Here is a 72,089-nt window from a genome sequence, read left to right as displayed (position 1 = left end):
CGAAGTAGATAGAGAAAGCAAAAGAAAAAGCCAAAGAAAAGAAAAGGCAAGTAAGGGTCTGCAAGTCCAAGTGCACCCTCCAAGAAGAAGTAAAAATGCTAGGTAAGTAGCTGGGTAGGTAGTTGGGGTTGCAGAAAGGTTATCCCTATCATTGCAAGAATGGTGATGGTGGGCAGCAAGGCAAAAGATCACAGCAGGAAGCATGACTAATTTCCCTCACTCCCCTCCAATTTCATTTCTAACATTCCCCATCAGCTTAGACTCTTGGAAAAGACTAAGGTTTCATGGTGGTTCTTAATCTTTAAAAAGCCACATTTCTTGTCTAAAGATCTTTTCATTTTGATCTACTCTTAAAACCAAGTTTGTTTCACATAAACTCAATGGTTTCCCTCCACCTACCCTCTCATCCATGCTAACACTAACCCTACTATATAAATCCCTTATATCCCCTTTTTCCCTAATATTACTAACACCAAGGTGTATAAATCCCAAAATCTTATAAATACCCACCCCTTTGGCATTATAGCCAATAAAGTCTCGAGTCAGGGATCAAATGACACCAGGTCATGTTGATGAACCTATGCCAACTACCCCTTCCCCTTCATGAGCTAATTTCCCTATTTTTACCCCTTTTGCACATAAAAAACCCATAAAAAGCCCTAAATCCCCACCCTTACCCGCTTCAAAGGGCAAAAAGCATCAAAAACCCACTTTCCGCCATATAACCAAGGTTTAGCGCATATAATTGTTTTCAAAATACATTGGAAAATCGTTCAAAACACCAATTTTTATGCCCCCGCCCGCTTCCGTATGTGCCGCCCATGTCACCTCCCCGACGACCGTTAGATCAGGCCCTCCAGATCTGACGGCCCTGATCGCGTCGGAGCCTGTCCGACGCCTGACAGTTAAGCGTACTATCCCCCTGTCATCTCAGTCGTCCAACCACCGTCCGATTATCCGCTGCAGATCCAACGGTCACCCTGACGTCGGACCTCATCCGCTGTACGAGGCTTATCTCCCGACGTCCGTATTTTGAGGACGTCACTCCGCTGCCACGCGCCCTCACCACGATGCGTCGGAGGTACAACTGACCGATACCGCCCCCGTACAGGAAGTGGTGCGATACGAAACCACTGTTGGTTCCGGTTTCCCCATCCCGCCTGCTCACGTCATCGCCGCGTCAGCAACATGTCAGCGCCCCGTCACCCAGGTACGCTGCCCCGTCAGCCCTTGCCCTGCCATTGGTCCACCTGTCCTGCCATCTCACTGCCCCTGTGGACCAACCAGACCCCGCCACGTCACCCGATGACGTCAGCATGACGTCATCCGACCTTGACCCCACCAATGACGTCCTGCTGACGTCATCGTAAAAAGGCGCCAAAGTATTAAAAAGTCTATATTATGGCCAAAATCGCGTTTTTACGTTCTTTTTTCACTCATTCGTCGTTATTTCTGCCTCATGCGCTCGCGTCCAAGTTCGCTGTCAACCTGCTAAATCAACCAGGAGACCTCCAGCGCACGAGTTCAACCTGCATTCACGACCTTTGCTCACTACTTCACCAGGTATTCTTCATCGTCTGTCCTCTGTGCGCCTGCAATTCTCTGTTAAACACTCTGAAAGCTTAAAGAGAGTCCAAAATTAGAAATTCACCACTGAATTCCTCGGCAGAGCTTTAAACTTCCAATTATCACCTCGAAAAACACCAGCCGAGCCTTTTCCCAGCTACAATTTATTGAAAAACTAGGCCCTGTCTGCATAATCGCAGCAGGCGCATTTGAAAACAAATTTCACCATTAAAAAACGCCAGAGAAAGCTAAACTTTGGTCTTAACTGCTATCAAACAGTATTTGAACTGCTATAGACCTTGCATTCACCTTTTTCCAGGCATTTTCATTTCTGTGCAAAGAAATCTTGTTGGTGTTACTCTGCATAGTAACACAGTTCTTGAGCAAGTAGAAACAAGTAGAAATCCTAAAGAAGAGTCATGGATCCCCCTGTAGCTCCTATAGCCCTCAATGTGGCTCCCTTGAATGTCCCTAACAAAACATTGGACACCAGAGCATTAGCAGACTTGGACTACAAGATATCAGAGGAGATGTTGAGCAGAAGCAGGTTTCATTTGCAAATCCTAAATGAAATAAAGATCAAACATGAGAGGGGGACAGACATCCTGGGAATTTGGGATTCATTCCTCCCAATATTCAAGCTTCCTCAGGTTAATCAATTCCCTGAGCTTGTGCACATAGTTGCTGAACACTATGATGCATCCCAGAGGGCAGTGCTAGACTCTGCAGGCTCAATTCTGTTCCTCATTACCCCTGAAGCCATCAGGGAGATGTTGCAGTTCCAGACAGATCAAAAGTTGGTCCCTCTGTCATTAGCTGATTTAATAGTACAGGGAGCCAGGATAACAGAGGCACAAATCACAAAGCTTAATCAGATTTTCATCAAAGCTGATACTGTGCAAATTCCTCCCATCCATTATCTCTACCTCAACCAGTTGGGCTTAGACCTTGTTGACATGATCAGTCCCATCTTGGGATATGATTCAGTGGAGTATGTGGATGAAACTGTTCTACAAATGATGCTTATGTTTTCCCCAGGAAAGAAGCCAATCCACTATGATTATGCCACATACATATCAGATAAGATGCATGATCAATTGATGAATTTATCAAGAGAAAGGGTATTTAGATACACCTCGTACCTATATCATCTGCTCCTATACTTCCAGCATGATAAGTTCTCCTTCCCAAAGAAGAGAGTAGATGCACAGGGCAATCTGAGATCAGTAGTGTATTGGACATCCGTTTTTCACATAGTAAGCTGTTCTCCATACACCTACTGCGAATTTATTGATCTTTTCATCCATCCAGCCTTGACTCTACTGTTGGGTTCACCTCCTCCCAGATTGACAGACGAAATGCAAAGACTCCTGCATTTATCAAAAGCATACAGTATTGGGGATTGGTATTTCTACCAACACCACACCGTTATCAGGCTATATGGGTGTGAGTTGCCCCCATTTAAACTACCTAGATTTGTGCCTATGAGGCTACTTGCCTTGGAATACTTCAGGCAGTTTGGTTATGTGGATATGCTCCACTTTTCAGGAAAAGGTAAGAAGGCACAGTTAAAAATCAGAAATCAACTTGGCCATTTAATTCTCAATGAGAGGGATGAAGGGTGGAGAGAGGCAGATAGAATACTTCTGTGCCTTGGTCTCAAATACAGCTTCGTATGGAAACCCTATGACCCCAATAACTTCATTACAATGAGGAGGCTCAAATACAAATTATCTGCTTATGGACATTATAGCCTTCCTAACTTAGAAAAATATGCCAACCAAAGCAAGTGGAAAAGAGGAACTTTAGAAGAAGATGTGACCCAAGAAGAGCTTAATCAAAGAGCTCTAAGAAACCTCAAGAAGATGGCTGACCTTGAGTTTTATTCACAGGTCCCCTCACTGCCAAGCACACAAACTGGAGCAGCAGCCTCCTCCTCAACTGCCCAACATCAAGCTACAAGAACTGGTGAAAACATCGCAGAAAAAGGCAAAGAGATGGAGCAGCAGGAACAGCAGGAAGAGCAGGAACAGCAGGAACAGCAACAAAACCAACAGCAGCAAGCAGAAGGGCTGCAGCAAGGGCAGCAAGAAGAATCAGAACAGCAAGATCAACAACATCAAGAAGAGCAAGGGCAGGAGCAGTCTGCCCAGCAAAAGAAAACAGTGGAGACTCCTCAGACCACTGAAAGAACATTGCCTACAAGACAAGACACCACATTTGATGCCTCGGTCCTCCAAACCCCTCAAAAGGAGGATACATTTGTCTTTAGAAAAAGAGACAGAGAGACTCCCCTGACATCCTCTATAGACCAGGGAGAGAAAAGGCAGAGACTCAATGATTTTCCAGAGGAGGATATAGCAATAAGAGAGGCATTGGGCATGGGCCCACCCAGCAGAGAAACTTCAGCAAGTTCCTTCCAGCAGGAACAAGACAGGACCATGGGAGGGGAGGTCAGCTCCTCCAGCCAGCAGAAAGAGGGACAAGTAAGCATTAAGCAGCAGTTCATAGACATCAAGAGAAGGAGTGACCCTATCAAGGTACAATTGTACAATCACCTGCTAAACATGGCTCCTTCCAATCAGCAGAGACTTATGTCTGCTTTTGATGTAAGTGAAGGCAAATTGACAATGAGTCACTTTATGCCTACAGCACTCCGGCCACAATCCACTGCTGACTACCTTAGGACCAATCTAGAGGTACTTGCCAAAGACATACACCCTATGGACAAAATTGAGCTGCATAAGCAAACTGGAGAAATGGTGTATGCTTCATTGGCCGACAAAACTTTGGATAATTATAAATTAACAAGCAGTCTGAATGCCACAGCTTCCCAGCTAGAACTGGAGAGGGCCTCTTCTCAGGCCAAAGACAACAGGATAAGAGCCCTGGAGGAAATCATTGTAGAAATTGGGCACAATCCCAATGACATCAAAGGGATACAAGAGATCCTGAAACTTAGAGATGCTGACATGGCTGCACTGAGAAAGAAGATCAAAATTCCAGCCACTATCCACCCACAGACTGATGAGGTAGCTAAGCAAAGGTATGAGCAGGATTCTACTGACCTGCTAATTTCCATTTACAAAGAGCTTATCAAGGCACAAGAAAAATTGGGGCAATATGAAGCTGCACAAGCACCTCACAAACATCATCAAAACAAGCACAAGAAGGGCAAACATCTCAGCCCCCTCCACAGGTCATAAATCTTGAGGAGACTGTTCCTACTACGGTGCCTCCACCTCAGCAGGCTGAACAAACAGCCACATCTACTTCAGCAGCACCCATCAGCACAGATCAGAGCCTAGATATGCAGAAGTTAAAGAATGAAATACAAATTTTGGAAGCCCAGATGACAGAGCTGAACGAAACTAAGGAAAAGCTGGCCAAGGTAAATGAAAGGCATGATAAGACAAAGAGAGAGGTGGGAGAAAAGGCCAAGGAAATCAAAGCTCTTAAAGACAGGATCAAGGAGCTTGAGAATGAGCTCAAGCTAGATAAAATCATAGCAGAAATCAGAGCAATGATATGGTCCAATATTGGTAAATCCATCAACAACCAATGGCCATACATCGAGACAATCCATGAGCAACTAGAGCTCATTCCAAAGGCACAGAGAGAAATCCGAACATCAAGGGCCTTATTGGGAAACATGCCTGAAGTTGCTACAAGAATGATCAATGTGCTCAATCACAAGACAAGTTCTCAGTTGGCCATCATGGGGATTGCAAATAGAACTGAGACTATCCAAATGATCAAGAGGGTTCTTACTCTTAGAAGTCTAGTGCAGACATTGGACAGGAGAACCCAGGATATGCAGACAGAGGTAAATAAGTTCATGGAGAAGTTTCAAGTGTTGCAGAGTAGAGGACTCCCTAGCTTACTGAACAGCGGAGGGAAATTATTCACCCATGAACAGTATGCTAAAAGAGTAAATGTTTTTGCCTCAGCACAGGTCAATGAGAAGGCCAGCACTTCAGAAGACACAGGGCCTATTACAGGACAGATTTTCTATAGTAAGATAGAAAATCTACTTTTTATAATGAATGAAATTAATCACTTGTTTGATGTAGCCCCAACTTTTTTCAAATACACAGAAGCTGAAGAGACAATGGAGGCCATCCTCAAGCATCAGCTCCCTACACAGGAATGGTGGACAGATGCTATCCAGAGAATTTTGTAAACAGTGACTCAGTCATCAAATTCTGTTTCTTCTACCAATTTTGATGAAAAGAACAGTCAATAAAGTCCGCGGGCATCATAAATTCAAAACTGAGCCAACTCAGCGCATGAAGCGGCCAACAAAGCAGAAAAGGAGAACCACAGCTGGCAAAGCCAAGAACTCATTACGCAGGCAAAAGTAAATGCGTACCTACAGGATTAATGCAGAGTAATGCAACCGACTCAGTGACTCCTTAAAGTCAAACAATCCTCTGACAGATATAAATGGCATTTACGCTGCATTTAACATTGTAATAACTTCTTGCCTACTTTCTGAACACTACTGAAGATATTTTCTCTCTCTCAGATGACTCAATACCTGGGATATTTTGTATACATATTTCTATATAAACCCCTTCGCATGATATAGCAAGGGTTGTTGGAAATTTCTCCTGAAAAGTCTCTTATGCTGTAATTGTTTTCTGAAAGTCAATAAAGGAAAGCAATGGAATTTCGTGGATGCTTGATGTGTTGAAGATGTTCTGTGCCTGTTCATGATTGCTGGATCCCTGCGTATCTTATCATACAATAAGTCTCTGTAACTTTCTCCATGTTTATTTTGTTTTGTTATAGGTCCATACACGCTATCTGATTTCCCATATTAAGCAACACAGAAAAAGAATAACTCCCAGGATTTGCTCACTGAGCACCCTGAGTTCAGTCTATGTTGTTTATTAAGTGTTTTCTTCAGGTGTAATCTACATAAAGTGTGATTCTTAAAATGCTGCACTTTCAAATACACCCTTCACATTGACCACTGTCACAGGAATTCATACTTTGCTCCTGTGCTCTGCGTCCTCTTTCATTTCACCAACATAACAGAAAATTCCTAACAGATTTCTGCTAGTTGACATATATCATCACTCAAATTTTAACTTGTCTGTTAAATACACAACAGGCCTTGCAGTTAGGACACTACTCAACATCTGAGATCATCTCACAGCATCTAGACTCCATTGCCCAATGGAAACTCATCATCAAAGTATTACATCATAAGACCTGAAAGAGATCCTTCAACCAAAACACAAACAAAACCTAAGCGTCATAGCTAGCCTAAAACACAATTATAACAGAGATAAATCATAAAGAGAGAGCCCTCTCTGGTTGCAGTTGGGCTAGGAACTGTAACCCAAAGATTGGTTAGTGGTTACCCCGGCCGTATTCCCTTGGGAGTCATAGGGAACAACCTGGGTGTTAACATAATTGGCGACTCCACTGGGGACTTCTTAAATTTTTTTCAATTACTATCTATCTTCCAAAGCTACCAGCAAGCCTGAAACCAGCCAAGAGGCCTTAGAAACTGTTTCTGTAATACAGGGACAGCTTTAGGGAAGAGCTAGTTAGGGAATCTTCATCCTAGCTTTGGAACATATATAGCCATTCCAAAACTTTCATCCAGTCCTTGCATGTATAGAGCTTCCTGTACAAGTTCTAAAGAAAAATTAGAAGCTGGCTCCCAAAAGAAACCCAAGGCACACTAGGGCAAACCCTGACCCTAATCAACCCATCATTGTTGATAATCCGAATATCATTCCAAAGAACATTAGGAGACAGCAAAAGCAGGAGAAGCCTGCTGATTCAGATATAAGTTCAGATCAACCTATCCTCATTCCCACTCCCTGCAAAGTTCTTTTCCGGTCCACCCCTAGTTCCCCTAGTTCATCATCAACACCTCAAAGTCCTCCTCTCACATCTTCACCCACCACACATACCCTTTCAACCACTCCCCCATTTGTTACCCATCCCATTAACCCTGTTACACCAGTAATCCCTGCTGTCCCATTTGTTCCTGTCAACCCTATAAATCCCATAAACATGGCCAACAGGTATGCACCTCTGCAGATACCAGCTAATGCTGTGGCCTTACCTCAAGATTATCAAAGTAAAATCTCATATTTTGACTCAAATGGCTCTCTAACAGCTATCCAGCATGCCAAGAAGATGCAAGACCACTTTGAGACCTATGAAATAGATGATGACACTGTCAGAATGAGAATTTTTGTTCAAAGTTTAACTGGGGATGTTAGAACTTGGTTCAGATCTCTCAATGCAAACTCCATCACAACACCTGATCAGCTTTACGAAGCTTTTACTGAGAGATGGGAAAAGAAGAAAGATCCTCTCCACGTACTTGGTGAATATGACACTATTAAGAGAGGTCCCCAAGAAACAGTTCTGGAATATTGTGCTAGGTTTAACAACGTATATAATGCTATTCCACAGAACTTAAGGCCTCCTCCTGATTTAGCCCTGTATAAATTCCCTGATGGTTTTGACCCTGATATGGCCTATCAGTTGAAGGAAAGAAATCCTCCAACCCTTCAAGAAGCTCAAAGGGTTGCTGTCACAGTGGAAGCTAACCTAATTGCCAAAAGAAATAGGGCAAAATTGGAGAAAAGGACTGCCTTCAAAGAAGAAACTTCGGGCTTTGATCAAAAGCTGGATGCAATACTAAATAGTATGAAGAGATTGGGTGAAAGAGTGGAATCAGTTGAAAGAAAATCATCATGGGAAGCATCACAAAGCAACCCTCCTAGAAATCCGAATTTTAGGAGAACTCAGAACCCAAACATAGGAAAGACAAGTGCTGACCAAGACATTAGACCCCCTTTTCAAGAAAATTACGCAGAAACTTCCACATCTAAAGAACTTAACGAAGATCCGGACATTAACTTAATGGGTCTGAATGGTAAAAGCCATGTCTTCTTAACACAAGAGGACCATGAGGAGAATGAAATCAAAACATTCCAAACCAAGTCAGGAGAATCTTTTGACTTCAAACAAGGATATGATACTGCTGTCTATGAAGTCCATAAACAGTACAAACTAAGGAGTCGGACTGTGAATGTAAATCAGCCAGACAAGATAAAGGATAAACAGAGGTCTAAAGAAACCATGATCACAGAACCTAATGACAAAATAAACTTGCCTGCAGAAGAAATTGTAGTTGAAGAAGTTACTGAACTACTGTCCCCACTACAACAGCCCATGGCAACTTCGTCCTCTCACCCTGATCCAAATTTTACCCCTCAAGACATGAGTAAAAGGGGCAGGTCTCGAAGTCAAGATGAAATCCAACAAGAAGATCTAATGAACAAAGAAAGGTCTGCTATCCGTGACTCCAAAGCCCAAGTTGACAAACCTTTTGACCTAGCCACAGAGATTGGCAAGCTAAAAATAGCAATTCCCCTCTCAGAGCTAGCCAAGCATGACATCTATAAGCAACAGATCAAGAAATCCCTTCAACTCACTAATAGCAAAGATGATGTAAATGTGCTAGATGACACTCCAGAATTACTGTTTGGCCCAGAGGTAGATGGAAAAACAATAGTCACAGGGGTTTTACCTTTTTATGTCAGCTTGCATGTTCATGATAAAATACTGCATAATGCAATGTTCGATTCAGGCGCCTCTCACAACCTGATGCCAAAAGCAGTCATGGAAAGATTAAATTTGGATATAACAAGACCATACAAAGACCTGTTTTCCTTTGATTCTAGCCAAGTCAAATGTTTGGGCCTAATAAAAGATTTATGTGTGTCTCTGGTTCAATATCCCAACAAAACCATTCTAATGGATGTTGTAGTCGCTGATATCCCACCTAAATATGGGATGCTGTTATCAAGATCATGGGGAGCCAAGCTCCAAGGCTCCCTGCAATTAGATATGTCATATGCCACTATCTCTGTCTTTGGGCAACCAAAAAGACTTTACAGGGAAACACTCATGAAGTATATGGTCAGCAGTGAAGAAAAGCCTCAAAATTTTCCAATATATGCTGTCCATTCGGACATAGACTCCTTCATCCTCTTCAATGACAGCACAAGCATCTCAAACAATGACATTAGCACCGAAACACTCATACAAGAACAAAACATTGATCAAACAAGTATCACCTGCCAAACATCAATCAGCCCAACAATACACATTATCCCTCCTCTAGTTGTCAAAGATTGTCAAACAAGTGATGAAATTGTCCTAGAAAACAAATGGGAGAAGAAACCCCAACTCATGCTCACATTGCCATCCCATGAACAGAATTTTAAATCTCCTGTTCAGCAAGATATCCTGTGGGTCCTAGAATTTGATGGCTCAGTTAACAAGTTGGGGGCAGGAGCTGGAATTTGGATACATAACAAAGAGAAAGGCTATGCAGAAGGCAGGGCTTACAGATTAAATTTTAGATGCACTAATAACATGGCAGAATATGAAGCTCTGTTACTAGGTCTCAAACTAGCAAAGTCATTACAAGCTCCTAGGCTTTCCATCATGGGAGATTCTGATCTAGTAATTCAACAAGTGAAAGGAAGTTTTGTCACCAATGACAAAAGGTTGAGATCTTACAGGTCTGCTGTAATTGAAATATTGGAGACTTTCTCTGAGTTCTTTATCACAAAAATTTCAAGGGGCCACAATCTCCACGCACACAGTTTGGCAACATTTGCCAGCACCTTCAAATTCCCATTAGAACCCAATAACTGTTTCACAGCCGAGGTCAGATACAGACCCTCTATTCCAAACAATGTCAAAGAATGGCAAGTATTTGAGGATGACATGCAAATAAACAATTTCTTAACTTTGCAACAAGAGTTCACAGGATTAAATATTGACAATGATGGAGCAAGTCAATCACAAATACTTGAATCAGCAAGTCAATCACAAATGCTTAATGGAACAAGTCCATCACAAATACAGTTCCAACAGTCTGCTCACCCAATGTCACCTAGAACAGCAAAACAATTACTGAGTCCAACCATTTTCAACAATGAAAACATTCAGCAAATTCACCAAATTGACTGTGAAGAGGTGAGCAACGCTGAAGCTGAAATCATACAACTCAAAGACAACTTCCTTCCAGTAGGCCTTACCCCACTAGAGGACATTTTTGATTCAAATGATGTCCCCAGGAAACCAAAGATGCAGCCATTAGATGCAGCAGTTGAAGAATGCAACATTGGTACTATTGACAAGCCTAAAATAATAAAGCTATCTGCTTCTTTGCCCCCTGATCAAAAACCCAAATACATCGACCTCTTTAAAGAGTTTCAAGATGTTTTTGCATGGGGTTATGAGGATCTAAAGTCCTATGACACCTCTGTCATCCAGCATACCATTCCCCTCAAGCCTAATCAAAAACCATTCAAACAGAAATTGAGAAGGATCAATCCTGTGCTCCTTCCTTCCATTGAAAAGGAATTACATAAAATGTTCAAAGCTGGTATCATAGCACCAATCAGGTTCTCTGAGTGGATTTCAAATTTGGTCCCTACAAGAAAGAAAACTGGTGAGATTAGACTTTGTGTAGACTTAAGGAATTTGAATCAAGTATCACTCAAAGATAACTATCCTTTACCCAAAATGGATCACATTCTTCAAAGAGTAGTAGGGGCTTCAAGGATATCATTGCTTGATGGGTTCTCAGGCTTCAATCAAATCCTAGTACACCCTGATGATCAAGACAAAACTGCATTTACAACCCCATGGGGAACTTTCAAGTATGTAAAAATGCCCTTTGGATTGAAAAACGCAGGGGCAACTTTTCAAAGAGCAATGGATATTGCTTTTGCAAAAGAGATTCATGACTTCTTGGTCATTTACTTAGATGATCTTACACCCTTTTCAAAATCTGACCAAGAACACTTGAAACATTTGAGACAGATTTTCATAACATGCAGAAAATATGGCATCTCCTTAAATCCCAAGAAGTCATTATTTGGCTTGGAAGAAGGGAAACTCTTAGGGCACATTATTTCAAAAGATGGCATAAGAATTGATCCAGACAGGATACAAGCTATCCTACAAATGCCTCACCCAAGGAATGTCAAGGAGTTGCAGGGATTCTTAGGAAAAATTAACTTTTTAAGAAGGTTTATCCCGAATTTAGCAGAACTAATCAGATTATTAAACAATATGCTAAAGAAAGATTCAAAGGTCAAATGGACTGTTGAAGCAAAACAAGCCTTTGAGAGTATAAAATTGGCATTAACTCAAACCCCAGTGTTAACCAATCCTCAGTTTGACAGAGACTTTATCATTTTCTCCTTTTCCTCCCAACATACCATTGCTGCTGTTTTATTACAGAAAGATGACCAAGGTAGTGAGAAGCCTATTGCTTTCTTCAGCAGAGCTCTTAGAGATGCCCCTCTAAAGTACCAAATTATGGAGAAACAAGCCTATGCTTTGATCAAAGCTATTAAGGACTTTAGGATTTACATCCTTTACTCCCATGTTGTGGCTTATGTACCAAGTCCTATTGTCAAAGACATTCTCACCCAAGAAAAATTAGAGGGCAGGAGAGGAAAATGGATTGCCAATATACTAGAATTTGACATCGAAATTAAACCTACAAAGCTGATAAAAGGGCAAGGTTTGGCCAAATTAATGACAGAAGCAAATTTCCAAGCCTTAGATATCAATCAACTGGACAGTGAAACAGAGCTGGCGACTCCAAAGATCAATGTAGCCTTTGAACAATCTCCTTGGTACTCTGATATCTGTTATGTGTTACAAAACCTGTGTGCTCCCCCAGGACTGTCCAGAACTAAGTGTAGGTTCCTAAAAATGAAAACATCTAGATTTTGTGTGATGGACGGAAATTTACTTTGGAAAAACCATGAGGGTATATTGCTGCACTGTCTAATGGAGAATGAAACTAACAATATCATGCAAGATTTCCATGCTGGAGACTGTGGTGGACATTTGTACTGGAAGTCCACTGTGGACAAGGTATTGAGAGCTGGTTATTACTGGCCCACCATGTTCTCTGATGTTAAGAAATTCACAGCCTCATGCCACAAATGCCAACTGTTTGAAGGCAAAAGACAGTTGCTGCCACTTCCTTTGAAGCCCATTGCAACAGAGAGACCTTTCCAACAATGGGGCTTGGATTTCATTGGGGAAATTCATCCCTCATCTTCAGGGCAACACAGATGGATTTTAACAGCAACAGACTACTTCACCAAGTGGATTGAAGCTGCCTCATGCAGACAAGCAAATGATTCAGTAATTATTCAGTTTTTGGAAAACAATATACTGGCTAGATTTGGCTGTCCGGACAAGATAATAACAGACAATGCTGCTGCCTTCAGATCCAAGAAAATGGTGAACTTCTGCCATAAATTTCACATTACTTTGGGCCATTCTACTGCTTACTATCCCCAAGGAAATGGCCTTGCTGAATCATCAAACAAAAGTCTAATAAACATCATAAAGAAGGTGCTTGAAGAGAACCAAAAAAATTGGCATAAGAAACTGGTCAATGCTTTATGGGCAGACAGACTAACAACAAAAAGATCAATTGGGACCAGCCCATATGAGTTAGTCTATGGATTAGAAGCCAAATTTCCTTCATCACTAGGAGTGCCGGTTATGAAGCTCCTGCAAGAAAGTCAAGCAGAGCCAAACGACATGCAAAGGAGGATCAATCAGATAATCTGTTTACAGCAAACTAGAGAACAAGTTTTCAGCAGAGTGCAAATATTACAAGAAAAATTAAAAAAAGCCTTTGATAGAAGAACCAAAGCAGAAGATTTCAATGTGGGAGATAAAGTTTTAAGATGGGATGCAAGAAGAGAAGAGAAAGGAAAACATGGAAAATTTGATTCTTTATGGAGAGGACCATTTGCTGTCCAAGCAGTACAAGGTAACAACACTTACTTCCTTAAAGGTCTGACTGAAACTGACTTGGATGAAGGTCCTGTCAATGGCAGGATGCTGAAGCATTATTTTGACTGTTTCCCATGATTGCAACATCAGGTTCCCTTGTATATATACAGATGTACATATTATTTCTATTTAGATTGTAAAAATGTAGTTTCCTAAGTGATTCACCAAACAGCAAAAGGCAAATAGAATCAGAGATCTTCCAAGGAAGAAACACACAATTTTGACACATTAATGCAGCAAATTTCAAAGATTGGCATGGGCAGCTAAAGAGTAAGGCAATCTGACCTGCTGTTCTTGGTCTTTCAAAAGAAAAACCATCCCCGTGTGGAGCCACTGTTGGATACCTATACCAATAGGTTTCATATTTCATGATTGGCAAGAGAAAATCCAAATATGCTCTGCTTTGAGTTCACAAAGATCCCATATTTCCTAGAGAGCAAGAGGGTGTGTAAAGTGTTTTCAATGTTGATGACCTTATTTCAATTTTGATGGATGATCCAACAGTTTAATCTGGATCATGCCATGTGTTCAATTTTATGCTATAGACTAGAGAAAGAAGTCTGTCCAAACAGCTGAATCTTGGCAGACAACTAGTTTAGGTAGAGAAGAAAAGGCTCCCAACAGCCTAATCTGGGACCTTGGAAGAGATAAGGGTCGAAGTAGATAGAGAAAGCAAAAGAAAAAGCCAAAGAAAAGAAAAGGCAAGTAAGGGTCTGCAAGTCCAAGTGCACCCTCCAAGAAGAAGTAAAAATGCTAGGTAAGTAGCTGGGTAGGTAGTTGGGGTTGCAGAAAGGTTATCCCTATCATTGCAAGAATGGTGATGGTGGGCAGCAAGGCAAAAGATCACAGCAGGAAGCATGACTAACTTCCCTCACTCCCCTCCAATTTCATTTCTAACATTCCCCATCAGCTTAGACTCTTGGAAAAGACTAAGGTTTCATGGTGGTTCTTAATCTTTAAAAAGCCACATTTCTTGTCTAAAGATCTTTTCATTTTGATCTACTCTTAAAACCAAGTTTGTTTCACATAAACTCAATGGTTTCCCCTCCACCTACCCTCTCATCCATGCTAACACTAACCCTACTATATAAATCCCTTATATCCCCTTTTTCCCTAATATTACTAACACCAAGGTGTATAAATCCCAAAATCTTATAAATACCCACCCCCTTTGGCATTATAGCCAATAAAGTCTCGAGTCAGGGATCAAATGACACCAGGTCATGTTGATGAACCTATGCCAACTACCCCTTCCCCTTCATGAGCTAATTTCCCTATTTTTACCCCTTTTGCGCATAAAAAACCCATAAAAAGCCCTAAATCCCCACCCTTACCCGCTTCAAAGGGCAAAAGCATCAAAAACCCACTTTCCGCCATATAACCAAGGTTTGGCGCATATAATTGTTTTCAAAATACATTGGAAAATCGTTCAAAACACCAATTTTTATGCCCCCGCCCGCTTCCGTATGTGCCGCCCATGTCACCTCTCCGACGACCGTTAGATCAGGCCCTCCAGATCTGACGGCCCTGATCGCGTCGGAGCCTGTCCGACGCCTGACAGTTAAGCGTACTATCCCCCTGTCATCTCAGTCGTCCAACCACCGTCCGATTATCCGCTACAGATCCAACGGTCACCTTGACGTCGGACCTCATCCGCTGTACGAGGCTTATCTCCCGACGTCCGTATTTTGAGGACGTCACTCCGCTGCCACGCGCCCTCACCAGGATGCGTCGGAGGTACAACTGACCGATACCGCCCCCGTACAGGAAGTGGTGCGATACGAAACCACTGTTGGTTCCGATTTCCCCATCCCGCCTGCTCACGTCATCGCCGCGTCAGCAACATGTCAGCGCCCCGTCACCCAGGTACGCTGCCCCGTCAGCCCCTTGCCCTGCCATTGGTCCACCTGTCCTGCCATCTCACTGCCCCTGTGGACCAACCAGACCCCGCCACGTCACCCGATGACGTCAGCATGACGTCATCCGACCTTGACCCCACCAATGACGTCCTGCTGACGTCATCGTAAAAAGGCGCCAAAGTATTAAAAAGTCTATATTATGGCCAAAATCGCGTTTTTACGTTCTTTTTTCACTCATTCGTCGTTATTTCTGCCTCATGCGCTCGCGTCCAAGTTCGCTGTCAACCTGCTAAATCAACCAGGAGACCTCCAGCACACGATTTCAACCTGCATTCACGACCTTTGCCCACTACTTCACCAGGTATTCTTCATCGTCTGTCCTCTGTGCGCCTGCAATTCTCTGTTAAACACTCTGAAAGCTTAAAGAGAGTCCAAAATTAGAAATTCACCATTGAATTCGTCGGCAGAGCTTTAAACTTCCAATTATCACCTCGAAAAACACCAGCCGAGCCTTTTCCCAGCTACAATTTATTGAAAAACTAGGCCCTGTCTGCATAATCGCAGCAGGCGCATTTGAAAACAAATTTCACCATTAAAAAACGCCAGAGAAAGCTAAACTTTGGTCTTAACTGCTATCAAACAGTATTTGAACTGCTATAGACCTTGCATTCACCTTTTTCCCAGGCATTTTCATTTCTGTGCAAAGAAATCTTGTTGGTGTTACTCTGCATAGTAACACAGTTCTTGAGCAAGTAGAAACAAGTAGAAATCCTAAAGAAGAGTCATGGATCCCCCTGTAGCTCCTATAGCCCTCAATGTGGCTCCCTTGAATGTCCCTAATAAAACATTGGACACCAGAGCATTAGCAGACTTGGACTACAAGATATCAGAGGAGATGTTGAGCAGAAGCAGGTTTCATTTGCAAATCCTAAATGAAATAAAGATCAAACATGAGAGGGGGACAGACATCCTGGGAATTTGGGATTCATTCCTCCCAATATTCAAGCTTCCTCAGGTTAATCAATTCCCTGAGCTTGTGCACATAGTTGCTGAACACTATGATGCATCCCAGAGGGCAGTGCTAGACTCTGCAGGCTCAATTCTGTTCCTCATTACCCCTGAAGCCATCAGGGAGACGTTGCAGTTCCAGACAGATCAAAAGTTGGTCCCTCTGTCATTAGCTGATTTAATAGTACAGGGAGCCAGGATAACAGAGGCACAAATCACAAAGCTTAATCAGATTTTCATCAAAGCTGATACTGTGCAAATTCCTCCCATCCATTATCTCTACCTCAACCAGTTGGGCTTAGACCTTGTTGACATGATCAGTCCCATCTTGGGATTTGATTCAGTGGAGTATGTGGATGAAACTGTTCTACAAATGATGCTTATGTTTTCCCCAGGAAAGAAGCCAATCCACTATGATTATGCCACATACATATCAGATAAGATGCATGATCAATTGATGAATTTATCAAGAGAAAGGGTATTTAGATACACCTCGTACCTATATCATCTGCTCCTATACTTCCAGCATGATAAGTTCTCCTTCCCAAAGAAGAGAGTAGATGCACAGGGCAATCTGAGATCAGTAGTGTATTGGACATCCGTTTTTCACATAGTAAGCTGTTCTCCATACACCTACTGCGAATTTATTGATCTTTTCATCCATCCAGCCTTGACTCTACTGTTGGGTTCACCTCCTCCCAGATTGACAGACGAAATGCAAAGACTCCTGCATTTATCAAAAGCATACAGTATTGGGGATTGGTATTTCTACCAACACCACACCGTTATCAGGCTATATGGGTGTGAGTTGCCCCCATTTAAACTACCTAGATTTGTGCCTATGAGGCTACTTGCCTTGGAATACTTCAGGCAGTTTGGTTATGTGGATATGCTCCACTTTTCAGGAAAAGGTAAGAAGGCACAGTTAAAAATCAGAAATCAACTTGGCCATTTAATTCTCAATGAGAGGGATGAAGGGTGGAGAGAGGCAGATAGAATACTTCTGTGCCTTGGTCTCAAATACAGCTTCGTATGGAAACCCTATGACCCCAATAACTTCATTACAATGAGGAGGCTCAAATACAAATTATCTGCTTATGGACATTATAGCCTTCCTAACTTAGAAAAATATGCCAACCAAAGCAAGTGGAAAAGAGGAACTTTAGAAGAAGATGTGACCCAAGAAGAGCTTAATCAAAGAGCTCTAAGAAACCTCAAGAAGATGGCTGACCTTGAGTTTTATTCACAGGTCCCCTCACTGCCAAGCACACAAACTGGAGCAGCAGCCTCCTCTTCAACTGCCCAACATCAAGCTACAAGAACTGGTGAAAACATCGCAGAAAAAGGCAAAGAGATGGAGCAGCAGGAACAGCAGGAACAGCAACAAAACCAACAGCAGCAAGCAGAAGGGCTGCAGCAAGGGCAGCAAGAAGAATCAGAACAACAAGATCAACAACAGCAAGAAGAGCAAGGGCAGGAGCAGCCTGCCCAGCAAAAGAAAACAGTGGAGACTCCTCAGACCACTGAAAGAACATTGCCTACAAGACAAGACACCACATTTGATGCCTCGGTCCTCCAAACCCCTCAAAAGGAGGATACATTTGTCTTTAGAAAAAGAGACAAAGAGACTCCCCTGACATCCTCTATAGACCAGGGAGAGAAAAGACAGAGACTCAATGATTTTCCAGAGGAGGATATAGCAATAAGAGAGGCATTGGGCATGGGCCCACCCAGCAGAGAAACTTCAGCAAGTTCCTTCCAGCAGGAACAAGACAGGACCATGGGAGGGGAGGTCAGCTCCTCCAGCCAGCAGAAAGAGGGACAAGTAAGCATTAAGCAGCAGTTCATAGACATCAAGAGAAGGAGTGACCCTATCAAGGTACAATTGTACAATCACCTCCTAAACATGGCTCCTTCCAATCAGCAGAGACTTATGTCTGCTTTTGATGTAAGTGAAGGCAAATTGACAATGAGTCACTTTATGCCTACAGCACTCCGGCCACAATCCACTGCTGACTACCTTAGGACCAATCTAGAGGTACTTGCCAAAGACATACACCCTATGGACAAAATTGAGCTGCATAAGCAAACTGGAGAAATGGTGTATGCTTCATTGGCCGACAAAACTTTGGATAATTATAAATTAACAAGCAGTCTGAATGCCACAGCTTCCCAGCTAGAACTGGAGAGGGCCTCTTCTCAGGCCAAAGACAACAGGATAAGAGCCCTGGAGGAAATCATTGTAGAAATTGGGCACAATCCCAATGACATCAAAGGGATACAAGAGATCCTGAAACTTAGAGATGCTGACATGGCTGCACTGAGAAAGAAGATCAAAATTCCAGCCACTATCCACCCACAGACTGATGAGGTAGCTAAGCAAAGGTATGAGCAGGATTCTACTGACCTGCTAATTTCCATTTACAAAGAGCTTATCAAGGCACAAGAAAAATTGGGGCAATATGAAGCTGCACAAGCACCTCCACAAACATCATCAAAACAAGCACAAGAAGGGCAAACATCTCAGCCCCCTCCACAGGTCATAAATCTTGAGGAGACTGTTCCTACTACGGTGCCTCCACCTCAGCAGGCTGAACAAACAGCCACATCTACCTCAGCAACACCCATCAGCACAGATCAGAGCCTAGATATGCAGAAGTTAAAGAATGAAATACAAATTTTGGAAGCCCAGATGACAGAGCTGAACGAAACTAAGGAAAAGCTGGCCAAGGTAAATGAAAGGCATGATAAGACAAAGAGAGAGGTGGGAGAAAAGGCCAAGGAAATCAAAGCTCTTAAAGACAGGATCAAGAAGCTTGAGAATGAGCTCAAGCTAGATAAAATCATAGCAGAAATCAGAGCAATGATATGGTCCAATATTGGTAAATCCATCAACAACCAATGGCCATACATCGAGACAATCCATGAGCAACTAGAGCTCATTCCAAAGGCACAGAGAGAAATCCGAACATCAAGGGCCTTATTGGGAAACATGCCTGAAGTTGCTACAAGAATGATCAATGTGCTCAATCACAAGACAAGTTCTCAGTTGGCCATCATGGGGATTGCAAATAGAACTGAGACTATCCAAATGATCAAGAGGGTTCTTACTCTTAGAAGTCTAGTGCAGACATTGGACAGGAGAACCCAGGATATGTAGACAGAGGTAAATAAGTTCATGGAGAAGTTTCAAGTGTTGCAGAGTAGAGGACTCCCTAGCTTACTGAACAGCGGAGGGAAATTATTCACCCATGAACAGTATGCTAAAAGAGTAAATGTTTTTGCCTCAGCACAGGTCAATGAGAAGGCCAGCACTTCAGAAGACACAGGGCCTATTACAGGACAAATTTTCTATAGTAAGATAGAAAATCTACTTTTTATAATGAATGAAATTAATCACTTGTTTGATGTAGCCCCAACTTTTTTCAAATACACAGAAGCTGAAGAGACAATGGAGGCCATCCTCAAGCATCAGCTCCCTACACAAGAATGGTGGACAAATGCTATCCAGAGAATTTTGTAAACAGTGACTCAGTCATCAAATTCTGTTTCTTCTACCAATTTTGATGAAAAGAACAGTCAATAAAGTCCGCGGGCATCATAAATTCAAAACTGAGCCAACTCAGCGCATGAAGCAGCCAACAAAGCAGAAAAGGAGAACCACAGCTGGCAAAGCCAAGAACTCATTACGCAGGCAAAAGTAAATGCGTACCTACAGGATTAATGCAGAGTAATGCAACCGACTCAGTGACTCCTTAAAGTCAAACAATCCTCTGACAGATATAAATGGCATTTACGCTGCATTTAACATTGTAATAACTTCTTGCCTACTTTCTGAACACTACTGAAGATATTTTCTCTCTCTCAGATGACTCAATACCTGGGATATTTTGTAGACATATTTCTATATAAACCCCTTCGCATGATATAGCAAGGGTTGTTGGAAATTTCTCCTGAAAAGTCTCTTATGCTGTAATTGTTTTCTGAAAGTCAATAAAGGAAAGCAATGGAATTTCGTGGATGCTTGTTGTGTTGAAGATGTTCTGTGCCTGTTCATGATTGCTGGATCCCTGCGTATCTTATCATACAATAAGTCTCTGTAACTTTCTCCATGTTTATTTTGTTTTGTTATAGGTCCATACACGCTATCTGATTTCCCATATTAAGCAACACAGAAAAAGAATAACTCCCAGGATTTGCTCACTGAGCACCCTGAGTTCAGTCTATGTTGTTTATTAAGTGTTTTCTTCAAGTGTAATCTACATAAAGTGTGATTCTTAAAATGCTGCACTTTCAAATACACCCTTCACATTGACCACTGTCACAGGAATTCATACTTTGCTCCTGTGCTCTGCGTCCTCTTTCATTTCACCAACATAACAGAAAATTCCTAACAGATTTCTGCTAGTTGACATATATCATCACTCAAATTTTAACTTGTCTGTTAAATACACAACAGGCCTTGCAGTTAGGACACTACTCAACATCTGAGATCATCTCACAGCATCTAGACTCCATTGCCCAATGGAAACTCATCATCAAAGTATTACATCATAAGACCTGAAAGAGATCCTTCAACCAAAACACAAACAAAACCTAAGCTTCATAGCTAGCCTAAAACACAATTATAACAGAGATAAATCATAAAGAGAGAGCCCTCTCTGGTTGCAGTTGGGCTAGGAACTGTAACCCAAAGATTGGTTAGTGGTTACCCCGGCCGTATTCCCTTGGGAGTCATAGGGAACAACCTGGGTGTTAACAGAACGTATGACATATTTGATGCAAATTCGGTTTTGTTCATCTTTATTTGAGCTTTCAAGGCCCTTCATCTGGTGAGCCTATAATAAGAGTACCTCTACCACCATAACCCTTACACGAAGTTGGTGCCTGACTACTTCCAGTCCCACAAGTTGTCACAGATGAAAAACAACAGAGGTCATACCCAGAGAGTATAAATTTAGAGACTTCAAAGGGACTTTTACTACTTGGAGCATTTGGCGGGCCTAGAAGGTTGCCTAAAAGATTGTCTAGAAGATTGACCTGGAAATGCCAAGGCTTTGAAGTTGGTTTATTTTGAATGATCACTCTTTATGGTGGCCTCATCCTACTTTATGAAATAAAAGTCAAGACGACATGGTTCTTGGTCCTTTAATTTTTCAAAAGAGGCATTAACAATATCAAAGACATGCTCAAACATGGGAATGTGTCTCTTATCCCATTTAGTGTGGCTAAATCTCTTTACCATCTTATTGCATTTCAAAAAGTCACAGATTGACGAAAAAATCACCTAATATTAAGGATACCTGGAAATAAGCATGTCATGTGATTTTAAGGCGTGCTTGGGTAGATATGTTAGACAAGTCTCTTATTAATATGGTAGTATTTTTTTATTGAGGGGTATTTTTTTAACATGCAACTGACAGTGGACACAATGACTTGCATGAACACAAATTATATTTTCAATATCTTTGGGAAGCATTACATAAGGTTGGAGAAGAAAGTGTTGCCTAGGTTGTTATGGATGGTGCTTTAAATCATGTGGGTGTTAAGAATCTGATCATGGATGGATTTAAAATAATTGATGACATCCCTTGTGTCACAATGCCACTTATTGTGTGGATTTATTGCTTCATGATCTAGACAAATTGCCTTGGATGAATGGTAGATTTGTAGACAAAAAACAATTATGAATTTAATCATCATCCATTACTTTTCAGTGAGCATCTCTAGGAAGCATGATAGAAAAAACTTAATGAGGCCTTTTGAAAACATTTCCCTTGTTTACATCATTTCTATAGAGAGCGACTAAGGAGAGGCTAACCAAAATCTCTCTTCTCCATACCTATATCTACATGGATTAGTTTACTTATATGATGCACATATATGGGCAAAGAGAAGGTAAAACTAACCTGTGTAAAGTGACCCGGGATTACATTGTTTAAACATTTAACTAGTTCGTGACATTTCCGTATTTGAAAATCTTTGTATTTTGTGTTCAAAATGAAAATTGATTCAACCTTTATGGAACACAAGCCACTAACCATTTTATCTAGCCAATTCTAAATTATTCTTGTGAAAAATATCAATAAAATTTCTTTGGGTCGCTTCATCAGTTGCAATTTTAACACACTAATGTTCAGCCAAATCCATTTTAGATTGATCAACTGGTGCATTAGTCAGGATGTGCAACCCACTAAACTCTAAGCCAAATGTGTTTGCAGAATAAACATCAAGTGTAATCCTGGAAATTCCACTCATATCACTTTATTAAGCTATGATGCCAAACCTATTTCAGATAGCTTGCTAGTGTATTATTACAAAAATCACCCTGACACTTCATCAATTACAAATCACTCACAATTGAGTCTTTCCCAAAGTGTTGCAACCTTGTAGTAATATATTTATAGAGGTTGTTTTTCATTGCTGAATATGTTAGAGTGTCATGTCAAACATTTATTAAAATCTCATGCAATAGTCTATTGGCCTCTTGGGGTGTATCTTCCCTTGCATGGTCCATTTGTAAGGATAGTATATGTAGTCATATCAGGGAGATGCATGTTACCTTTCATCAGTTTAAACAACTTTATTCAGTAGTTAAGAATCTTAAATAATTTGTGGAGAATTTCCCTCATATTCACAACCACCTCTATCCACCAAGCTTTGTAACATTCAGTGCTATGAAAGGTGATATACAGATCATTTGATTTGAATAGTTGAATTTGATGGTGTATATATCATTTACAATGACATTCATTAAACCTAACAATTTGTATACCATCGGCAATAGCATTGAATATTTCATAATCAGATGGATGGACGTGGCCACAACACAGTGAGGTCGATTTATAGCAAGCTGGGGGTCAATGAAAGTGAGGTGGTATTATTGTATTTAGTAATATTTCATTTCCATGTTAAATTGTAACATGAAATCCCACCTTTTGATTGGTTTTGGATGCTAAACAATCAAACATAAAGCATCTTACAAAATCTCTAAATCTTGAAATACCTCCAAATGAGAGAAAATAGTGTGTCACAAGAGATGGGACGGGTTGAATCATTTTTCAATCTCTCCAAATGGGAGCAAACAATGTATCACAAGAAATTAGATGAAACACTTTTAGAAGGGTTAGATAGCATTCAAGATGAAAGTGTCCACTGCAAGGTTAGGTAGAAAGGTCGATTGTTTCATTTCCCAACATATTAGTGCATCAGGTCCATGTCTATACAATAAAATTCTTGCACCTATGATCATGCTTGTATGCCCATATGTTTGTAGAAGAAAATTGAGTCTAGGTGCATGTCCTAGGCAACTTTGGCAGAAATATAACCCCCCTAGCAGCCTCGTAGTCGAATGGTGATGTATGTAGCATGGCAAGATGTTTCTATCCATTAAAGATAAAAAATAAGGCAATTGTAGTTTTCTCATGTCCATCAGAATATGAAATAAACCAACCAAAAAAAACAAATGGCAGAAATTAAAGCAAAGTGATAAATTAACACCAAACTCTTGAAAAACTAAAATTCTAAGGTATGAAATAAATACAAAATTTCCAACCATTTCAAACCCATAAAATTCTAATAATGGCCCTGAGACAATACATAAGATACATATTATAAAAATTATGTTATGCCCTAAGAGGCACTAAACATGCACAAAACAAAACAAAAAATAGCACATGATGTTTTCATAGATGTAGCATTTGAAATGTCATCATCGTTGGGCTTAGAGAGTTATCCAACCATCACAGGTGGCTAATTGACAACCAACGACACCAAACCATCATTTTCTTTTTTTGGTAGCTTGACCACATCATAAATGGCCAAGGGGATACAAGATGCCTTATCATCTATAAGTGATGTTGGTGCATCATCATGTCAGTCATGCAACCAAATTTTCCCATGCTCACTAACCTACATGCCTACTTTGTGTCAAGGTAAATATTGGCTTGAACTTTACAAACTTTTAAATAAAATATCTCTTTAAAAAGTTAGAAACACTCACCTTTATGTCTATAACTTCTCATGTGTGGGGACCACTACAAATCATTATTGCTTAACACAAACTCCAATGAAATCACCAGCTCAAACCAGTATTTCTCTATCCCAATGTTGGTTAATGAACACATAAACATTCACAAGAAAGAGGGAGAGGAATGCAGGTGATGTAAAATTTTATTAATGTAATGTACATTGATATCAAACACGTATTGATTCTCTTGTCCAGAGGTTATTAAATGGACTCAGAATTGACCATCTAAACCAACATTCCATGTTGGCCAAACGTTAAGTCACTAACACTAGCTAATTGATCTAAATGTAACAAATTTGAGTATTGATAGTACTCTAATCATAAGAAAACAATTATAGAGCAATTTTTAAATGCTTCTTTCCAATACTATTATGATTTATTTAACAACTAGGAATTGAAACTCATATAATAATTGGAAAGCTACATAGCAAGTTCCTTGAGCAAATAAATATCAAGATGTAACATTTCCAAATAGGTAATGCTTCCAACTTAAAATTTATATAAATATTGTCATGCCTTTCTTGGAAAAGAAAATGATAGAAATCGTGATTTTGAGATAAAATCGAGATGTTATCAAGATGTTCACAACACTGCAAATAACAATTCTGAATGGAAGGCATTGGAAATTGAGATTGTCAAAGAAAAGAGGCATTTCTCACATTCAAGTGATGGGGGGCCCAAATCTGGTCACTGATTGGGTAAGTGGACTCATTGAGATGCAAAACCCTATCTTGAGGCTTTTACTCAAACAAGTAAAGGCCCTGGAAATCTTCTTCTTGGTCATTTTATAAGCACACATCTATAAAGAGCTCAACTTGGGAGCAGACACTCAATCGAATAAAGTACTAGAGATATCAGAGGGTACATGGGAGATTGATGAATAGGAATCTGGGGCATCTCCCCCAAATTCTTTAGGATCCCTATATGTTGATGGATATACATGTTTTTCTCTCTCTTCTGTTGTTCACAATATTGACATACATGTTTTAACTGATGAAGTTAATAACGAATGGGTTTAAAGCTTTGTTTCTTTTGATTAGAATCATGGAAGAATGCATGTAAGGGAATCTTATGCAATCTTTGGGAATAAAAAGGGAAAATTATGCTCATGGGAATTTTAGGAATGTTTAATAGCTGTGTATTTTTGAGGCCCGACTTTAATTTTTTGTTGAGGTTCAATATCATAGAGTTGTATGCTCTTCATGAATGTATATTTTTTTCATACTAATGTAAACACTTACAATTGTTTCCTAGGAAAAATTAAATATAAACAATACAACCCCTTGGTCATCAAAATAGGTTGTCGAATGATGACTCACATAAATATAAATTAAAACATTGTCATCAACAAAATTTGTAATAAAATAAAAAATAGAATGTTACCCTATGCTTGTATGAAGTGGAGAAGAGGGTAGTATTAATAATTCATTTATTGAAGAAAAATATAAGGAATCTAGAAGACAGAAGCATAAGAGGACTCATGTCTTGATCATGGAGTGGTTAATAGGTTAGGAGTCTTGGTCTTGGTATTCATCAATTGGAATCTCTATAAGAAGAATTTGTGCGGGTTTTCCTCTCAAAGAGTGAGAGGTTTTGGCCCTAGCTCATAGCCTACATGTTGTGTCTCTTGTCTATTTATGTTCTTGCATTGGTTACTATTTGATGAAGAAGAACATTAAGAATCTAACGTAAAGAAGATCCTAACCTAATCATGTAAAAAGCATTCACAAGCAGTCACCAAAGAAGAGAAATCATCTAATACTAATGCCCTAGATTTCTCAACACTAGCAAGGGTTACACCCTCTGTTTCTACTACACATCATCCTATACATCTACAGCTTAGAGAGAAGGCATTTTCTAGGCCTCACAGCCCCCCAACCAACCCTCTACACAAGCTAGTGTAGCAGTACTTTTTGTGGCCCTAAACAGAGTACCAAAGCACATAAAAACAAGCACAAAAACCCTCACTCTTACCTCCAAATCAACGACTTTATCTGCAATAGAATCCATTGTCTTACACAACCCTATCAAGCCTCCACGCTGGCTAGTTTAGACCTAACAACAGACTAGTGGCACTAGCCCGAATGCAGCATATAAATTAATTGATTCAACTAAAATGAAAATGATCAGAAACAGAAAGAAGTTAGGATGCTTTCCAGTAAGTCTTCTGCCGGTTTGAGCATTTCCCTCTTAGCTTTCTCAAAATTCCATTCAACTCCATTTTCAGCAGCAATTTCTTTCAAAAGGCATAATTTTATCTCTGTGCTTGGTGCTCTGGTTGATAATTTCTCAATGATCTATGATAACAAATTAGCACACTGCGACAAATTTAATATCAAATTTTCAACTAAAAAAGTGAAGCCTGAATGAGCTAATTTCTCTAGAAGGATTGAAGTGATAATCTTTACTTGCCTTCCTGTTAACCCTACTGTCAGGACGTAGCTCAACTGCAGCTGTAGTGAACTCAGGACCATACTTTGCAGAAAAAATTGAACGAACTTCTTGAAGCTCTGGCAAGTCTGCACACCTCGGTGCAGCAAAAATTAAACTTGCTATGGCTTCTTTCAAATCATTAGGGCATGTCCTAAAATAGTCAGAAACCAAATAAACACATTTAGTTATAAGGTCCAACCACTTTCTATATAACCATAATATTTTTGGGTCTTTGTGATATACAAAAGAAGATAACAGGTTAAAATTCAAAAAGGAATCACAAATCAATCACTTTTTCTTTTCAGGAGAGGAGAGGCACAGCATTGTCTATGGAGAAGAGGGTACATTTCTTGTGAGGAGAGGCACAACATTGTCTATGATTATCATTTCAGAATCCTCCATGACTTGAGGTATGGAATGGATACCCTAACACATCAAAAGCATAGTATCTCTTATTTTTTCCTTCAGTTCCTCATTGACTCCAACACTAAGGTACAAGCAGGAAATTCAAGGCAGTTAGCTCACCATGGCTTAATAAAAGTCCTAGTAGAGGAAGCCCTCCATACATTTACACTCCCTATAGCATGGGAAGTTTTCCAAAATATGATAACTAAGGATGACATAAAGGCATTGACCTATGATGTTATTCCTACTGGCAGTGAAGAGGAAGAACAACAAGGAGGAGAAGGTGAAGCTAATGGTGACATAGCAGAGCAAGAAAGTGAGGAGGAAGGAAAAGAAATAGAGGAGGGGAAAGTTGAAGAGCCAGAAAAAGAGAAAGAAGAAGGAGAAAATGAGGCAAAGAAGGTAGAGCAAGGGGAAGAGTCCGCTGAGACTTTGGAAAGAGAGACAAAAACTGCCCTCACTGCCCTCAGTACACCAGTCAAACCAAAGCAGAAGAGGAAAGGATAGACCTCCATGTATTTTAGGGCAAGGAAGAGCACAAGAATTAAAAGAGGCAAACCTCGTCCCTCTTTAAAAGTTCCCATTACCATTGAAGATTCACCACCTACCAAGGTGAAAGAATCTCCTTCCAATACACCTATCACATATGAAAGGGGGACTCCAAGATCTTCTACATGGAAGGGAAAGGTAATACTACAAGACCCAAAGCCACACCTACAGGAGGCTGAGACAGTCCTATGTGAGACACTGTCTAAACTACAGGAGACCCAAAAGCTTGAGGAAATGATAGAAGGACAACCAGAGGTGGAGGAAGAAAAAGAGCTACAAGAACCTAACCCCCAGCTTAGTCTTGCCTCCTATTACAATCTACTTGAGGGAGGCAGAATAATCCCACAGAAATTTGCAATTCCACTGTTTTTTGAATTGGAGAAAGAAAGAGTGAGAACACACAAGTGGATGTCGATAGCCAAATCCAAAGGGGTTGAGGATGTTGTCCATATGGAAAACAAACTAAGGGAAATGGGCAGAGAATTGAGTGCTCTCAAAGATCGAGAAGCCATCACAAGAAGCCACCTTGAAAATGAGAATGAAATTCCTAAGGAGGCAACTGTAAGAGAAAGAGTCTCAGCTGGCATATATGGCCAGCATATCCATGGAGGCATTACAATGCAGAACACCAGCCAAATCTTATGGCCTCTATCTCAAGGACCAATGGCTTCAATTCCAAATAAAGACTTTGGCACAAAGAGGCACAATGCCTTCACAAGACTACAGGCAGTGCATGGACCTATGTGGCCAAAGCACCTCATAGGATAAAGCAAAGATGGCAAAGTTCTACCTACACAACATGGCCCTTATAGAAATGAATGTGTGGGACCCCAATGCCAAACTAGGGGACCTACAATTAATGGCCATGGCCCGATGGATGAAACATGAAGAATTGAGGGCAGCAGAAATGAAAAGATTGATGATAAAAGAGTAGAATGAACCATTAATGATAAGAGCTAAACCATTAGATCCTATGGCACTCATCAGCACACACAACCTACTTTATAATTACCCTCAGATTGATCCTAGATATCTAGCCAATCACACACAAGCAATTGCACACTTTCAAAATATGCAAAGGCTACTTAGGGATGATTGTGTGCATGCATTCATGAGAAGATGGAACACCTTAGCTCACAGTTTGCAGATCAGGGAATACCGTTCCCCCATGAGGCCAAAGGAGGCATTGAAAAGGGTGACAATGTACAAGAACTCCATGCAAAGGCTGAAGCTCAAACGGATTGGCCTCAAACTCAGTTCCCCACTCCTCTTAGGCATGCTAGAAAGCAGAAGATAAGAATAAGAGGAGGAGAAGTGGAAGGACATAGAAAGAAAGGTAGGGTTTTATGGCCAACATGAGTAGACCACTTCAGAAGCTTGGGATGCTAGGGAGGCCACCAGGGCCATAAATATGAGGAGATTGACTAAGTTGCTCAGAGGATGAGCAACATCTTCAGTAGGGGGGTGATGATGAGCATCATAAATGGGTAATTATATGGGTTCACTTTACCTCCTAACCTAGTGAAATCAACCATCCTCTTAGCTTATTGTATGATTTTTTGATTATATTTATGCTTATAGAGTGAGTTGAGTTAGTTATGATGCCATGTGGTCTAACATGTATTTAATGCAGATTATTGATGGATTTCAAGGTCAAAGTCAAGGATCTAGTGGTCAAATGTCAAAAATAACTCAAAGTAGATAGAGGAGAAGACTTATAGGATGGAATCCTCTCATTTACTACTCCTCACTTTGAATTCGCCTTCATTCAGCTCGGAGTACAAGTAGCGAAATCATGCACTAGAAGGCATCCGAGCAAGTGGAGGATGACTGATAGTTATCTTGAGTTTTGGGAGCCAAGCCTCCCTGATTTTAAGGAAGCTATTAGTAGCTTTAGATGTATAAGTAGAGAGGCCTAGGGCCTCACTAGGGTTGGATTTTTTTTTATGTAAATTCTACTCAAATTTCGAGCTTACTATTTTGTGATAGTTTTATGTAAACTTACTATCATTTTGATAATGAAGATGGAATCCTTTTTGAGATAGCACTGAGTTACGTCAGAGGCCTGAAGCTCTTGGGTTAGGGCCCAATCCAAGCAACCAAGCTTCTCTTTACTTGTACTTTTATGCTTACTTCAGTTGTAGATTAATTTGTTGTTAGATGCATTTCTTTTATGGTTAAGAATAGGTTGCTTTTGATGATTTAGTAGTTTTCTTTCATTTGTGTTTTCTATAGCAGGTTAAGCAGCAATCATAAAAGATTCAAAAGGCTATCAATATTGCCTTGGCCTCTCTTCCTCCCTCTAGGACCATGATTTGAGGCAAAGACTCTCTTGCTACCCCAAAAACATAGATTTTCCTCATTCATAGGACTTCTAGTGTTTGCTGCTCTTTAGTAGGTTAATAGTCCAGTTTTTCTTTGCTTCAAATCTCCTTCATCATGTTCATTTCCTGATTTTCAATAGTCCTCTTTTATGCTTTCCTTTCCTATAGCATTTATCAACATTTCCTTTCATAGATCATAGTTTAGACCATTTTAATGAAAAACTCTGTTTTTCCAAATGCACTCATTTCATTGCTTACTGAATCCTCTTGGTTGACTATCAGTTTCTATGCAGTAGATCTATTCCGGTAGTAGGCCAGCTTGTAAACAATCACACCCTCCATCTAATACATGCCCTATAGGTCTCCCAAACCTCACCTCAATTCTGCCTTAATTTCCTGCATTTTTCATCGAACTTCTTCCTCTCTCCTTGAGTAAATCCAATCATCTTTCTCTATCCTAGTGGTTCATGGTAGACGATACGCACCCTAACACCTCCTTCCAACCTTCATCCACATTTTCTACCCACCCTCACACCCTCAAAATAGCAGAAATTGCTCTCGGCCTCCTCCTGTAGGCCTCCTATAGTTTCCCTGTTTTCCTCCTGTAGTTTGCTTGTTTCCTCCTATAGTTTTTCCTATAGGCTTTCTTTTGAAGGCTGAGTGTGGGAAAAGCCTCCAGAAGGCCACCTAAGACCTCCTAGGACCCATCCACACCATCTTCCATCCTCCCAAGCTCCAAAACCACCCTTTAACACCACCTGTTCACTGCCACACTCACACACAATAAATTAGATGCATGTCAAATTCACATAAAAACACATAAAAATCCAAAAATATGTTTTTTTCTTATTTACTTCTAGAAATATCATGGTTAGATGTTGTTTTCTTTATTGAGTAGGTAATGGAATTGCTTTCATGGTCCTCATAGTGTTTTTGGCAAAAGTAGAATTAGCTTGTTAATTAGGGTTTACTAGGTCTTGCTTTACATTCAGCCCTTTTACTTTCTGCAATTATAATAGCTTCTGTAGAGTAATATTTCTTTATTTCATCACACATAGAGCTTCTTCTTAGATCTATAGAAATTGGCTTGAGCTCCTAGTGATATTGCACCGGCTGACCAAGTGACAACCTGCAATAAGAACTAGTACTTGTGCATACAGCACCGTCACTTCCAAGTTTGTTACGAACTACCGGGTTGATAAAAGTAAAGTTGGCAGCCTAGGAGTTGCAACATTCTTGCTACAATACTAGTGCTCACCAACCAAAAACATCAATCACTAATCACCAATGCACTTCTTTTCATCTCTAAAACACGTTTCAGATACCAAGATTGGTCTCTGATTCAACTTTGATGCATACCACCATTATGCATCATGCTGCATCAACAACTTTCGACATCTCATCAACTTCTCATTCACACAGATAAACACTAGTACAAAATGGCTAATTAGTTACTACAAAAATGACTAAAATTTGTATATAAATGAAAATTTTTCAGTCAGTGACCAATAGTAGATAATTTACAGTATCTTATAACATGACCAAATTTTAGTCATTTTTAATTTAGTCATTAATTTGTTGTTTCACTTTCATCATCTAGTAGTATATTTAGTCATTAATTTGGTCATTGATTTGCAACAATTAACGACCAAATATACAACAAAATATATTATTATATGCTCACCCAAGAAATCCAATTAATGACCAAAGAAATATGACCAGAATAACTGGTCATGTTATAAGACACTGTAAATTAACTACTAATAGTCATATATATGCAAATTTTAGTCATTGTTTGAAACCAATTAATGGCCAAAGAAATATGACTAAATTTTGGTCGTGTTATAAGACACTGTAAATTAGCTACTAATAGTTGTATATATGTAAAATTTATTCGTCATTTGTAATAAAAAATTTATCATTTGCAGTAGTCATTTATCATTTTTTGGTAGTTTCATATTCATTATATAAATGACTGATTTAGTAGTTTATATTCATTTCATTTACTTTCATTAATAATCATTATAAACAACTAATTTAGTCGTATATTCATTTTATTTGTGTTCATCATTAATCAATATAAACTACTAATTTAGTAGTTTTAGATTGATTTTATGTGTTCATTATTAATCAACAAAAATTAATTAGTATGATTTTGTGACTAAATTAAAAATAAATAAATAAATAAATAAATCAAAAAAATCATATAATGTGAATGTTTATCTAATATAGAAACGTAAAGTTATATATGTTAATTACAATACTAAACAATATCAAGTGCAACTATAAATAATTTCAAGCACATAAATTATATTATATGAAATGTCAAGTATTACAATATGAGTTTCCAACTTAATATTGGTTGGACTAAAATTTGCACATGAAATGTTGTTTCATTGCTTCAAAACATTATCATTGTGTTTCCAAGGCATTGCAGGTGGATTCACCAACTCTGAAGACTTGACCATCAGTCTCTATGTGTGTGACTTATGTGGGATATTGGCTCTAAGAGTATCACTAGATTGATTCTCTTCTCTCTCTCTTTTTTTTTTGTCACCCCAGTGTTATTGTTCTCCTCTTTCTTCAATTCTTGCTTCTTACCATCAATATTGAGTTCCTTTTCTAAAAACAAAAGAAGATACAGTGCAGAGTGTAAGCCATGAAAGACGATGAACACTATAATATAAACTAAAGTAGACTATAAATTATTTATATGACATATACCTCAACATTACCAATGTCAAAGCCATTTTTCCGCATAAAAGCAAGAAACTTGAACAAGTTTTCTTCCGTTGGGAGATAGTGGCCAGTATGTTACCAAATGACATGCATAAACAAAGAAAATAAAAAGACACCATAGGAAATAACATCTTAGTAAACTAGTATTCAACCTTCAAAGAAATCTTAGGCACAATCATGTCAACTTATAAGTTACATGCTTAAAAATCTCAAGTTCTAGATAACTTGTGAAAACAAATAATCTAAGATGTGATGTCTAATCCTTGTCATTTGATTCACAACAACATTTCATTCTCTAACGCATGAACTTGGTCAAGTATATGAACAACATGTGCTCAAATAATAAGATAAAAGTAAACTTTTCTAATAGTCATGAAATAATTTTAACACAAAACAACTAAAAGGATTTCAATCAATATTGTGTAATATTGATTTCATCTTCAAGCTTTGGTTGTTTTTTAAATGGACACGATACCAATTTTTTTCAATTTCATAGTTAAAAGACAAAAAAATCAAAAGAAATGTTCAAAATACAATCAAACAATAAAGAGAAAATAACATGGAATGGACATTGCAATTATAAAATTATTCACCTATCCATCGATGTCTTGTCTGGCATCCCTAAAACATTTGCTTTTCCAAAATAACTAATGAGGTGAAATAATCACAACATTAAAAACCATATTAATTCCTACTTGAAACATTTCCAAATTCGATGGCTAGGGTGCTTGAAAGATCTCCAACAACAAATGAATCATATCCAAGGCATGCTCTACATTGTCTCCCCATCCTTTTTTCAATCAAATTTCATGTAACCTGCCCACACCAAAGTCAAGTAACAATCAAACGAAGGCACTGACATTTGTTTTCATCTTTTATATCTATAAACTTTCAATCTAAAAATCTTTTAACACAAAACAACTATAATACTACTATTATCTTCAAAGTTTTGGATGTTGTTTAAATGGATATGATACCAAGTATGTTCAATTTTATAGTTAAAATACAAAACAAAATCAAAGTAAAAGTTCAAAATACAATCAAACAATAAAGAGAAGATATCATGGAATGGGCGTTGCAATTATAAAAAAATCTTTTACCTATCCACTAGTGTCTGGCATTCCAAAAATTTCTTGCCCAAAATAACCACAAGGTGAAATAATTAAAAATTAAAAAACATAGGAATCATTCGTATAAACAATTCCAAAGTCGATGGATTAGGTGCCTGAAGGATCTCCAACAACAAATGAATCATATCTAAGACATTCTCTGCATTGGTCTCCCCATCCTTTTTCCAATCCCATTTCTTGTAATCTTCCCCCACCAAAGTCTAGTAACATTCAAACAAAGTGTTTTATATTTTTGTAGAAAAAAGGAGATTTTTCAAGCATGCTAACTGCATGGTACAGATACTCATAAATATTTGTAGAAAATAATATTAAAATATTTTATATTTTTGTGAAAAAAAAAAAATCAAGTTAATTGCATGGTACAAAAATTGTTTCTACAAATGTATCCATAAATATGATGGATCTTACTCATAAATATTTGCAGAATATTTGTCAAGCATGAAACATGTATGGCTTTGGATTCCTAGCTATGTGAACGTATGACATATTTGATGCAAATTTGGTTTTGTTCATCTTTAGTTGAGCTTTCAAGGCCCTTAATCTGGTGAGCCTATAATAAGAGTACCTCTATCACCGTAACCCTTACACGAAGTTGGTGCCTGACTACTTCCAGTCCCATAGGTTGTCACAGATGAAAAACAACAGAGGTCATACCCAAAGAGTATAAATTTAGAGACTTCAAAGGGACTTTTACTACTTGGAGCATTTGGCGGGCCTAGAAGGTTGCCTAGAATATTGTCTAGAAGATTGACCTGGAAATGCCAAGGTTTTAAAGTTGGTTTATTTTAAATGATCACTCTTTATGGTGGCCTCATCCTACTTTATGAAATAAAAGTCAAGACGACATGGTTCTTGGTCCTTTAATTTTTCAAAAGAGGCATTAACAATATCAAAGACATGCTCAAACATGGGAATGTGTCTCTTATCCCATTTAGTGTGGCTAAATCTCTTTACCATCTTATTGCATTTCAAAATGTCACAGATTGACGAACAAATCACCTAATATTAAGGATACCTTGAAATAAGAATGTCATGTGGTTTTAAGGCGTGCTTGGGTAGATATGTTAGACAAGTCTCCTATTAATATGGTAGTATTTTTTTATTGAGGGGTATTTTTTTAACATGCAACTGACAGTGGACACAATGACTTGCATGAACACAAATTATATTTTCAATATCTTTGGGAAGCATCACGTAAGGTTGGAGAAGAAAGTGTTGCCTAGGTTGTTATGGATGGTGCTTTAAATTATGTGGGTGTTAAGAATCTGATCATGGATGGATTTAAAATAATTGATGACATCCCTTGTGTCTCAATGCCACTTATTGTGTGGATTTATTGCTTCATGATCTAGAAAAATTGCCTTGGATGAATGGTAGATTTGTAGACAGAAAACAATTATGAATTTAATCATCATCCATTACTTTTCAGTGAGCATCTCTAGGAAGCATGATAGAAAAAACTTAATGAGGCCTTTTGAAAACATTTCCCTTGTTTACATCATTTCTATAGAGAGCGGCTAAGGAGAGGCTAACCAAAATCTCTCTTCTCCATACCTATATCTACATGGATTAGTTTACTTATATGATGCACATATATGGGCAAAGAGAAGGTAAAACTAACCTGCGTAAAGTGACCCGGGATTACATTGTTTAAACATTTAACTAGTTCATGACATTTCCGCATTTGAAAATCTTTGTATTTTGTGTTCAAAATGAAAATTGATTCAACCTTTATGGAACACAAGCCACTAACCATTTTATCTAGCCAATTATAGATTATTCTTGTGAACAATATCAATAAAATTTCTTTGGGTCGCTTCATCAGTTTCAATTTTAACACACTAATGTTAAGCCAAATCCATTTTAGAGTGATCAACTGGTGCATTAGTCAGGATGTGCCGCCCACTAAACTCTAAGCCAAATGTGTTTTCAAAATAAACATCAAGTGTAATCCTGGAAGTTCCACTCATATCACTTTATTAAGCTATGATGCCAAACCTATTTCAGATAACTTGCTAGTGTATTATTACAAAAATCACCCTGACACTTCATCAATTACAAATCACTCACAATTGAGCCTTTCCCAAAGTGTTGCAATCTTGTAGTAATATATTTATAGAGGTTGTTTCTCATCACTGAATATGTTAGAGTGTCATGTCAAACATTTATTAAAATTTCATGCAATATTCTATTGGCCTCTTGGGGTGTATCTTCCCTTGCATGGTCCATTTGTAAGGATAGTATATGTAGTCATATCAGGGAGATGCATGTTACCTTTCATCAGTTTAAACAAATTTATTCAGTAGTTAAGAATCTTAAATAATTTGTGGATAATTTCCCTCATATTCACAACCACCTCTATCCACCAAGCTTTGTAACATTCAGTGCTATGAAAGGTGATATATAGATCGTTTGATTTGAATAGTTGAATTTGATGGTGTATATATCATTTACAATTACATTCATTAAACCTAACAATTTGTATACCATTGGCAATAGCATTGAATATTTCATAATCAGATGGATGGCCGTGGCCACAACACAGTGAGGTCGATTTATAGCAAGGTGGGGGTCAATGAAAGTGAGGTGGTATTATTGTATTTAGTAATATTTCATTTCCATGTTAAGTTGTAACATGAAATCCCACCTTTTGATTGGTTGTGGATGCTAAACAATCAAGCATAAAGCATCTTACAAAATCTCTAAATCTTGAAATACCTCCAAATGAGAGAAAATAATGTGTCACAAGAGATGGGACGGGTTGAATCATTTTTCAATCTCTCCAAATGGGAGCAAACAATGTATCACAAGAAATTAGATGAAACACATTTAGAAGGGTTAGATAGCATTCAAGATGAAAGTGTCCACTGCAAGGTTAGGTAGAAAGGTCGATTGTTTCGTTGCCCAACATATTAGTGCATCAGGTCCATGTCTATACAATAAAATGCTTGCACCTATGATCATGCTTGTATGCCCATATGTTTGTAGAAGAAAATTGAGTCTAGGTGCATGTCCTAGCCAACTCTGGTAGAAATATAACCCCCCTAGCAGCCTTGTAGTCGGATCGTGATGTATGTAGCATGGCAAGATGTTTCTATCCATTAAGGATAAAAAATAAGGAAATTGTAGTTTTGTCATGTCCATCAGAATATGAAATAAACCAACCAAAAAAAACAAATGGCAGAAATTAAAGCAAAGTGATAAATTAACACCAAACTCTTGAAAAACTAAAATTCTAAGGTATGAATAAATACAAAATTTCCAACCATTTCAAACCCATAAAATTCTAATAATGGCCATGAGACAATACATAAGATGCATATTATAAAAATTATGTTATGCCCTAAGAGGCACTAAACATGCACAAAACAAAACAAAAAGATAGCACATGATGTTTTCACAGATGTAGCATTTCAAATATCATCATCGTTGGGCTTAGAGAGTTATCCAACCATCACAGGTGGCTAATTGACAACCAAAGACACCAAAATTATTTTCGTTTTTTAGTGGCTTGACCACATCATAAATGGCCAAGGGGATACGAGATGCCTTATCATCTATAAGTGATGTTGGTGCATCATCATGTCAGTCATGCAACCAAATTTTCCCATGCTCACTAACCTACATGCCTACTTTGTGTCAAGGTAAATATTGGCTTGAACTTTACAAACTTTTAAATAAAATGTCTCTTTAAAAAGTTAGAAACACTCACCTTTATGTCTATAACTTCTCATGTGTGGGGACCACTACAAATCATTATTGCTCAACACAAACTCCAATGAAATCACTAGCTCAAACCAGTATTTCTCTATACCAATGTTGGTTAATGAACACATAAACATTCACAAGAAAGAGGGAGAGGAATGCAAGTGATGTAAAATTTTATTAATGTAATGTACATTGATATCAAACACGTATTGATTCTCTTGTCCAGAGGTTATTAAATGGACTCAGAATTGACCATCTAAACCAACATTCCATGTTGGCTAAACATTAAGTCACTAACACTAACTAATTGATGGAAATGTCACTCATTTGAGTATTGATAGTACTCTAACCATAAGAAAACAATTATAGAGCAATTTTTGAATGCTTCTTTCCAATACTATTATGATTTATTTAACAACTAGGAATTGAAACTCATATAATAATTGGAAAGCTACATAGCAAGTTCCTTGAGAAAATAAATATCAAGATGTAACATTTCCAAATAGGTAATGCTTCCAACTTAAAATTTATATAAATATTGTCACGCCTTTCTTGGAAAAGAAAATGATAGAAATCGTGATTTTGAGATAAAATCGAGATGTTATCAAGATGTTCACAACACTACAAATAACAATTCTGAATGGAAGCAATTGGAAATTGAGATTGTCAAAGAAAAGAAGCATTGCTCACATTCAAGTAATGGGGGGCCCAACTCTGGTCCCTAATTAGGTGAGTAGACTCATTGAGATGCAAAACCCTATCTTGAGGCTTTTACTCAAACAAGTAAAGGCCTTGGAAATCTTCTTCTTGGTCATTTTATAAGCACACATCTATAAAGAGCTCAACTTGGGAGCAGACACTCAATCGAATAAAGTACTAGAGATATCAAAGGGTACATGGGAGATTGATGAATAGGAATCTGGGGCATCTCCCCTAGATTCTTTAGGATCCCTATATGTTGATGGATATACATGTTTTTCTCTCTCTTCTGTTGTTCACAATATTGACATACATGTTTTAACTGATGAAGTTAATAATGAATAGGTTTAAAGCTTTGTTTCTTTTGATTAGAATCATGGAAGAATGCATGTAAGGGAATCTTATGCGATCTTTGGGAATAAAAAGGGAAAATTATGCTCATGGGAATTTTAGGAATGTTTAATAGTTGTGTATTTTTGAGGCCTGATTTTAATTTTTTGGGATTCAATATCATAGAGTTGCATGCTCTTCATGAATGTATATACTAATGTAAACCCTTATAATTGTTTCCTAGGAAAAATGGTCATCAAAATAGGTTGTCGAATATGGCTCACATGTCATTGTTGGCATTATGATTGTGTTGTACTTGATGGCAACTTCAATATCATAGAGTTGCATGCTCAATATCATGAATTATATTTTTTTTCATACTAATGTAAACCCATTATAATTTCCTACCTAGGAAAAATTAAATATAAACAATAAAATCCATTGGTCATCAATAATAGGTTGTCGAATGATGGCTCATCATAAATATAAATTAAAACATTGTCATTGTTGGCATTATGATGCTAAATGTGTTGTACTTGATGGCAACCCACTCATAGAAGATCACCTCTCTTATATACAGACACAGAATCTACATACACAGAGTGCATGGGGTACCGAACAGCTCAAAGGGATCAGATGATAGTTCACAAGTAAGCTTTGCCATCAAGTCCAAAGGGGTAGATTGTTGGCATTATGGCTAAAGTGTTGTCCTTGATGGCTAACTTATGGCAACTTATACAAGTGATAGATCCCAGTACAACAGGTCAGTAGCAGAGATTGATGATCAACTCTTAAATATTGAAGAAAATAAGGGGTACGCAGGTACACCGTACAAAAGGTGCGGACACGCAGGCATGTCTTAGATAAAGTCTGTACACACACACAGGTATCCTGTGTAAAAGGTGCGGACCCTAGTTCACGCACTTTCATGCAGTGAAAAAGTACTCTCACGTGGGAATCCGATGGTGGACCATAATATTTAGCCCGACATATTTGATCCTATGGTTTGTTCAGTGGTATTGTTTTATATTATTATTATTATTATTGAGCCCCATGTTTTGGGCCTCTTGTTTTGGTTATCTATGGTATTGATCCATGATTTTAGGAAGAGCTTGCCTATATAAAGCAATGGAGATCATTTGGCTATACACTTGTGAAAGAAGAAGATCTTAAGAGGAGCTAGATCGGAAATTCTAGTGATGGGTTTGTGAGAGATAACTAAATCTAAATCAAGGAGAAACATGAGGGTTACAAGTCGGATCTACTAATGGGTTGAGATCCCTTCGGCGCATGATCAGATCTGTAGATCTAATAGTCTAAGTTATCCTTGAAGTCTGGAAAATGTCTATACCCACAGGAACACAAGTGCAGTGAAAGAAAAGTGCGGAGATAGACAGGCGCAGAAGCGTTGCAGGTGCACATATACGCAAGCGCATAAGCACTGCAGGTGCGCAGATACGCAGGCCCAGAAGCACTGCAGATGCGGAGGTGCGCAGGCAGTTCATAAGACACAGAGCGCAGGTACGCAGGAAGTCCGTGAGGCACAGTGCGTGGGTACGCAGGAAAGCAGTTGGAAACAGTGCGGATGTACGCAAGTGTTCTATGGGTGAAGCTGCGGACTTTTCATGAAATCTATTTAGCTGCCTCTGTTTATTATTGTTGTGTTCTGGGTTTTTGAAGTGATGTCTGGTTTCTTGTATTATGTTCTGATGAAAGCAGTGATTGATTGAATGATTGTGATTAGCTTCAGTATTGATAGATGAATGGATCAGGTTCATAATGACTTATCCTTATATGATCTGGTGGACTAGATCTGGTTGATAACTCTCATTGTATATGTATTGATCTGGTGATTGGGTGATTCAGAAGGTTGTTTGATTATGAGCTTCAATGTTGTTATTGGGTCCAATATGAAAATTGGATGAAATGTGGCCTTTCAGATTATGTGTTGTGCTTCAGTGTATCCAGTCTGAAAATTGATGAAACATGGTACCTGGAGGAGAAAATATTGTAGGCCAGCACCTACGTACTAGTATCTAAGCTAGTACAAGAGCTAAAGGAAATATTTGGAGCATTGTAGCAGGTAGCAGCCTGCGTACTAGTAAATGGATCGGCTAGTACAAGACCAAAGGGGGTTGTAGCTCCCGTACTGGTATAAGACTGCACCAGTACAAATATTGTAAAAGGATTTTCTTATTAAGAAGAAGATTGAGATGACTTGCAGCAGGTGGTTTTCTCCCGCATTGGGTTTCCACCTTATATCATGGTGTTCATGTGTGTGCCTTATGTGTGATGATCTATTCTATGTTACTGCATCTGTTAACTGATAATATGGTTGATAATGTTCTAATGCACTCATTGAAGATCAATTAACTTAATCATAAGAAGTTGTGGAAGTAGCATATATGAATCTGATTATGGAAATGAAAAAGTTTTATTAATGTGATAATACTGATTCACCCCCCCCCCCCCCCCTCTCAGTATTATTTCCAACAATTGGTATCAGAGCAGGTCCTTTGGTAGAAGCTTGATTGCTTGAAGGAGATCCGTGGAACTATGGGAAAGAAGCTTAAGAAGAAAGCTCATAAGAAGAAGAAGACATCTCAGAAGAACTATGACAGTGGGAGAATCGATTGGGGATTAGGTATAAGAAGCTCTTCAGATTCAGAATCATTTCAGAATGAAGATGAACTATCAGGTATGAATTTGCTATCCTCTGATGTTCCAGCTATCTATCCATTTGGAAAAGATGGAAGTGATAATGAAACAACTGAATGTGCTCTTATGGGTGAGGAAGAAGGATATCAAATAGTGGCAGAATTTAACAGGCTGACAAACAAAATTAATGAACAAGAAAGACTTCTGAACATAAAGAGTGGTGCCCTCAAAGAAGTTGTTACTAGACAAAAAGCTCACCGTGAGTTATGCAAAGAAAAGTATTAAAAGTTGCAGGTTGAAGCAACATCTCTAAGAAATGAAGTCATTGAAAAGAACACAACAATCAAGGAGCTCAGAGATCGATCCAGTTATTATGAAAGTCTTGAAGCCACGATCCTCTCACTAAAGGAAGATCTTGAAGAATCAAATAAGAAAAATGAAGATCTACACCAAGCAATTGAAAAACAAGACAACGAAGTCATCAGCTTAAAATCCCAGCTGGAATTTGCCTTCAGAGTTCGTCAAATGCAGTAGGATCTGAATGAAGAACAAGAAAAGGAGTTTCTCAAACTAAGGGAACAAATGGAAGAAGGAAGGAAAGTTGAAGAAGATTTGAAAAAGCAATCTCTAGAAAAAGAAGAACAACTTCAGGTTGAGGTAAATATCTTGAAAGGTAAATTAGAAGAAAAGGATAAGCTTTTACGATTTCAATATAGTTCTAAGGTCTTGGATGATATTCTTAGTAGTCAAAGGTATCCTACTATAAAGACTGGTCTTGGTTTCCATGAATCTGTTGAAGGTGAATCTAGTTCACAAGGTGAGGCAAGGAACTCTAAAGAGAAATCTAAAGTGATCAACGAAGAAATGAAAGATCAATTTCATCATCAACCAAGGAAAGAGATTCCTCAAAGAAAATCCTTTACTCCTCCTATGAATAATGTTGAATGTTATGTATGTCATAATCTTGGACATGTTGCAGCTAGATGTAGAAGAAGAAGGGTTCAAGACCATTATGCAGAAAGGTCATCACATTCAAGGTACTTTAATGGATATTGCTTTGCTTGCAATATGTATGGTCACAAAGCTGCTGACTGTTACAGGAGGAATATGAAACATGTAAGATGTTATGCATGTAACAAGCTTGGACATATAGCTAAGGAATGCAGGAACAAAGTGTGGGCACCATATCAAAAGGAGAAAATGTCATCATCACGCTTGAAGATATGGAGAAAAAAGGAAGTACAGTCAGAAAAAGGCGGCACAGCACAACATACAAACATACCAGAACCAGAGGGAGCTGAAAGTACAAAACTTCAGTGTCATAAATCTCATATGCAAACTCCATAAAGGGAAGTCGCGTATATACGCGAGTTGGATACTGCACAATCGCGTATATGATTGTTTGAAGAAAGGCAGTAGGGAAAGTGAAGTTGGAAGTGAATCTATGAAGTATGATCTCTCGAGCACAAGATCAGATCTGGGAATCTTACTGTCAGTAAGGAGGACTGTTTAATTGGGTTCTAATCAGAGGTACGCAGATGATACACAATGAAAGTGCGAGGATATGCAGCGAAGGCACAGTCCCAGTGCGGAGGTACGCAGCACGAAAGAGGTTCAGGTGCGGAGGCACAGTGAAAGTACGCGGCGGTACAGAAGCCACAGGTGCGTAGATACGCGGCGCGATAGCATCTAAGGGTGCGTGGCCACAGTAGTAGTACGCGGCATGATTGAAGAAACAGTGCGTAGGTACGCGCTGTAGTAGAAGGCTCTCTGCGGGAGTACGCAGAAACTCAGAAAGTCAAGTGCGGGGATACGCAGAGGAGCGGAAGGTGAAGTGCGGAGCCACGCAGGCCATATAATGAGAAAATGCGGACCTCTCTTAAGGCATTTATTGGCTGAATTTTCTTGTTGATAATATCTGACAGATGGCACCAGTTTAGGGGGAGCATATGTTTTTAATGTATTGTTGGCATTATGGTTAATAGTCCTTGGTGATGAAGATTATATGGCTAAATGATATATCTTGCTATGATGTGGTTATGAGTTGTCCATCTCATATGATTCTTGGATTTACATAGTTGATTTTCAGATCAGATTTATGGTTGATTCTCTGATGCTACATATCTGGTGCTTACATGGTGATCTTCATAAGGATAAGAAGAATTATGATGCAAGATTCGCATTGTTCCTGGCACATATGAGGATTGTTAGCTGGATACATGGGTGATTATTCAAAGTTGCATTGTTGGAGACATGATGATGATAAGCTCTTACCTATATGATGATAGGTTGTACATATGTTGATTGATGCAGATATTCCCAAATGATGATCTGGATGGCTTTGGTGTTTCTCCTTATGATAAAAGATGTTATGGAGCAGATCATACAATGTTGTTGCTGATGTTTATCTTAGGTGATTGGTCTCTGATATAAATGTCATATCACGACTCATGATGTAATAGTGTGTCTCTATCTATTGTAGTCATCTCTTCAGGTCATGTAACGACCTATGTTGGTTTCCCCACTATGCCTGGTATGAAGATGTAATGTATTTAGTTCCTGATGTATCCCCACTTGGTTGGGTGATGGATATATGTATTGAGTCTTTTGTTGATAGGAAGGTCATTTATGATATATAGAGTCATGTTCTCCTTGTAGAACATCTTTTTGCAGACCTTGCTTACAGTCAGGGGGAGCTTGAGCATGAACAACACTATATAGCAGAGTAGACATTTCAGCTTGTTCTCAGAAAGAGCATTATCAGATTGATGCACCATGGCATATACAAAGGGGGAGCTCATTCAAAGACTTCAGCAGATCTGGTTTATAGTCAAGGGGAGCATGTTCTTAGGGGGAGCAAAACCCTTTGCCCTTGATGTCAAAGGGGGAGAGTGATTTGGTGTTGTTGCCATCAAGTCCAAAGGGGGAGATTGTTGGCATTATGATGCATGTGTTGTACTTGATGGCAACCCACTCATAGAAGATCACCTCTCTTATATACAACAAGATGAATCTACAGAAGAGACAGAGTGCATGGGGTACCGGACAGCTCAAAGGGATCAGATGACAGTTCACAAGTAAGCTTTGCCATCAAGTCCAAAGGGGGAGATTGTTGGCATTATGGCTAAAGTGTTGTCCTTGATGGCAACTTATACAGGTGATAGATCCCAGTACAACAGGTCAGTAGCAGAGATTGATGATCAGCTCTCAAATATTGAAGAAAATAAGGGGTACGCAGGTACACCGTACAAAAGGTGCGGACACGCAGGCATGTCTTAGATAAAGTGCGTACACACATGCAGGTATCCCGTGTAAAAGGTGCGGACCCTAGTTCACGCACTTTCATGCAGTGAAAAAGTACTCTCACGTGGGAATCCGATGGTGGACCATAATATTTAGCCCGACATATTTGATCCTATGGTTTGGTCAGTGGTATTGTTTTATATTATTATTATTATTATTGAGCCCCATGTTTTGGGCCTCTTGTTTTGGTTATCTATGGTATTGATCCATGATTTTAGGAAGAGCTTGCCTATATAAAGCAAAGGAGATCATTTAGCTATACACTTGTGAAAGAAGAAGATCTTAAGAGGAGCTAGATCTAAAATTCTAGTGATGGGTTTGTGAGAGATAGCTGAATCTAAATCAAGGAGAAACATGAGGGTTACAAGTCGGATCTACTAATGGGTTGAGATCCCTTCGACGCATGATCAGATCTATAGATCTGATAGTCTGAGTTATCCTTCAAGTCTGGAAATTGTCTATACCCGCTGGAACGCAAGTGCAGTGAAAGAAAAGTGCGGAGATACGCAGGCGCAGAAGCATTGCAGGTGCGCATATACGTAAGCGCAGAAGCGCTGCAGGTGCGCAGATACGCAGACCCAGAAGCACTGCAGATGCGGAGGTGCGCAGGCAGTTCATAAGACACAGAGCGCAGATACGCAGGAAATCCATGAGGCACAGTGTGTGGGTACGCAGGAAAGCAGTTGGAAACAATGCGGATGTACGCAGGTGTTCTATGGGTGAAGCTGCGGACTTTTCATGAAATCTATTTAGCTGCCTCTGTTTATTATTGTTGTGTTCTGGGTTTTTGAAGTGATGCCTGGTTTCTTGTATTATGTTCTGATGACAGTAGTGATTGATTGAATGATTATGATTAGCTTCAGTATTGATAGATGAATGGATCAGGTTCATAATGACTTATCCTTATATGATCTGGTGGACTAGATCTGGTTGATAACTCTCATTGTATATGTATTGATCTGGTGATTGGGTGATTCAGAAGGTTGTTTGATTATGAGCTTCAATGTTGTTATTGGGTCCAGTATGAAAATTGGATGAAATGTGGCCTTTCAGATTATGTGTTGTGCTTCAGTGTATCCAGTCTGAAAATTGATGAAACATGGTACCTGGAGGAGAAAAGAATGTAGGCCAGCACCTACGTACTAGTATCTAAGCTAGTACAAGAGCTAAAGGAAATCTTTGGAGCATTGTAGCAGGTAGCAGCCTGCGTACTAGTAAATGGATCGGCTAGTACAAGAGCAAAGGGGGTTGTAGCTCCCGTACTGGTATAAGACTGCACCAGTACAAATATTGTAAAAGGATTTTCTTATTAAGGAGAAGATTTAGATGACTTGCAGCAGGTGGTTTTCTCCCGCATTGGGTTTCCACCTTATAACATGGTGTTCATGTGTGTGCCTTATGTGTGATGATCTATTCTATGTTACTGCATCTGTTAACTGATAATATGGTTGATAATGTTCTAATGCACTCATTGAAGATCAATTAACTTAATCATAAGAAGTTGTGGAAGTAGCATATATGAATCTGATTATGGAAATGAAAAAGTTTTATTAATGTGATAATACTAATTCACCCCCTCCGTCTCAGTATTATTTCCAACAGTCATCAACAAAACTATTGACAAAAACTTCAATGCTAATCCTAATGATCAATAAATCAAATGCCCAATTAATACCTTAATCGATCATTCAAGAATATGGATTAGAAGTTACAAAACTAAAGAATTTAAGCTATCTCATTCATAATAACTTATTTGATCTAAAAAGACTCAAGTGAATTATGCTTACTATATATTGATTCTATTGAAATTTCACCCCATGAGTATTTTATTTCTCTCACATTTCGTTTTCTTTGCTTAAAATAGGATAATAGGAAATAATAGCACAATGCTCCTATAAAAGTTTAAAAGAGCATAGGCAATTAGAAAGGTCAAAAAGAAATAAACCTTGTGAGCAGATCCACAGTGATTGATCCATAGCCAGCCTTTAGGAAAACCAAAAAAATAACAATTAGAGAATAGAAAATCTTTGTTACAAGATGGGAAGTACATTCCATTACTAAGAAAACTGAAACCAAATTCAAAATGGGTGGGAGTTTTTAATAATACCCTAATGACATTTGGATGAACAGCTATACGAACAATTCGAGCCCTTGAAAGACTTGGGAAATTCATATCCTGGAACTGCTCTGAAACCTTCCATGGTATTTGATCTCCAGAAGGTTGATACCCATCACTCAGACTTTTTAACACTGAATCCTTTGATATTTTTCCCTCTAAGAAAACCTGCAAAATTTATAGAAATATTGTCACGCCTTTCTTGGAAAAGAAAATGATAGAAATCGTGATTTTGAGATAAAATCGAGATGTTATTAATATGTTCACAACACTGCAAATAACATTTCTGAATGGAAGGCATTGGCAATTGAGATTGTCAAAGAAAAGAGGCATTGCTCACATTCAAGTGTTGGGGGGCCCAAATCTGGTCACTGATTGGGTAAGTGGACTTATTGAGATGCAGAACCCTATCTTGAGGCTTTTACTCAAACAAGTAAAGGCCCTAGAAATCTTCTTCTTGGTCATTTTATAAGCACACATCTATAAAGAGCTCAACTTTGGAGCAGACACTCAATCGAATAAAGTACTGGAGATATCAGAGGGTACATGGGAGATTGATGAAGAAGAATCTGGGGCATCTCCCCCAGATTCTTTAGGATCCCTATATGTTGATGGATATACATGTTTTTCTCTCTCTTCTGTTATTCACAATCTTGACATACAGGTTTTAACTCATGAATTTAATAACGAATGGGTTTAAATCTCTGTTTCTTCTGATTAGAATCATGGAAGAATGCATGTAAGGGAAAATAAATATCAAGATGTAACATTTGCAAATAGGTAATGCTTTCAACTTAAAATTTATAGAAATATTGTCACGCCTTTCTTGGAAAAGCAAATGATATCAGCCACTGTAGCTGACCATATCATGCATACCTCATTTTCGTGACATGGGTGTATTGGCTTAAAAAATGTGTATAGGTCAATTGATAACATCACGAGTTCAATCAGAGATGATAAGTTGAGTTGACAGAAAAAATTGGGATAGATTATGCATTAATTGAATACTTTTTAAACCCTTTTAAGAAAATGAGTTTAAATCAAGGTCAAAGCTTGTAAAATATGTCATCTAGTTAGTTCTGACTAAATATAAAGATATAAAGAATGCTTTAACCCACATATATAGAATGTATATGTCCAAAACCACAGTTTAAGGAATTGCTATTTTTTAAAAATAGAATTCTTGGAAACAAACACCCTATCAATTCAATGCAAATATTGTCAGAGTGAGGAAAATACTAACATTCAAATGATGTCAAGCTTTCAGTATCTATTGAAAGCATTGACAAGGCATATGCAGGTATGGTTGCTCGTTGAACTGAAGGAATGAATTGCTTTGACAAGGGATCCAAAAGTTTCTCCTAGAAAATGATTCAAATAAACAATGTCAATCACCATTACTAGTCCCAATAATTTCTCACAATTCACATTAAATATTTCAAAATACAATATTTGCACAAAAAATAATCTAAAAGAACAAAGTTCGAGTCACTTTTTTATGCACATAGCATGCTCTGGTGAATTTTTTTAAAATATTATAAAGAATTGACACTCTGAAAACAGAAGTTGGGGTGATTACATATTAACAGCCTTGTGTCAAAAACTACCTCCATCATACAAAATGTGACCTTTGATGTAAAGTCAGGTAGGTAAGAAGTGTGTTCCTAGTGTGAAAATTAGGGGCCTTAACAGAGAGATTCTTTTGAACTCGAGTAATAGGGTAGATCTCATAATGAATCATTTTTCATCATACAAGTAAGCCAATTCCTACATGATCAGAGCCTGTTGTTTCTTCAGGGCACACTGAGGGGAACTAGTAGGATTTTAACACTCACACCCCTTCTTTTGGGATTCATGGCCTTTTACCTCAACATGCCAAGAAAATGAAACCAGTTTGATATAAAATTATAAAGAAAACAACCATTTTTGTTCGGTGCTTTTGGTGAATTGGAAATATCTTAAGTCTGTCAAAATCACTTAATTCATTAGTACAAACTATCAATCTTTCTATCACTTGGTAGACTCCTGAGTCTAAAGTTTTTGTTATTAATTATGACAGGTTTTTAAACTTTATCCCATGTCCAATTTTTTCTTCACAAAATGGGCTTTCCCTATGCAAAATATTAATATGAAAAACATATTCAATACCATACAGAAATAGACAAGAGAATTCAATTCTCAACCAAATATTGCTTCACACAAGTGCTCACATCTGGTACCTTTTGCACACAATGAAAATGTAAAAAATGGAAAACAGAGATCATACACATTTTTATAACTTCAAAATATGGCTTCAGGGATAGGTTATTTTAGAAGACCTTTAGGATTTTTTGACCTTACTTTTGAGTAATTTTGGGGTGGCAGATGCCCATCGCCCCAAGGATGTCCCTGAATCCACGAGGTACGTACCCCCAATTGAATGGGAACATATCCAAAATTGGTGGCATATCTTGAGGCTAGCTCAAGCAGTTGAGTCCTTTGAGCTTCATGCAAGGGGTCTTGAGATTGATACCCTAAGATGGTTGTCTATGTTTTTTGCCTCACTCAATGTCCCTGTAGGGTCAGGCATTGAAATTAGTGCCAACAAGTTTGCATTGGGTACCATCTATGAATTCGAGGGACTGCACAAGAGTTTCCCAGCAAGGCTTTTCCCAGAAACAATACATATAGTACTATATGTAGTATGTATATTAAAAAAACATGAAACAAAAGGGAGGTGATAAGGAAAATAATAAACCTGATCTTGAGGAAGATGTAATAAAATAAAAAATAGAATGTTACCCTATGCTTGTACCAAGTGGAGAAGAGGGTAGTATTAATAATTCATTTATCAAAGAAAAGGATAAGGAATCTAGAAGACAGAAGCAGAAGAGGACTCATGTCTTGATCATGGAGTGGCTAATAGGTTAGGGGTCTTGGTCTTGGTATTCATCAATTGGAATCTCTATAAGAAGAATTTGTGCAGGTTTTCCTCTCAAAGAGTGAGAGGTTTTGGCCCTAGCTCATAGCCTACATGTTATGTCTCTTGTCTATTTATGTTCTTGCATTGGTTACTATTTGATGAAGAAGAACATTAAGAATCTAACGTAAAGAAGATCCTAACCTAATCATGTAAAAGGCATTCACAAGCAGTCACCAAAGAAGAGAAATCATCTAATACTAATGCCCTAGATTTCTCAACACTAGCAAGGGTTACACCCTCTGTTTCTACTACACATCATCCTATACATCTACAGCTTAGAGAGAAGGCATTTTCTAGGCCTCACAGACCCCCAACCAACCCTCTACACAAGCTAGTGTAGCAATACTTTTTGTGGCCCTAAAAAGAGTACCAAAGCACATAAAAAAAAGCACAAAAACCCTCACTCTTACCTCCGAATCAACGAATTTATCTGCAATAGAATCCATTGTCTTACACAACGCTATCAAGCCTCCACGCTGGCTAGTTTAGACCTAACAATAGACTAGTGGCACTAGCCCGAATGCAGCATATAAATTAATTGATTCAACTAAAATGAAAATGATCAAAAACAGAAAGAAGTTAGGATGCTTTCCAGTAAGTCTTCTGCCCGTTTGAGCATTTCCCTCTTAGCTTTCTCAAAATTCCATTCAACTCCATTTTCAGCAACAGTTTCTTTCAAAAGACATAATTTTATCTCTGTGCTCAGTGCTCTGGTTGATAATTTCTCAATGATCTATGATAACAAATTAGCACACTGCAACAAATTTAATATCAAATTTTCAACTAAAAAAGTGAAGCCTGAATGAGCTAATTTCTCTAGAAGGATTGAAGTGATAATCTTTACTTGCCTACCTGTTAACCCTACTGTCAGGACGTAGCTCAACTACAGCTGTAGTGAACTCAGGACCATACTTTGTAGAAAAAATTGAACGAACTTCTTGAAGCTCTGGCAAGTCTGCACACCTCGGTGTAGCAAAAATTAAACTTGCTATGGCTTCTTTCAAATCATTAGGGCATGTCCTAAAATAGTCAGAAACCAGATAAACACATTCAGTTATAAGGTCCAACCACTTTATAAATAACCATAATATTTTTGGGTCTTTGTGATATACAAAAGCAGATAACAGGTTAAAATTCAAAAAGGCATTCAAGGAATCACAAATCAATTACTTTTTCTTTTCAATGGCCATGATTCTTTCAGTCACAAGATAGCAAAAACCTTCAATGAGAAAATATGCATCCAATATGTTCTTCTCCTTGAAGACATGCTCCACCTGCAAACAAAAAATGTAGCTTCAGATTGGAAAGACATTGCATATGATCTAATCATAGTCCACATACAAAATCACAGATGACAAATATTTTCACAGATCTTTTTAATCAGATAAATTACACTGATTTTGATAACCCATTATTGCTTCTAAATTCTAATGAACCATCTTCTCTAAGTACTTGTAAATATTATGCAAAATTAGTATTGGACGTGCTAAATCAACAATTAAGTCAACCAGGAAAAAATATTATATATCCAAGAAAGGCCCTGCCATGAAAACAAAACATCCAACTACCAAGTAGAGTAGATCTGAATCTTAATTCACTGTATTTAATATAGATGAGCTAAGTGCAAAAGTTGTTAGCAGATAAAAAGTGACAAGGCAAGATTGTGAACAATCCTACTAGATACAAAAAAGACTATTTAGGAAAATCAAGTATCTCCTCGGTGAGCTTCTGTGAGTCAATTCCACTTGCCCCTTTGGTGAGCTGAGTTGAAAATTTCTATAAATTTTGTTGAGTTTTGACCAAACTCAGCAAATATAACCAGATTCAAGTTTCCTCAAACTTGGTGAGTCCATAGTGCAGTGAACTCAGCCAGCAACACTATATATTATAAACTCAAAACTGATTTTTGTCTATTCTTCACATTTGTCTCTGTTTCAGATTCTCAGTGAGGGTTTTGGGTTGTCAAATGTTTTGGTGCATTTAGAGACCAAAACTTGGGATCTTTTGAAAAAAATTCCAGCGTTTAGAGACCAAAACTTCACTGGGGAGTACAAATGCTACATTTTTAGATCATAACTTTCTTTGGGTAGCATTTTTTTGCAAGGGAGGCACATTGGGAAATAGATTCTGTAATATCCCTAAGGAAAAATAACAACAATAAACAAAGCATGCATAGCAAAAGCAACACAAAAAATTCACACAGAATTAAATACTCGGAAATACCCCAAAAACTGCGTAGGTGAAAGGTGTGGGTCGGCAGACCTGCACTTATGAACTAATTGTATATAATACATAAAACTTGGGCTATAAAGGAAAGGGGAGGAGAAGATTAGGGTAGCTTTTCTCATGAAAGAACTTACCAAAGGAAAAATATTGCAGAGATTACCAAGCTTGTGCTAGATTTGTAGAGTTAACAGTTTGAGAATGCTATACGCATTCATAATCCACCAAGATCATAGTCTCAGAGGCCAGGGATTTGTATAGAATCCCAAGGTTGGCAGGGGTACCAGTGTCACAGACCTAGTCCCTAGATTTCCTTTCAAGGGTAGGTAAATTGGAATAAATTTAGTGCTTACCACAGCCACAGTTGAGTCAAGAGAAGCCTTAATGACAATGTATTGTGCCCAAGCTGAATTCAAAGAGAAAGTCAGAAGATGACAAACCCCATGTTTTGGTTGCTCTAAGATGTAATCTAGGTGGAATCTCTGTCACAACTACCAAGCATTTTTTGGACTCTAAACAAGGTCTTAGGACCCACCCTCAATTGGTTGTTTGTCACATCCAATTATGCAAATATTGTGGATGTAAAAACAAAAACAGTCCACTGTGAAATAAAATGAGAATGATGTCACCTGCAATGCATCTTACATGAAAATGGATTTAACTCAGTGTCAAATGATGGGAGATGGGCTTGTGGTCTAATGGCGAACTGGAGAATTTACCAGATGCAAGTGTCACAAAATCCATCCTTGCTAGCTACGACAATTCTCTTGTAGTAGCTATTAACTAGGATGGCTTTGATTTGGATCTCATGCTTGGAAGGTGTTGACGCTTATCCATGATAAGCCACAGTTAGATTATTGTGTCTGGACATCTCTATATGAAATGGGATTTAATTGTGTCAAATGATGGGACATGAGATTGCAGTCTACATAGCAAAGTGGAGAATTTTGACACATGCAGTTCTTGCAAGATCTATTCTTGTTAGTTACTGTAATTTTATTGTAGTAACTATTTATTTCACAAGATTCATCGAACTTCAATCTTGAGGTTTGAAATTCGGCAAACTTGAAAAATATTTTGAGGTTTGGTGAATCTTAGTGAACCTCATGGCCATTGACAAAGTCCATATAGCTGAAACTCATAACCTCATGTCACAGCTCAAGCTCATAATCTACTTTTGCAATATCTGAGTCCATGATAGAAAAAAATTATATCTATTAATGTTGATTTCTTACAATTACATATATATAAGCACACCTCATCTGAATCTCATAAAAAAAACTCAAACAAAACCTAATCTTTGACAAACCAAACCATGTGACTTAGGTAACTATTAACCATGTTGGCTTTAGTTTGGATCTCATGCTTGGTGGGAGGTAATGATTGTCCATGTTAAGCCATAGTCAGAATTTTGTGCCTGGGCAGTGATTATCAGCTATTAATAAATAAATGTTTACTTCACAACTGTGTCATATAACATGAATTTGTGAGATTGCAACTTCATAGGTATATTTTGTACTCTAAATATGTATTAGAAAAGGAAGTAGGCACTTGAAGACATGAAAACCAAACATGTTTCCTTGATTCTGATGTAAATGTATATTTAGTCACTGCATTTGGAAAATTTTTTGAAAATCACCAAATCTCACTCGATTCAAAGAATTTAATTTAATAGTTGTGAACTCAACATGGCAGTTTTTGAACAATATATGAATCAATTATGGAGATGTTTTGAACAACATATGAATCAATTATGGAGATGTTTTTTAACAATATATGATGTGTTAACATGTTTTCAGCCTTGACATTTAATATGATGATTTTTGGGTCAAATCTAAATTAAGAAATATATTTGTACAATTTTTAGTTAGAAAATATGATGTTATAAACATAGTTACCAGGTCTAGGTCCAAACCTATCTCGAGTTTGGCTCGACCCTCTGTACTGAACCAGTCTCTACTAAACCTCTCAGCCCTCTATCAAAAACTACTAGAAAATAAAAGCTAAAAAATACTTAACGAAGCTTCTTTATAAATGAATTGTTTGGCCCTGTAGCTCCCTCAACATGTGATAAGCGAGACCTTTCTATTCCCGAGTCAAGAAAGCTTGCCTTGCTCAATTTTTGTCAATGTTTCAATGCTACTGGATGTGAAAGAAATCACAGTACACATGAAAGAAATCCATACTAACAAGAAGAACCAGGGGCTAAAAGATTATCGAATTTTGTGTCATGATGTAATCCAAGTGGAATCTCTGTCACAACTACCAAGCATTTTCTGGACTCTAAACAAGGTCTTAGGACCCAGTGATTTGTTTGTTATCCACCCCTCATGATGCTTAGGAATTTTCTAAGATTTCAAACTCAAGATGAAACCCATCTTCTCCACGCTTAATGTCAATAAATGAAACCTTCTCCACCATATTCCATAATTCTCGTCATCAAAGCCTTGCTCGGCCGAAAACAATAAAACCCTAATTATTATATAAATCACAAGAATAATTCTCTTTAGCCCACAAAATGAAAACTATTAAAAATACCTGGAATGCTTGTCCACATTCGAAGTCGGTAAACAAACCCTTCTCTACTATATGCTAGGCCAATAGAACAAAGGTTGTGCTCTTTCCCAACAGAATAGAGGTTGCGCTCTCAATTATGGGCCACGATACTCCCTTCCTGAGGTTGCGAATAGAAGTTGTGCTCTTGCTCAACAAACCAGAGGTTGCGCTCTAGATTACTCCCATGGGCCACAATACTCCATGGGCCACAATACTCCCTGCTTGAGGTTGCAAATAGAGGTCTTTCCAAACATAACAGAGGCACTCTCTATTACTCAGAGGTCTCTCCTAGTAGAATAGAGGAACGCTCAATTACTCCTACGACTGATACTCCCCACCTTTTTGGCCTACGCGTGCCCAATATTTGGTATAAAAAACACCTTATAATATATATATTATTATATAACATAGGAAACCCCTCTAACTCCTTGTTACATAGTCAATATATTATTTTATGTTTTTCTTATTTTTTACGCCCCAATATGAACGCACGTGATATCGTATTGGTTCCTCAATGGAGCCCCCGTGGGCTAAATAGGTTTGCAAATATGTGGATAACGTTCATTTACCTAGTTATCAAGTGGGAACAATGAATATACCAATCCTTATCAGTCGCAACTAACCAATGGCAAGTTGCAACACATAATAATAGATTTTGTGTTGGTTCCACCTAGATCTCAAAGAGGTAATGACACTAGTGATTATACCTATTTTGGATAGTTTCTCCATGAGTAATGGGGGGTGTGATTGGAATCTCTACAGCTATCTAAGTGATGATTCATGTCAACCATTGTTGCTTTCATTGAAGTCAACATTGTTGAATCTCTATGGAATGAAGAATTGGGGATATGAGTGACTGATGAGTATAGAAAGAAAGCATACACAAGGTAATCTTCAAATACTAATTGGACTAATCTTCATTTTGAGATTCTACAATTGGAAGTTCCCTTGGATGATCTCTAGTAGTAGTAGTACAAAATTATTCTGAACGTATCTATGGAACCTCCTTTTTTCTTGAGTATTTGGATCAATCCCAACCTTTGATAGGTTGGGCTTTGGGGTTCTTCTCTAGCCTCTCCTCTATTGGAATCAACACTATAACACCAAAATTAGCTTTTGTTCTTGAATTAGTGACCTTGTATTCTCCAAGGAGTAGTGTTGGATACTTTATTTTACCTGAGGGTTAAGAGACTACTTTATGAAACCCTACTTCTCTTAAGCGAGGGAAGAGATCTTCTTCTAGCGGTTGCTAGTGAATTAGCCATATTAATGGCAGCCAATGCACTTGAAGGGAAGTTGCACACAATTGGAGTGTTGTACATAAGTCTAGTTTTTATATGAAGTTCTATTTCCTTCTTCGAAGTTAACATTATATACTAATTTGGGCATGTGTACATGCTCAAATGTGGTTCAACCCTATCTAGATATCTACCTATTTTTCTCCCTATTGCCTTAAGAAATTCATTGTTCCAGTGGTTAAGAATAAAATGTACAATTGTTATCTAAAATTAACAAGATGACTCTATATTTTTTATTATTGTAGCTGTTGAGCCTCAAACTTGCACTTCTTTACACATCCTCTCAGCCTCCTTTTCCTATTCATTTCCTTCTTTTGCCACTCATTCCCTCCATCAAATTGCTCAAATCATTGTATTTTAGGACTTTTTACATGGTTTGTTAATTATGCTAATGACTGTGTTGTTGGATTAGAATTTTGGTTCAAGTGCTGCGCTTTCCGCAGCTCACATGGGGTTTCCGCAGCTGATCCCGGATTCCGCAGCTGTTTTATTAAACGGCATGTTCCAGGTGTCCTCCGGGTAGAAGAGCCACATGGGCAAGTTCGTGGAACCAAGGACATGGTGTGTGTCCTTCCAGCTCAGCCAAACCAGTCATAAAAACCCATGGTCAACGAGGGGGCAACTACGGTCAACAGAGGTGGCACGGCTCTGCGTGTTCGGTTTTAGAGCACGTGAAGACCAGCTGGCCTCTTCCTCAGCCACGAAGATGATGGGAAACACAAATCCAACAGAAGATTTAATGCCCACCACGACCGTTGCCTAAATCCGAGGACGCTGCCAGATTACGTGTTTTTACACAGCTGATAGAATAGCGTAGTTTGTGTTAAGTTAGTTTTGTTTTCTCTGCTATAAATAAAGCGTCTCTGAACGCTGGATAGTTAGCCGCTGTTATGTAATTTTGATCTCCCACTGTACTTTCTATTTTGCTATATAATATATGAGAAGACCGTTCTGTTTCTAAGCGTGTAACTAATCTTTTGAGCTGGCTGGAGTAGGCAGAGGGCCCCTGTTTACTTAAGGCCTGTACAGTGCTTTTCATTTCCTGCATTTCTTCTTATCAGTTTATGTATAATAGTTGTACAGAATGCTTTTGATTGTTGTGTTTTGATCATGTACAATAGCTGTATATAACTTTGAATTCTGCTCATTTATATTTCTGCACTTTTGTTCATGACTGATCAGTGTGTTTTTGCAGATTTCTTAGGTGCCCGGGACAGTTTTCTTTCTTCTCTTTTTACAGCTAGTAGCATTTGTGATCGTCTTATCTAGACTGCTGATCTTTATTTTTGATTTTCATTAGTATCATTGCTTTAGTTTGCACTTTACTTTCTGCTCATAGCTTATCAAGTTGTTCACCTTTTGATGGCTCTTTTTATCATAATCAACTAACTTTAGTGGAGCCAGATAAGATGATGAAGTGATGTGTACTGTATGTACTTAGGCAACTGTTTCTTAAGTTTTTGTCGTTTATAACTTTTTAAGTTTGTTTCCAAATATGTTTCTCCTACAATGATGTGATGGAAATGAAATGAAGTGAGTGAAGTGTGTGTGATTGTGATGAGTTCTAAATGATTTCTTAAAACTTTAAAAGTAATCTACAAGAAAGCTTTGAACAACAACTGAAATGAAATCAACTCTTAAAGGAAAAATGAAGGCATCAAATAAAAGACCAATGGCATCGGCCCAGTACCTCTACTGCTGATGAAAATGAAATTGAAAATGACATCTACATTAACTCAATTAAAAACAAGAACAACTACTTTAACTCTTCAATTAAATCTTAAGCAATGTAAAATCTAAGTGACAAATCACACCACTTAATTTTCCCTTAACCTTTCTACCTTCAATTGGATTGATCATATAAGAAAGAGTTATGAGCAAGTTAGCAATGTGAGTCTTAAAACAAAATAAACCAAGCTGCACTAAGTGATATTCTGGCTCCACTAAAGTTAGTTGATTATGATAAAAAGAGCCATCAAAAGGTGAACAACTTGATAAGCTATGAGCAGAAAGTAAAGTGCAAACTAAAGCAATGATACTAATGAAAATCAAAAATAAAGATCAGCAGTCTAGATAAGACGATCACAAATGCCACTAGCTGTAAAAAGAGAAGAAAGAAAACTGTCCCGGGCACCTAAGAAATCTGCAAAAACACACTGATCAGTCATGAACAAAAGTGCAGAAATATAAATGAGCAGAATTCAAAGTTATATACAGCTATTGTACATGATCAAAACACAACAATCAAAAGCATTCTGTACAACTATTATACATAAACTGATAAGAAGAAATGCAGGAAATGAAAAGCACTGTACAGCCCTTAAGTAAACAGGGGCCCTCTGCCTACTCCAGCCAGCTCAAAAGATTAGTTACACGCTTAGAAACAGAACGGTCTTCTCATATATTATATAGCAAAATAGAAATTACAGTGGGAGATCAAAATTACATAACAGCGGCTCCCTATCCAGCGTTCAGAGATGCTTTATTTATAGCAGAGAAAACAAAACTAACTTAACACAAACTACGCTATTCTATCAGCTGTGTAAAAACACGTAATCTGGCAGCGTCCTCGGATTTAGGCGACGGTCGTGGTGGGCATTAAATATTCTGTTGGATTTGTGTTTCCCATCATCTTCGTGGCTGAGGAAGAGGCCAGCTGGTCTTCACGTGCTCTAAAACCGAACACGTAGAGCCGTGCCACCGCCAATGAGCTCTGTTGACCGTAGTTGCCCCCTCGTTGACCATGGGTTTTTATGACTGGTTTGGCTGAGCTGGAAGGACACACACCATGTCCTTGGTTCCACGAACTTGCCCATGTGGCTCTTCTGCCCGGAGGACACCTGGAACATGCCGTTTAATAAAACAGTTGCGGAATCCGGGATCAGCTGCGGAAACCCTGTGTGAGCTGCGGAAAGCACAGCACTTGAACCAACATTCTAATCCAACAACACAGTCATTAGCATAATTAACAAACCATGTAAAAAGTCCTAAAATACAATGATTTGAGCAATTTGATGGAGGGAATGAGTGGCAAAAGAAGGAAATGAATAGGAAAAGGAGGCTGAGAGGATGTGTAATGAAGTGCAGGTTTGAGGCTCAACATACCCCCACTGTGAAGGTGTTGCATGTCCTCATGCAACCAAAACTTTGTCATTGCTTTTCAGTCCATGTGCTCAGATGCTTCTGCCAAAACATCTAGCCTTCTTTTCTTTCTTCTTGTTGCCAAAATTGTTCTTGGTTTCTTAACTAAACACTTGAATTTCAAATTGATGAAGGCCCTGCTCAGTTTCTTGCATTTTCTCTTCAATTTTCTATTCTTCTTCTGCCAAAGTCCTAAGTGAAGCATGGTGTTGTCATGGAAAATTTTGTCCACCTTGCTTTGTTCTTTCAATGCTTCGTTTTCTTGTTTATTATGCCGGTTCAGGACTTCTAGCTCAAACACCTCTTGTTTTAAAGATTGGACCTGTTCATTAAGAGGCAATATAGTGCTTGGACCTGCAACTGATTGCTCCAAGGTCTCCAAATAATTGTATACCTCCTGCTGGTCAGGGTCAATTTCAGGTGTTCTCCTTGGGCTATGTTCAAAATGAAATTCTGTTTGAAGTTCTGGCTGGAAGGGACTCTCTTCCCGTGGAGGAGTGGACTCAAGGTCAAGCTGAGTCGGAGCCTTTTCCGGTGTACTTTCTCCCAAATCAATGAAATGTGACTGTTTTTCTTTAGTCACACTCATTCTTTCTTTAATTCTACTGCTTCTTCTCACTTGTGCACTAGTGCTCTTTGGCTGGGCACTCTGTTTTTCTTTCTGTTTCTTCTTTGAGAGGGCAGCAGCTTGAAGTTGTGTGAGTCTATCAGCCAAGGTTTGAGAGTCTTCTTCTATTGAAGGTTCAGGTGATGAATATGATTCTTGAACAATTGTTTTCCCTTTCTCCTTTTTCTGTTTCTTAGTTTTATCTCTCTCTACCTCTTCTTCTTGAGTAGTCTCCTGAGTTTCTACAATAGGAGGATCTTGGGCTGCAACATCTCTTTTCATTCTCCTACTTCTTTTTGGGACTCTAGGAGAGCTTCTAGCGGAAGCTTCAGTTACCTCTTGAAAATGATTCCTAATTAAAAACTTTTCCCATGTATCATTGTTGTTTTTCAATTGGTCCTCTATGAGAATTCTAATGAACCCGTGATGATACAAGTGAGGTTCAATATGGCCTATATTCTTTTGGACAATGGAACTCATTTTTGTTAGGCTTCTTAACAGAAAATAGGGTAAATTGGTGGCATGGCCTTCCATGAAGTTCATCATAATTCTAGCATGGTACATATACATAGTGCCAAAGCGGCCCTCACATGTAACAAATTTTTGAACAAGTAATAACAATGCAGTCCATTCTTCCTTAATTACATGTACAGGAATCCCTTTGGTGAATATTGAAGTGTCCATACCTGGGTTCTTAAGCATGTCTTTCCATCCCTGATCTTCCACTACTCTGTTCTTGAACCATCGGTCTCCCACCTGAGGTAGACTGGTTGCTGTTGCTATGGAGTTCTCTGTGATTGTGAATTTCAGGTCCCCTACTTCCACAGTGTGTCCATTGAATGATCGAGCAAATGCTTTCGTTACCTCCTTATCATATCCTCTGAATTTTTGAATGAACTTCAACCATTTTGCCTTCTTTAATGCTTCCTTTGTCTGTGGGTATCCTTCTAGATACTTTGAACCTTCAGGTTCAGCTCTAAGCAGTTTCCCCATCTTTGGCTCTCAACTTCGGATGAAGCTTTGACTGTGTATGGATGCTCAAGGAGGATGCTCACGGGAAAAACAGATGGACTACGGCTGTAAGTGGAATAGCCGCAATGTAATGCAAGGCAATATGGGTTTGAAACGGAACTGTGGAGTTTGAAACAGAGCTGCGGGGTTTGAAACAGAGCCGTGGAGTTTGCAGCGAAAATGAGAGTGGAAATGGTGTGAGTGCGAGGGAGTAGAAGACAAAAACGAGAATGAGTTCAAATGCGTGCGGAAATGGGGTGATAAGAGAATGGAATAACGGCCAAATCCCTTGGAGTCGAGCAACTTACGCACACGTTTCAGCATTGGCTGCAGAGATCTTGGTGGAGAAGAGACATAGTACGATAGGTCTCTTCTTCCTTGTACGGCTAATTAATGAAAGCGCAGTCTCGATTTGGGTTTGAACTAAGAGTGATTATGAGACCGTTAGGAGGGTATGAGGTGGATGAAGGATTATCATGGAGGAGAAGTGGGATGATCTTCCCAAATCATTGCATTTAGTGGCTCTATCCACGATTTAATAATTATGCATAAAATGACATTTAAATGGTTGTTTGGAAAAGATTTTGATCATACCTTCATGGGTTTGCCATTTGTTGATTAAGGTTGCTGATCCATGATTGCTTTTTGATCCTGTAGGTGCCTCATATCCTTGTTGCCTTTGGTGATGATGATGATGTTAATCTTTTTGAAACAGAGTGCTGCTAGCTGTAGAGACAGAGTGGTGCTGGCTGCGGAAATCGTTTCTGGCTGCGGAAACTGGTGCGAGCTGCGGAAACTAAACATCTCCCTTTTAACTGCACAAAGTTAGTTAGAAAAAGACTAACTGAATGGAAATAGTCCTGAAAGGGACTTTTATTAATGGAATGAGATGGAGTGAATGGAGTGAAGTGGAAAAATGAAATGGAATGAAGTGAAATGGAGATGGAAAATGATGAAGGTGAAGTGAAATGGAATGAAGATGAAGTGAGGATGGAAAGAGAGAGAGATTTTTTTTGGAAAATATAGAGTGTCAGGTTTCCCTGATTTTCACTTCATATTTTCTGTATAAGACCGCCAATCTGAGATTGGTTTTCAGGCTTATACACATTTTTTTTTTTTTTTTTTCTTTTTTTTTTTTTTTTTTCAATTCAGAAAGAAACAAAGATTAGGCTGATGGAGGAGAAGAATTCTTCTCCACTAGCCTCATTGCAGAATTTTCTTGAAATATTTTGACAAAGTCCTCTTTTGAGAGTGGCTTATGATAAATTTTCAATCGGTGGCCATTCACAATGAGAGGAGTTTGAAACTCATCAATAGTCTTGATTCGAACTGCTCCATTGCTAAAGACTTCATCAATCTCATATGATCCAAGCCAATGAGTTTGAAATTTCCCTTTGAAGTATTTAAACTTTGAATCAAACAGTAACGCCCAATCTCCCTTTTGAAACTTCTTCTCTTTGATATATCGGTCATGCCACTTAGTTCTTTGGTGCTGAACTAGATCGGTCCTTAAAATTGCATCTTGTCTTATTTCATCTAGTTCATTCAGCTGCTCCATTCTGTGCTTTTGGGCTTCTGATAGACTCATCCCCAACTGAACTTCCATCTTGAAGGTCTTGATTTGAAACTCAATGGGGAGCAATACTTCTTTCCCATAAACAAGTTCATAGGGAGAATGTCCTGTTGTGTTCCTCCATGTAGTTCTATAGGCCCATAAGGCTTCAGGAAGCCTTTCTGCCCAATCTCTTCTGTGGAGATGAACAGTCTTGGTGATGATGCTCTCAAGAACTTTGTTTGTATATTCCACTTGACCATTTGCTTGCGGATGGTATGGAGTAGATTTTCTATGCTTGATTTTGTATTCCTCCATCAGCTTCTCCATCAATTTAGATGTAAATTGACTTCCCTGATCTATCACAATTTCTCTTAGGACACCAAAACGAGTAAAAATATCCTCAAAAAGAAATTGAACAACTGAATTTTCAGTGGCAGAAGGCAATGCCTTGGCTTCTACCCATTTAGTAACATAATCAGTGCAAACCAATATATACTTATTTTGTTTAGATGGTGGATTAATAGGTCCAACGAAATCTAAAGCCCATTTCTCAAAGGGTTCGATGAGTACCTGTGGCTGTAGTGGCATTTCATTTGAAGGAGTTGGTCTCCCAACTCTTTGGCAGCTGTCACACCTTCTAACATATTGCTTTGAATCTTTGAAGAGAGAAGGCCAATAATATCCTAAAGAAAGGATTTTATAGGCCGTCCTCTTGTCAGCAAAGTGTCCACCACACGGTTCATCATGACATGCTTTAAGGATGTCAGGCATTTCATCTTCCCGAACACATCTTCTGATCACACAATCTAGCCCTGTTTTGAACAATTCATTAGAAGTCCAAGAATACTTTGAGCTCTCCTGAATGATTTTCCTTTTCTCATTAGGAAATAAGTGTGGAGGTAGCTTCCCTGTAACCAAATAGTTAGCAATATCTGCATACCAAGGAGTTTTAGTAGTTACTGCAAATAGATATTCATCTGGAAACTTATCCTCTATGGGAGAATCCTCGTTAGTATTTTGAATTCTAGACAAGAAATCAGCTACTGTATTTTGTTTTCCTGGTCTATCTAATACAGTAATATTGAATTCTTGTAGAAGTAAAATCCATCTTGTAACTCTGCCATTAGTAACAGGTTTGTTCATGAGATATCTAATTGCAGAATGATCAGTATGGAAAAAAGTTTCATAGCCTGTTATATAGTGTCTAAACTTGTTGATTGCATGAACAACGGCTAAGAACTCTTTTTCAGTCACAGTATAATTTAACTCAGTGGGAGTCAAATTTTTACTGGTGTAATAAATGGCATAAGGAACTAAATCCTTTTGACCCAACACAGCTCCTAGAGCTGTATCTGAAGCATCTGTAGAAATGTGGAAAGGGAGTTTCCAATTTGGCCCTCTCAAAATGGGTGCTTCAGATATTCTAGTTTTTAAAGTTTCAAATGCAGATTGACAGTCAGGATCCCACTTGAATTCACAGTCTTTGGTAAGTAATTTGAAGAGTGGAGATGCTATCTTGGTGAAGTTTTCAATAAATCTTCTATAATACCCAGTAAACCCAAGAAAACTTCTAACATCTTTTTGACAATTTGGAATAGGTAACTTGGAGATGACTTCGACTTTTGATCTATCAACTTTGATTCCATCTCCTGAAATATGATGTCCTAAAACAATCCCTTCAGTAAACATCATAAAACATTTTTCATGACTTAATGAAAGATTTGTTTCTTTACATCTTACAAGGACTTTTTCCAAATTTTCTAATGCCTCTTCAAATGAATTACCATAAACTGTAAAATCATCCATATAGACCTCTACACAATCATGAATTAGATCAGAAAAGATTCCTAGTACTGCCCTTTGAAATGTTGCAGGTACATTACATAATCCAAAAGGAAGTACTCGATAAGCAAAAGTTCCCCATGGACAGGTAAATGTGGTTTTGTCCTGATCTTCAGGGGCTACCTGAATCTGATTGTAACCACTAAAACCTTCCAGAAATGAGAAATACTTTTTACCTGCTAAAGTATCTAATACTTGATCAATAAAGGGTAAAGGAAAGTGATCCTTCAAAGTTTCTTTGTTCAATTCCCTATAATCAATGCAAACCCTCCATTTACCATTCTTTTTAGGTACTATAACCAAAGGGGAAACCCACCGGCTATTTGAAATAGGGTAAATGAACTTTACATTAAGTAACTTTTGGAGCTCTTCTTTCACTATCTCCCTAAGATTTGGATTCATCCTTCTTTGAGGTTGTCTGATTGGTCTACTGTTTTCCTCAATGTAGATGTGATGAATGCAAGTCTTAGGATCAATACCTTTCATATCGGTATACTCCCATGCAAATGTAGTAGAATGTCTTTGCAAGATTTTGATTAGCTCCTCCTGTTGTGATTTTTCCAAGTTTCTGTTAATGTTTAATGTTTTTCCTAGAAAGATCTCAATGGCAGAACTACCAAACTCTTCCATAGAGAAAAGAGACATTTGTCTAGATGATAGACACTCTATGTCAGAATCCAACTGAAATTGTGTGGAGTCATATTCTGAAGATGGTTCAAAATTTTCTAATGTGTTCAGAATTTGACTATCTTCACTAATCTCAGAAATGGTAAAGGCAGGTTGTATAGTATATTCATCATCAACCCACTCATTATCTCCTATTTCTGTGATTACTTTTGCTGGAGGATACAGATTGAACTTCTTTGTCGAATTACCATCAGAAATGTACATATCCCCAGACCTACAACTTATGAAAGCATCAGCTGTGGCTAGCCAAGGTCTTCCTAAAATAAGAGGATGTCCTCCTAAATTACTCTTGGGAATTAAAATCATGAAATCCACTGGATATTCCCAAGAATCTAAGGAGACAGGAATGTCTTCTAATACACCATCTGGTTTAATAATTGATCGATCTGCAAGTTGCAATAAAGTAGGAGTAAAAAGAAGATTAGGAAGTTTTAGCTGTTCCATAGTCTGTCTACTCATAATGTTAATAGCAGCCCCTAAATCAATCAAAGTATTTGGTATTTCTACCCCATTGATATGTGTTTTGACAATTGGACTACCGGGATCTACATATTTCTGCATAGTAATTTTTCCCATCATGATGTCTGCAATTTTTCCTACCAGGTGGATCCTTCTGGTATCTCTTGGTTTCCTTCCTGGTCTTTTAAGGCTCAACTCCTTTATTGTTTTTGCTAGAATAGGAATTTCCTTAATGGCTTGTAACAAGGGAATCTTGATACAGACATTCTTCAATTCATCTAGGAAATTATAGTCAGGCAACCAAATTTGTTTTTCCACTCCTTTGTCAATTTGTAGTCTTTCAGGAAAAGGAGGTGTGGATAGAGATGTAGGTTGCTCAACTATAGGAGTTGTGGGGGTTAATTCTTTTTCTTTTCCTTTTTGAGTGTTTGGGTTTTGAAGAGATGCTTCAGAACCCTTATTGGCTTCAAGAGATTCTTCCTCAAAAATGCTTTGCTCTTGAGCTTTTATAGAAGGTTTGTCTAAAACTCTACCTGATCTGAGTTGTACTTCGTTGAGAGGAACAATCATATAGGTAGGAAAAGGTTGTCCTTCCATCATGTAAGTATTTTGAGGATTTTTATTATTGGGGTTTGGCAATGGCTGAGAAGGAAGTTGATTTGACTTCTAATGGAATGGAAGCAAGAGTTGAGAATTGGGATTCTGTTGAGAAGGTTGTTGTTGTTGTGGAAATGGTAATGATAGTTATGGATTTTGATTTGGAAGTTGTGGAGCTTGTTGGTTTTGAAAAGATGGAGGATATTGGTAGAACTGAGCAAATCTCCCATAAGGATTCTATATACCTTGTACCCATGCTTGAAAAGGATTTTGAGGTTGGGGCCAAGGTTGTTGCCAAGGATTCCAATTTGGTGGAGGTTGAAAATTCATAGAGTTGTTAAACCCTTGATTTTGTTGCCCCTGCCAAGGTCTCCTTGCAACAAAACAGAGAGATTCAAGTGTACTTGGATCTTCTTGAAAAACAGCTTTGAGCCCAGGGATTGAAGGACAATCCTTGGTCTCATGATTCTCTGAGCAAATTACACATGTCTCTACAACTTTTGCTTCCAAGGGACATTCCCTTAGAGCATGTTTCTTTCTACACTTTGGGCAAAAGATGGCCAAAGCCTCAGCTTCTGCTTTCTGCTTATTGTGAATCTTAAGAGTGTCTAGTTGTTCACTAAGATTCCCTAAGATGTCAGTTTTGAATTCATCAAGCATACTGCCAATCTCAGCCCTACTTACTGATCCAGTTGCAGATTTGTTTGCTCTGAGGAGAGAAGGATCTCTAGGCCCTTTTTGAGTTTTAGATTTCCCCCTTGAGAGATGGACACATAGTTCTGCTATATCATTGAGTGAAAGTTGAGATATATCTCCCTTCCCCATCATGTTCAAAATGTCTATCCATTCATCTCTAATGGCTTTTAACAAAAGGGCTTTCAAGGTCTCCTCATCTAAGTTGTTCATTTTTGCTCTTTTCAAATTGTATTGAAATCTTTCAAGCAAATCCTCCAAATTTTCATCTTCCTTTTGTACCATTTTGAATACCTCATCCTTATGATTGGTGGGCATACAATAGTCCAGGTACCTATCCAAAAATGTTTGTTTCATATCATTCCAAGACCTAATGGATTGAGTGAGTAATCCCATGAACCACTTCAGAGCTGCTCCTTTCAATGTTGAAGGAAACAGTTTGAGTTTTTGAGAGTCTTCCAGATAATCATAAGTTCGACAAACGACTTCAAACTCAAATAGAAATGTTTCAGGGTCCTCATTCCTCATCCCATGGAAATTTGGGAGGACAGATGGTGAGATGTTTTTCATGGTGGCTCGGGAGTCCTCATCGACTATAGGAAACCCGAATGAGTTATCTCCATCCCTATTTCCCCCAATGTTACCTCGACCTCCTCCATTGTTTCCTCCTCCTCCTCCTCTACCTCTACCCCTACCAAATCCAGTTGATCCTTCTTCTGTCATGGTAGTTTCCCCGGGGACTTCAGAGTTTTCCGATTCCTCTACTAAGGGTGAACGAGAAGGAATTTCTCCCTCTTCTTCAGATGATTCTACTTCTTCAATTACAATTTGTCCTCCTATGGAAGGAAGAAAAGGGTCTCTTTCAGATTCGATGGAGGGTGTGGGAGAGTCAACTATTGCCTCTTGAATTCCAGGAATCCTAGGGCTAGGAGTGTGAGTTGGAGATGATGGAGGTGTCTCTTGTCTATTCCTTGAAGTAGATGGACTTGTAAAAATCGAACTCTTAGCTCTAGCAAAAAACCTTCCCCTAGAATCTCTTGCTCTATGCATGTCATTTTTTATTTTCCTTCAAGTCATGATAATAATTCTCTTTCTGATCTTCCAGGTCACTCTAGGTGCAAGAAGAGAGCATACTCAAGAAACTATTAAACCAATAACTTTCTCTTTTCTGATCCTCCAGATCACTCTAGGTGCAAGAGGAGAGCATACTTTGAGAGGTTGTTAATTTTCCTTGAAATTTTCTTGGTTTTTTTTTTTTAAGAATTCGCTACCTAATTTTCACTTCCCCGGAAACGGCGCCAAAATGTTTGGTCAATTTAGTGATGTCTAAATTGCAACTTTTAAATGTCAACCCGGGGCTCGTAAGCTGATGAAGTGATGTGTACTGTATGTACTTAGGCAACTGTTTCTTAAGTTTTTGTCGTTTTTAACTTTTTAAGTTTGTTTCCAAATATATTTCTCCTACAATGATGTGATGGAAATGAAATGAAGTGAGTGAAGTGTGTGTGATTGTGATGAGTTCTAAATGATTTCTTAAAACTTTAAAAGTAATCTACAAGAAAGCTTTGAACAACAACTGAAATGAAATCAACTCTTAAAGGAAAAATGAAGGCATCAAATAAAAGACCAATGGCATCGGCCCAGTACCTCTACTGCTGATGAAAATGAAATTGAAAATGACATCTACATTAACTCAATTAAAAACAAGAACAACTACTTTAACTCTTCAATTAAATCTTAAGCAATGTAAAATCTAAGTGACAAATCACACCACTTAATTTTCCCTTAACCTTTCTGCCTTCAGCTAGATTGATCATATAAGAAAGAGTTATGAGCAAGTTAGCAATGTGAGTCTTAAAACAAAATAAACCAAGCTGCACTAAGTGATATTCTGGCTCCACTAAAGTTAGTTGATTATGATAAAAAGAGCCATCAAAAGGTGAAAAACTTGATAAGCTATGAGCAGAAAGTAAAGTGCAAACTAAATCAATGATACTAATGAAAATCAAAAATAAAGATCAGCAGTCTAGATAAGACGATCACAAATGCCACTGGCTGTAAAAAGAGAAGAAAGAAAACTGTCCCGGGCACCTAAGAAATCTGCAAAAACACATTGATCAGTCATGAACAAAAGTGCAGAAATATAAATGAGCAGACTTCAAAGTTATATACAGCTATTGTACATGATCAAAACACAACAATCAAAAGCATTTTGTACAACTATTATACATAAACTGATAAGAAGAAATGCAGGAAATGAAAAGCATTGTACAGGCCTTAAGTAAACAGGGGCCCTCTACCTACTCCAGTCAGCTCAAAAGATTAGTTACACGCTTAGAAACAGAACGGTCTTCTCATATATTATATAGCAAAATAGAAAGTACAGTGGGAGATCAAAATTACATAACAGCGGCTCCCTATCCAGCGTTCAGAGACGCTTTATTTATAGCAGAGAAAACAAAACTAACTTAACACAAACTACGCTATTCTATCAACTATGTAAAAACACGTAATCTGGCAGCGTCCTCGGATTTAGGCAAAGGTCGTGGTGGGCATTAAATCTTCTGTTGGATTTGTGTTTCCCATCATCTTCGTGGCTGAGGAAGAGGCCAGCTGTTCTTCACGTGCTCTAAAACCGAACACGCAGAGCCGTGCCACCGCCAATGACCTCTGTTGACCGTAGTTGCCCCCTCGTTGACCATGGGTTTTTATGACTGGTTTGGCTGAGCTGGAAGGACACACACCATGTCCTTGGTTCCACGAACTTGCCCATGTGCCTCTTCTGCCCGGAGGACACCTGGAACATGCCGTTTAATAAAACAGCTACGGAATCCGGGATCAGCTGCGGAAACCCTGTGTGAGCTGCGGAAAGCGCAGCACTTGAACCAAAATTCTAATCCAACAACACAGTCATTAGCATAATTAACAAACCATGTAAAAAGTCCTAAAATACAATGATTTGAGAAATTTGATGGAGGGAATGAGTGTCAAAAGAAGGAAATGAATAGGAAAAGGAGGCTGAGAGGATGTGTAAAGAAGTGCAGGTTTGAGGCTCAACAGTAGCTAGACATTTTGAAAATGATATCCTCCTATTTCCCATCAATTGTGTGTCACAATGGTTGTTAGATGTAGGTATCTTGACAGTAACCACATCTCCAAATGGCAGGTTATTAATGTCTGGCTGCCCATCAATCCCTATATTATGGGGAACATAGCAGGCCTCTTTATTTAGAGAAAGCTTCCCAACAGTTTTTGAATATGAGTCCTAGTCATTAGTTATTCTTTTATCATCAAGTCTGCAACTTCCCTTTCTCTTTGCTACTTCTAAGGATACCCATGATTCCATTTGCTTTATCACTTTCACGAAGGTTTTGTTATAATATTCAAAATTTTGAGCAAATTATCCCTGTCTTAGAAACATTTTTCCTAGTTACCTTAAGCCTTTTGATTTCGGTTTGATATTACTTGGTTTTAATCCCAGAACTGACCAAGAGCATGGATATGATACCACTAATAATCCATCTCAAAATTTCTTCCAAATGTCATTGTGTCTTCTGCGTTTGTTGGTTTTTCTTTAGTGAGAGTCTTTGTCAAACATTTTGAGAGTAGATTGATGTAGGAGTATTTTCTTGTTTTTCACACATTAATAAGGAGAAAGGACCAAGAAACTAATTACATGAATAACCCATTTCATTAATATAAATTATAGGGAACCCAACATATTACTTTTCCACTGAGAGATGTATGCTACAACCCTTTAAAGCATTATTCCTCCATTAATGAAAACCCAAAAATACATAACAACAAGATATAAACAAGAGCATAATGCATAGGTAATATAGAGGAACCTGGAAGGAAGTGGCTGCTAAGACAAATGTCAACATAGAGTCATCTTATAAGAATACTCTGACTCTAGATTGCAGAAATACATTTCCTAGGTACACAGATAATACTCAGTCATGTAAATCAGGCCAAATACAATACATATCAGTCCAGAAATGAAGAAATTTGTGGTCCCTGGGGTCAATATAGTGCCTGGACAATCACTGTTGGAGATCTCTGCTTAGCAAATGAATTATGGGAAGTTAGTGGCCTAGAATTGTAGCTTAAGATCATCTCCTTTCACAAGGGATTCAACCCACTAGCTGGAATAAATCAGGCCTCAATGTTAAACCCCAAATTCTGAAGATGATTTTTGGCACTAATACTTGGAATTACAAGATAGTTCAGCCCTCCTATAAGTTAAGAAACTCGATCCTTAGCACTATAGCTCTCCCAGGCACCTTGAGACCTATAAATCACAACTAGGATTAGTAAGCAAGTTCTTCCTTGATTGCACAACTCGACCCTTGGAGATACTATAACCCTGCAACCCAAATTATATTAATGATATTAAAGCTTCCTACAAACAAATACGATTAGATCTTTAGGAAATAAGCAAACCAGGTCCTCTAGGATGGCAGATGATTTCCATTGAAGGAGAGATCTAGCTAGGGTGGCAAGGGGACCACTAAAACTAGATAGAGAGTTTCCCTTGAAAACCACAAAATAGAAACTCACTAATAGACAATAGAAGAAGATGCAAAGTCGGTATTGCCTGCCTGAAACCCTCAAAATAGATGTACCCAGAAACATGCATTGAAGATGACTGGGTAGCACAACTAAAACCACATATCTCAAAATTTCTCATATGTTGTTTGAATATTTTGTTCTCTTTAGAGTGGCAATAGTCATTGTACTCAGAGAAGCAAACAAAATACATAGGGGTAGCACTCAATCTTATTCTTAGAAACGATAATGGAAATAAATCTAGAGAAAGCTACCATAAACGTGCATCATAGTAGTGATGACAGAGAGGAAATGGATTCAAGTTTTATTGCCTTGCAAGTTAAATATTTTGAAATTTCTATGAAGCCTTGGGTTTCCACCTAAAAGAGATTGACTGCTCCAATTATGACTTTTTAAAATGATAGAGAAAATAATATATTGGTTGTGCAACAGGGGAATATCCAAAGGAGTCACACTTGTGTGTTCAAATTCAAACAAACTCTAAATGTCATAGCTTCAACAATAGATGTGGTGTGAATTCCAGCAAAAAGGTGACTTACCATGTTCACAGGGATGATAGCTCCAACTCCACCATTGATAATGTATATTTTCTCACCTAAATCTAATGAAAAAGCACCAGTGTGCTTCAATGCTTCATCAATTTTGGAAGCCATTATAGGTAGCTTTCCCCTAGCAACCTTCACCACATCACGAGATACATGGGCATCAACCATATGAAAGACTTTTCTCTCATCTTCCAACCATGTCTCTAATTCTTTTATAAACCTTGGTGATACAATTGAACGTAGCACTATTGATGTCCCACCTAATAAAGTTGCAACTGCCCCTCTATCTCCAAATAATGCATGTCCAACCTGTTGTTTAGTAGCTAGCATAACTATGAGAACCTCAACGCCTTGTGCAACTTTCGTTGGAATCCCTTTTTCAATTCGAGATAAAATTGGTTCATATATATCAAAATCACAAACATGATAATTTGATTCAATAATTTATGTTGCCATGCTATATCCCATCAGTCCAAGGCCAATGAAACCATTGTACCTCACTGTATTGGAAATGGCAATAACTTCTTGCGCAATCTATTTGGGAGAATAACCTTCATCTTGAGCAATAACATTGACACCTGCTATCTTTTACCAAATCTTGA

At 38.4% G+C, this 72,089-nt stretch overlaps 1 long non-coding RNA gene across 1 annotated transcript; it reads right to left on the bottom strand.

The window, feature by feature from the left end:
* Positions 1 to 26,402: 26,402 nt before the first annotated feature.
* Positions 26,403 to 50,973, bottom strand: LOC149176398 (uncharacterized). Its single transcript, XR_016258641.1, has 2 exons — positions 50,875 to 50,973; positions 26,403 to 26,932 (listed from the first exon to the last, which is right to left on the bottom strand). It is a non-coding gene; the product is annotated as an uncharacterized LOC149176398 (long non-coding RNA).
* Between the last annotated feature and the right edge of the window lie 21,116 nt (positions 50,974 to 72,089).

This window comes from Pinus tabuliformis, chromosome 4_1, assembly GCF_031772625.1.
Source record: "Pinus tabuliformis cultivar Carrire ecotype Pingquan chromosome 4_1, CPIR1, whole genome shotgun sequence".
Taxonomy (NCBI): domain Eukaryota; kingdom Viridiplantae; phylum Streptophyta; class Pinopsida; order Pinales; family Pinaceae; genus Pinus; species Pinus tabuliformis.
Note: the sequence above shows the minus strand (reverse complement) of the source record. Positions and strands in the feature narration are given on the sequence as shown.